The 57,812-nt window shown below is 42.7% G+C and overlaps 2 protein-coding genes across 6 annotated transcripts; both read right to left on the reverse strand.

Moving 5' to 3' along the window:
• Nucleotides 1–21,652: 21,652 nt before the first annotated feature.
• Nucleotides 21,653–32,091, reverse strand: rpz4 (rapunzel 4). Of its 5 annotated transcripts, none has more exons than XR_009781828.1 (3): nucleotides 26,228–26,833; nucleotides 22,570–24,588; nucleotides 21,653–22,514 (listed from the first exon to the last, which is right to left on the reverse strand). XR_009781828.1 is itself a non-coding variant. In XM_061717419.1 (3 exons), the coding sequence occupies exon 3, from the start codon at nucleotides 24,575–24,577 to the stop codon at nucleotides 23,387–23,389; it is 1,191 nt and encodes a 396-aa protein (XP_061573403.1). In that variant the 5' UTR covers nucleotides 24,578–24,588; nucleotides 26,228–26,408; nucleotides 32,075–32,091; the 3' UTR covers nucleotides 21,653–23,386. The 5 variants fall into 5 exon arrangements, 3 of the variants coding, with proteins under 3 accessions (XP_061573403.1, XP_061573402.1, XP_061573404.1); XR_009781834.1 differs by having other exon boundaries at nucleotides 21,653–22,399; nucleotides 22,456–24,588; XM_061717419.1 differs by adding an exon at nucleotides 32,075–32,091 and having other exon boundaries at nucleotides 21,653–24,588; nucleotides 26,228–26,408.
• Nucleotides 32,092–34,618: 2,527 nt separating this feature from the next.
• On the reverse strand, nucleotides 34,619–39,134 carry rpz5 (rapunzel 5). Its single transcript, XM_061717421.1, has 2 exons — nucleotides 39,001–39,134; nucleotides 34,619–37,607 (listed from the first exon to the last, which is right to left on the reverse strand). The coding sequence occupies exon 2, from the start codon at nucleotides 37,537–37,539 to the stop codon at nucleotides 36,358–36,360; it is 1,182 nt and encodes a 393-aa protein (XP_061573405.1). The 5' UTR covers nucleotides 37,540–37,607; nucleotides 39,001–39,134; the 3' UTR covers nucleotides 34,619–36,357.
• Between the last annotated feature and the right edge of the window lie 18,678 nt (nucleotides 39,135–57,812).

Below are 57,812 nucleotides of genomic sequence, written 5' to 3' on the forward strand. Positions count from 1 at the left end.
CCTGGAGGTCTGTTAGTGAAATAAACAGCAAAATAAAACATATTCTCTGAAATTTGAATGACTTTGTTCCGTATGGTCTTTATTTACAGCTCAGGCGTAAACTTGATGCTAAACGCTGAGAAGTGTTGACAGCAAACCGGCCGCCAGGTCAATTACATGAATTTATATGAATATGAATTAACCTCAGCTGCATGTTTGGATTTAATCAATATCTCTGTTTACTCTGGCTGCTGCTGAAACTTCAGGGTGTTTCTGACTCACTGTTGTGCACAACAACACCTGGGACTTGAAAGTGTGTTAAAGGTGAGAAGACGGTACCGTGAACTTTGCCTGCAGCAGGTTTTTCACTCTGTGACCCCAAGAGTCCAAACTGCTGCAGGATCAACGGCAGCTGCAGCCCTGAGGGACGCCCACCGGGCTTTTACTTTGAAGGAATAGTCGAAAGGATGTGATTGTGATCGGTAAAGCAAACGATCAGAAATAAAGGGAGTCTGAGGCAACTCTACAGGTAAGTCCTGTCTGGTGAAAATAAGCTCTGAAGTGAAGTGGAAATGCAGATATTTAAAAAAGAAAAAAAAGTTTTTACAACCACATCGGAGAGGAACAAGATACTTTAAAAAGCTTTATTTACTTATTGTATCATCTAAATGTGTGTATTTCTCTTCTAAATTGTTTTATGTATGTTTTGCGTCTTTGATTTTTCTGATATAATTTCATTTTTGTTTAAGTTTAAGACGCAAAAGAACCTGTAACCTGTTTGTGACCCTAGTTTATCACGGTTCCGCGACACCTGCACCGGATTGCAGGTGCCAAATACTTCAAATAAGTGGTCACTGCATATTCAGCACCAGTTATGTTGTCGTTACAAATGTATGGTTATTGCAGCACCGACAGCTTGATCCGGGTGTACCCCACCTCTCTGTGAGTGACAGCTGGGATAGGCTCCACCCACTGAGGGGCTGACCCTGTATGTTTGTACCTCACCGGTCCTGGGGCCTCATGTACAAAGCGTGCGTACGCACAAAAACATGGCGTACGCCCTTTTCCACGCAAACATTCAGATGTATCAAGAGTGAAATGACCGTGGAAATGTGCGGTGCCCGACGCCAACTTCATGGCTGGCGTACGCACGTTTCCACAGCTATTGGTCCGTTGGCGACACTTAGTGGTGATGCTGGGAAACTGTTAATAATGTGAAAACAATTAGCCCTCAGAGTGATGTGCACATCAGAGACACACTGATGAACAATTAACACATTTACCTGTCTGCAATTACACGAGTGGATATAAAAGCAAAGTGGTGCAGAAATACTGTTAACAACAATGGCAGCTTTGGCAGTGTTAGAAGATATCGCAAATGGCGCAGTAAGAAGAGAAAGAATATTTAGCCGGTTTTCCTAATGTAATCAGAGCTATCGACTGCATACACATTGCTATAAAAGCAGCATCACTGGATGAATATGTGTACGTTAACAGGAAGCATTTTCATTCCATTAATGTACAGATTATATGATTAATTTATGTTATTTGTGAAGTTATTTCTTGGAAAAAGGGGCAGATCAGATAAGATTCTTCTTCTTTCTGCTTGCTTTTCATTCACGAGTTAAGAACATTTGTATTTGTATTGAATTATTTTATTTTTTTGAATGAAATAAAGAATATTAAAAAAAAATACAAAAATATGTCACAGGTGTCAAACTGAATCCCAGAAGGACCGGTGTCCTGCATGTTTTAGATGTTTCACTGCTTTAACACACCTGATTCTAATTAATGATCGTCACCAGCTTGTCATCAAAGTCTGGATAGTTCTGTTGATGACACAGCTCCTTGTATCATGGTGCAATTAAACAGGGAAACCGGCCCTCGAGGGCCTATTTAAATACATTTGCATATTTAAATGGAGGCGTGGACAGGGAGGAGTCTGGTACTCCTACATGTGCGCTCAATTCCACGTTGATTGGGATGTACAAAGGAAATGTGCTTGGATTCATGCCTACGCACAGTTTCATACATCTGGATTTTTTTGTGCGTAGGACGTTTTCTGGATTTAAGCGTACGCCATGTTTCAGTAGGAAATCCACGCAAGTCTTTGTACATGAGGCCCCTGGTCCCCCAAAAACTAACCAGTGTATGTTTGAAGGGAGGATTTAAAAGACAACTTTAAAACACAAACAGACATTAATAAAAAAATAAAAGACGACGACATCCACTGCCAATCCAGGAAGCAGGAACACACGGAAACACACGTCAAGCACTGGAAATCTGCATCAAAAAACCACAAACAAAGTACGAAACCGGCACGGAGCCAACCAAAACAATAACAGCAATCGACCTAAATCTTGAGATCTGATCGCAGTCTGAGCTAAGCTATCGCTACCGCTACCTAAACCCAAAAACTAGAGAGCCAGCATGCAGGTGAACAAGCCAGTGTGTATGTCTATGTGTGTGTGTGTGTGTATGTATATGATCATGCGCGTGTGTGTGTGTGTGTGTGTGTGTGTGTGTGTGTAATAAACCAAACAAAGCTCTACCTGAAGTGTATCTATAGTGGGGGAGCAACCCCGCCACCCGCGAGACCAGAGGCCGACACGGAAGAGCCCGGAACCCAGGCCACCGGCAACCCCACTGAGGGGAGAAGTAGGAGGGAGGCAACCCACCGCCTGCGAGGCCCCCCACCCCCCCCCCCCCCCCCCCCCCCGGCGGCGGCCGAGGGGGTGCGGGAAGAAGCAGCCAGGGATCCCGCGGCGGCGGACCGCGACCCAGGCAATCCCCGGCCACCCGGGCCGGGCCGGACACGCGGCCAGGAGGCCCTCACCCTTCAGGCCAACGACCCGGGGGGGACCGGAGACGGGCCCGGAGAGAGGGAACCCCCCCAACAGGGCGACACCCGTGCAGGCCCGACAACGGAGGGCCCCAGACCCAGGCATCCCATTCATTCATCCATTCACCTATCCGATACCTATACTAATAATAAGATATACTATACATAATAATAATACTACTAATAATAATAATAATAATAATAATAATAACCATCTTTGCATAATATAATATTGATAAATTATTAAGTTTTGTTGTCCTGCCAATGGAGGCCCAAATCCTCCATGGCAGGACCCTTCCATACCGCATTCTCACCGACACAGACACACAATCACGCACCGTTTCCCCCTCCCCGGGGGGGTCCAGCACCGCCAGAAGGCACCCCAGGCCGCACGGCGAGCCCAGCCAGGCCCGGGTATCCCGACCCACCTATCCCAGGCCTGTGAGGGAACGCGGGGGATGTGGGACCCCCTCCCGCCCCTGGTGTTGAGTGCATGTGATTAATGCCATAAAAACGGGGAGGGGGAGGGCCAAGTATCGATTGACACCGACCCCCCCCTCCCGAACTACGTGTCCTTGTCAAATGTATTTATTAAGTGTTGAATGTGCAGTGTCTATTTTGCTGTTAAAACCGTGAGGCGGGGAGTGCCGGGCCACGCGGGACAGTGCCCCCCACGACCCGGACCCCCCGCCCTTCGCCTATGTGCGTATGAATCGTGTAGGGGGGGAAGGAGGGGGAGCGGAGGCCGAAGCCAGGAAGCAGGACCAGCAAAGCCGGCCCTGATAAGACACCCGCGTCCCCCCACCGGCCATCCAGTAGACGGGGGCCGGCCCTCCGAGCCGGGCCAGGGCCCCACCGTACCTCCACGGGCGCCCCCGGCGCCGCCGGAGCCCCCAGACGGAGGGGGAAACGGTCCAACATCCTCCCATTCATACTGACAACATAAGACATAGACACCTGGGAATGGTGCCACCCCGCCGCCGCGCCCGCCCGTGCACCCCCCGGTCAGGGGAGGCCCGATCCCCGGACCCGGCCCCACCCCCCCCCCCGAGGCCACCCCGGCGGACACCCCAAGGGTCACGGAGTCCCCACATCCGCAGGGGCACTCGGCCCCCGCCCAGCGACGGAGGACCAAGGCAGCAATGCCCCCCCAGCGCAGACAGCCACCCCCCACCCAGGCAGGGCCGGGCCCTCCGAGTGGGACCCCCACGTCCACGGCCCAGCCCCCCCCGGGAGACCCGGAGACGCCCAAGCCACAGCCCCCCGCCCGAGCCCCCCCCAGCCACCCCCCCCATAGGCCCCCAAGGCCCCCACCGGCTAGGGACAGGGCCCCACGGCCCCCCCCCATTTGGGTGTAATTGATGTCAAGACACACAACTAAACACAAAAAATCAAGAAAAATGTGTTTTTCATGTCACAATCCCTTTAAGAAAGACATCCTGAAGATTTAGCTCAATCATTTACTTCTTTTAAATAAAAGTTTAAGAAAAAACATATAAACTGACAATGAACAACAAAACTGGGAAGAATTCAATCATTTATAAAATCATGCAGAGGTTTGGTCATATTCCGTTGTCAAGCGTCTCTCGAGGATGTTGTACCGCCGTTGGCCACTAGATGGTGATCGCGGCCCTCTTAGCTCCTGACTCCTGACTCAGTGTTGGGTTTTTTCATATAGTCACCCACAAAGTTTCATTATTTTGAGGTGAAAACGCTGTTTGGGAAATACATGTTCAGCATTCACCGCTCAGGATTGGAAACGGTTGTCAGGTATTTTTTAATATGCTTGGTCTTTGAAGTTTGGTGATGAGGAAAACAGGAATTATAAGGAATGCGTGATTAAAAAAGCATATGAGATTCAATGAAAGATAAATATTAATAGTGGAAACTAAACAAATAAAAAGCTTTTTAAAATGAACCATGATTATTCAAATGAATAATATTAATAAAGGTTAGAATTGGAATCTGACTTTACTATGGTTTTCTTTCGCTTTAAAGTGTTTCCCCCACTTGCTCTCCATCAGTCTGTGAAACGTGATCAAAGTAAATTAATTAATGGATTAACTCAATGAAGCGCCAATCATCCAACTTCCGGGTTGAGATTCGCCGCAGTTCCTTAACTGGCCGCCAGAGGGCGGCCTCGTGTGATAAAACTTGTTAAAACAACTTTAGAGCAGAAATAAACATATTTACAGCCTGGTTCAAAATAATGTTTTGGTCTCAATCAATTGATTTCACGTCCATGACAACTCTGAGGGGGTGAATTTTTTTTGAAAACACCAGGAGAATGAATTAAATTAATTTCTAATAAGATTGATTGAGAGCTAGCTCAGCCAATGGCTGGGCTTTATCACCCCCTCATCCGTAATCATCATGCTACTGTTTTTAGCAAGCAAAAAAACGTCACATGACCGAAGGTTTCATCCAGTGTTTTATTACAGTCTGGGATTTATTCTGGTTATCAAAGTTAATGAACTTACTAGTTTCTAAGTAACAGCCTAAACTTATATAAACTTATATAAGGGGTATATAATGTCACTACATAACCAAACACTATGAAATCAGATTTTCCAAAAGCCAGACAGACGGAATTTGCAGCTAACTGAGATTAGAGCTTCCCAAAGGAATGACAGACGTACCACGAATACAGAAAAAGCAAGTGAAAATAAGGTTTTAGACGGATTTGACTTTAATCTAATGAAATAAAAGAGTCACAATAATCTTTGCATTAAATATGTTTAGAAAACAATATATTCTAATCTTATCCAAAGCCAAAACTGATCTGCTGTGTCACATTTTAACTGCAATCCAACAATGGAGAACTAATCTCCTTAAATTTAACCTAACCTGAAGCTAGACGGCGCATGTCACTCACACGCCCCGTGACAGACTCAACCCTTGAAAAACACAGTTTTCAGATTACATCACCGTGTTACAGAAGAATCTCAGGATTATTACAGACTATAAATTTGTGAACATGACAGAAGCACCTGTCTGATCTTTGTGGAGTTATTATATTCAGTTCTTAGCGAAGTAACAGCAGGTGTTTTGCATGTACTTGTTGAGTCATACCTGTCACTCAATTCATTAACAAACAGGCTGGTTTAAAGCTCCGCCACAGGTATGTCTGTGTCTTCAGGTATCTTCAGTGCCTGTTGAGACATATGAGGGTACGTAACAGGTATGTGAAGCACAGGTATGTTGCAAAGGTAAAGCCAGTATTTTATTTTCAATATACCGGTAGTTGTGTTTCACTGGAAAGCAGCTTGCAAGAACTTGATGTTGATTTTAGGAGCTGGATCAGCGCTTAACCCAACCTCATTACGCAAACAGTGCAGTGGCCTTTCCTCCCCTGGTCCACTTCACAGGTATTTACAATGATGACGTGTGCTTTTAATGCAACTCTTTCCAACAATAAACATGAAAGTCTTTCATTATGATATCACATGTCAAAATATGTATTATTTACATGTATTTGCAACAAATCCAGGAATATGTTTGTGTGATAGCAGTGTTTCGTCATCATACAACACAAAGCAGAAAAAGCATTTGAACTTGATAAGTAGAAAATGTGTAAAAGCTTTTTGGGGTTCAACAAAAGCTTGAAATGTAAATCAATTAAAGCTTACAATGTGAATCAACAGTCCTACCCATCCATACTTACCTAACCACCCACCCACCTACCTACCCATTGGCCATTGTCAACCACCCCAAACACGACAAGAACCAAGTCAGACAGAACGATCCTTAACCATTGACCATTATCAACCAGAACTACCTCCAGGGCACCTTATTCAACACTAAATTATGCATTTTCCCATAATTTCAAGCGGAATGATACTAGCAAAACAAGAATATTTTTGTGTATTTCAAATGCTTTATTGCAGCAATATCGCTGCAGAACAAAGAAAATGCTACATTTAGTCTGGGCTACCTCACCCATCAGACAATCTAGCAACAGATGTTTCTTACCCTGAAAATAAAACATAGAAATTCAAATGAAATTGTCAGTTTTCTTTTCGTCTTTTCAACTGAGCAAACACATAAACTGAGGGTGCAATGCATGCTTATGCACCCTCGTAGAACCGGGCCTGACTACCTCAAACAGAACCAAAACAACACAGAACACAACCCAAACATATGAACATTCGTCAACATAAAATCATCTTTGAGGGTTCAGAATTTAATTGTAAGCCAATTATAATTTAGTGGGTCCTCTTGTCCAACACGTTCATGAGACTCAGGTTGACTTTTTCAGCATTATATTGCTATCAGATATACAGACAAGCGACCACAGGTGGCAAAAAGACTGTTTAATTACCCTAAACAACAATAATTGTCGCCCATCTGCTTCATTGAATGTCAGAAATGTTTTTTAGTTGGGAATTCAACGTTTATGTTCATGTTCAGTGGCGGAAAAACATGTTGATAGTTATCAACATAATTAGTTGATATTGTTTGGGAGCCCTTTCCCCTTTTTTTCATCTTCTTATTCTTTTGTGCCAAAAAAAGTCCTGAAAGAAATCTTTGGTTCCGGCCTGAAGACGGTATCAGCTCTGAATGTGACCATCACTCCAAGGCACACGAGGAATTCCTTCCTGACAAGTAGCAATGCCACGAATGCTTGTTGAGTCTTGCTTTGTCCTTGGTATGCAGGGTGGGAGGACAACGGAGATAAGACGTGAGAAGAGCGAACACAATGTGTTTGAGTTTGTGGTGTTGGAATAAGTGTTGGAAGAACGAGGTGCTAGCTCCACAGTTCGGTAGAGACCATATTATAGGATCCATTGTGTCAAATTTGAATTAGTGTTGTAAATGAACCTAAAACCCACAATACTCCACAACATTGGAGCCACATGTACTGGTCGTCAGTAAAACCAACCATTTCTGACTCCACCACTGCTTGGCGACTCAACTGAAGTCTATTAAAACTGACTGGATGGAGGCAGCGTTAGTTGAGCCACAAAGAAGTCCTTGAAAGGGCTCATCCTCTCTTTGAGAACCTAATAACCAACTTTACTTGGTTGTCTTTGCCAACAGACATTTTCAGAGTCTTAAACTGGTTGGATGGCGCGTGCCAGAGATTTAGCTCCTCCCACGGACCATCTGATGTGGACCACCTGACCAAAATATGTGGCCAGTTGTCTCAAAACCAGAATGACTCCAAGAGTCGAGGGTTGTGCCGAGGTGACGGGTGGCAGTACAATGTACTCCTGCAAGGCGGGCGAATCCTCCCGTTGCCACGTGATGTTTTTCTGCGTTCCTGAGGTCACCTGATGAACCGGGCTCAATGCAGGACTGTCTGGTCAAATAATGTTCATGGAAAAGTAATTCTGTACTGATTAAAACCGTCGCTTTGCCCATTCAGATGTCTTGTGTCAGCAGGTTCCTTTAAACCACCAACGGGTGGACAGAAAGTTGCCTGAAGGAGAAGGCCTGAACGGGAAGGCCTAAACTAAAGTTTCAAGAAGGTTTTGACCATGAACACAGTCAGTTCTAGTGGTAATCTTAGGCCCTGTTTACACGGAGCAAAAACGGTGGCGTTTTCATGCGTTTTGGCCGTTTGTTTACACGAAAACGAAGCTCAAAGTCACCAAAAACAATCATTTCTGAAAACTCCGGCCAAAGTGGAGATTTTCAAAAACTCTGTTTTCACGTTTGCTTGTAAACGAAGAGAAATGGACATTTAGGCTTCAGAACGTCACATTATGCCACAGAAACTTCACCAGCATCATTTGTGCGACCTGTGTTTACAATTTGTTTGGCCACCGTCAATATTTTCTTGTATTTTACCTGTTTTATATTCTAAAGTCACACTTAAAAGTAACTCCACTTCTTTGTCACTCCAAACGAAAGACTCTCGTTCATCTTGGAGTAACTGGCAGTCAAGGCTGATTTATGGTTCCGCATTACACCAACGCAGAGCCTACGGCGTAGGGTACGCGGCGACGTGCACCGTATGTAGGCTACGCCGTCGATTTAACGCGGAACCATATTATTCAGGCTTCACACGTGTCATTTGTTGACGTTTTTTTCCAGGATTCTGATTGGCTAGCATGACTTTACGCTTCTCGTTACACTGCCCCCTGCAGGTTTGGATGCTCATAGCACCCTTAACATCGTATTCATGCGGGTTCGTGTAAACGAGGATATTTTTCAAAACGTAGAGGGGGAAATATCCGTTTTTGTAAATACCCGGCTATGTGTAAACGTGGCCTTAATTATGGTATCTTTCTTTTCTCCATGGGGTTCATTTGCAAAGATATGCGCCCGTATTCTGTCTTCTGAGGGCTTCAGGCGGCTAATTAAAGTAAGGGAACCAAACTACGTTATGATGTCTCGCAATTGTCTGTCTGAAGAGGTAATCCCAGATATGTTCCAGTCGGTCCAAGGAAATTTGAAAAATAATATATTTTTATTTAATTTATTCTACTTTTAATAAAAATAAAAACAATGTTTACATTGTTACTGGCTATGAATGTAATTTTCATGTTAAACTTGTATTCAACAATAACAGCTTTAGGGTGAATTTTAATGTCATTTTTTACAAGGCACCAGGTTAGTGTTCTTATAGCAGTAATGTATAGTTAAGACACCTCTGGCATCCTCTGTTTGCTGTCCTGGATCTGTTTGATAATTCTGCCCCACACAATGTTTCTGAAAGCAATTATATCAGCATTCTGGGAGGTAATTGGTCCTTACAGCATCATTAGCTGCCAATACTTGCTTTTGAATCTCAATATAATACTAGTATTAATCTGTTGCATCAGTTCAGGTAACAGCTTAAAAAACATTTTTAATAACACCAATCCAATCGATATTGGATCGACTCGGATCGAATAATCGATTCTGGATCTTTCGAATCAGAATCGAATGGATTCTTGGAATTTGAATCGATCCCCAGCCCTAGTGTTCACCATTTTGGACCTGCAACTTTTATGCTCAGAAATTAAACATGCACCATTGAGATAGCATCACCTTTGGGGTTGGATCCAACTGCTAAATGTTTGTTCATTAATGCTGTACCATTAATATGGCAACTGAGTTGAGTTTATAATCTAATATTCACTCCCCGTTAGCTTCTGGCTTAGTCATGTAGTCATTTCCATCAACAGTTGGCCAATAATGAATATAACTCTGTAATTTGATGCTCAGATTGGAACATTGACCGAGCCGTGGATGTTGGAACTGATGGTAGAAAACACCAGATGAAACTCTCAAACTCGTCTCTGGGTTTATGACCACGAATGACCCCTTTTTACTTTCAAATATCGATAACCCAATGGTACGTGTAACAGCCCTTGGCATCAATGATACAGCGTAGAGTTCAACTGGTACAAAAGTTTTTTATTCCATCATCAAGCGCTATTGAAACTAAAAACAAAATATCAATAGTTGCACACTTAACATATCTGACATTTACACATTTTACTTTAAAACCCACCCTTAAATCAAACAAAAACACATGCCCCTAGTATTTAAATGCTACATACCTCGCTTCGCCTACCAAGGGTGCAAACTTTCCTTTTAACATAGGGAGTAGAAACAGATACACCAACTAAACAGCACTTGAAAGAAAGAAAAAACAAACCCACTTCACATGAATATCATGCTTGGTGTATATAACAAAAACAGCATGGCAAAATTAACCAAAACTATAGGCTTCTCTGCTCTCCCTGCTTGCTCTCTGTGTGGCAGCAGCCCAGGTAAAAGTGGCAATCACAGGTGTGTGGCAATAAGGCCTCCTCATACACACTCCAAGGTATGTGGTGAAACCTGGAACATGGATCACCATAGCAACCAGCTCAGCTGGCCACTAACAAGGATGCCATCTGTGGTGATGAATTCACACCTGACAACTCTGTGGATACGGGTTCAACACGTTCTCCGTTCAAGTCTCAATATGGGATTACTTTAATGATATGAGGGTTTAAGATTAAAAAGTACTTGATAGAAAAGAAACCTGTTGTCATTTTAAGTCACAATAAGAACTGAACAGCGTAAAAAAGCCCAATAAAGGCAGAAAACAAGACAATATACTGTCTAACCAGGGCTGGGGATCGATTCAAATGTCAAGAATCGATTCGATTCCGATTCTTAAGATTCAGAATCGATTATCAAGATTTGGTTTGATTTAATTCGATTCGATTCCGATATTGATTTGGGTTAATGTTATTAAAACTGTTTTTTGAGCTGTTGCATTCATGCACGATGAACGATATGACTGTGTAGACTGTGTAGTTCTGCAACATATTAATACTGGTATTATATTGAGATTCAACAGCAAGTATTGGCAGCTAATGATGCTGTAAGGACCAATCACCTCCCAGTATGCTGATATAATTGCTCTCAGAAACATCGTGTGGGTCAGAATTACCAAACAGATCCAGGGCAGCAATCAGAGGACGAAAGAAATCGTTTTTATTTTTTACCAGATTCCTTTTATATTTTTTCCATTTACTGTCTTTTTCGGGTTTTTAATTTTTGAGAATTTGGTTTTTAGCATTTTATGCCAATGTAACCCCAAAACAGTATATAAAGTAATGAAATATAGAAAATGTATGCAATTAGAACTGAAAACTTTAATGTTTTCATACCTTTAAACATATTTAAAAGGCAAAAACATTGTGTCCAACAAAACATCCTTTCTTGGGCATAAACACAAAAATACCAAAAGTTGTAATGTAATGATGAAAAAAAAAAAATCAATCTTTAGACATACGAATCAATTTTTTAGAATTTAGAATCGATTTAGAATCGGAAAATCAATTTTTTTCAACACAGGCCTATGTCATGAGACAAAGGTGAGAACAATCAGAAGGGAAGTCAAACCAGAACTAAACACACGAAGAAAAGCAACTAGGAAAAAAGTAGCCATCATCCTAAAACATCTGATAAGACAGAACTCCGTCAGTCTGTTTGAAGCTCCGGATCGGAAACTATCTCGTGAGACGGGCTGTTCAGACCGGTAGATTACTGTGGCATCAAAGACCTGCTGAGATCTGCCACCCAGATCTTTCCAGATTTCCCACTTCGGCATGAATGAAAATGTCATGTTTGTGAGGCCATAGTGAGGAAGACATTGAGACGAGGGCGGGATAGAAATATCTCCGACTGGACGTAATATTATACAGTTATATTATTGGTGACATTTAGCTCCAGATAGATAGATAAGTACTTTATTAATCACGAGGGACCATCTTCCGGACAGTCGTCGTTGCCTCGTTCTACTGCTCACTGATGTAGTTTTTATCTCCACCCGGCTTCACATTATGCTGCCCTGGCTGAAACTCTGATGTGGGTCGCGAAAAGTCGTAATGCCCGTTTCAAAAGAGAGACGTTCCTTGGGAGATGGGGGTGGGTGGGGTCGAATAACTGACTCCGGTGTTTATATTTATTATTGCATTGTCAACTCTGTTTTTCTGTTAGTCTTCCTCTTTTTAAATGTCATGAGCTGTTTGACAACTGATTTTCCCCAGAGGGGACAATAAAGGTTTCAATCAATCAATCGTGACCTTGGAATAATAGTTTAATACTTGTGGGTATCATTACACATGCTTGTATCACATTTATGAATTTTTAGGGGGGCATTTTGAAAGTAATTAAATGTCTTATCCTAACTCGTTATACCCCGGAGCCCCCGGCACGGGGGGCAAATACCATGCAGAGCGTAAAGCGGTTACCAACAGTTGGATGGTTTGTATGGCCTGCAGCTTAGAAATAATATAATAATTAATTTATCCTCAAAAACCATCTCTGTAATTGGTAAAAGTTGATCAGCGTATATCAGTGTTTGCAGATTGCTTCCTCAGCTCTAACTCTGAAAATGAAATAAAGAGGAGAATTGCAGAGGCTCATCAGTTATGTGTGTATTAATCACTCTAATGAAAACTGCTGAAGCAGTGAGCGGGCTTCGGTTAACGGAGAAGTGACGTAACCTGCCGGTTTGTTGAGAAGCAGAGGAAAAACGCTGAAACTCCTCTGTCTCACTGGAAAAGAGGAATCCAGACGACTAAAAATCTCCCTCCGAGGATTTATGAAACATTTCCTGCTGTTATTTATTTATTCTTTATTTCATTCATTAAAAGAAAAACAAAACAGTTCAATACAAATCTCTTTCCTTACAGAAAGAAGACTAAGCTTATTTTATCTGTCCCTTTTTCCTAAGAAATCAAATTTCAATTAATGTAATAAAAAACAAAAACAAATGACAAATTATGCAATTTAAAAAAAAACACTTTCCAATAAACGTAATCTAAAAAAGTCTAACAAAAATCTAACAAAAAAACAAAAACAAAACTACAACAAAGTTATAAAGTTCGACATGTCGAATCGGCGTCGGCCGTTGGTCAAAGAGCTCACTCTGTGATTGGCTACTCCCAGAATTTCCCAGAATGCTTTTCGTCGTCATTTGCGGACTGAATCAAAAAAAAAACATGGCGGACATTTCTTATGAATAAAATCAATATTTTGAGTTAGTTTCTGCATAAGAATGCGTTTTGATTACATTTCTAGCGATAAATATATATTTTACTTTCATAATATTCACTCAGTGGATGTATATAATCACTCGCTTGTCTTTTTCAAACCGCGCCAGAATAAAGGCTGATTTATGGTTCTGCGTTACACCAACGCAGAGCCTACGGCGTAGGTTACGCAGCGCCGTACCCTACGCCGTAGGCTCTGCGTCGATTTAACGCGGAACCATAAACCAGCTCCCGAGCCGGCAGGCAGGCAGAAAATCACGAAATTTTCGGAGCAAATTTCTTAACAGGCGTAGCTACAACTGTTAGACTAATAGATCTATTAAACCAACATTTATGTTCATACATGATTTATTTCAGGAGCGGTAATTCTCCAAAGATTTTTGTTTGTCTGTTTTGTATTGCACTTGTATTTTCTCAATAAAGCTTTGAAAAAAAAGCGCTGTCCTCCTCCTTGAGCCCCTGAATCAGGCCCCCAGTCTCGCGCTCAGAAGGCACGCCGATTTTTTCCAGTGGCCAGCCGCGGTACTGCAACAAAAAATCCCATGGGGCCCAGAAAGCTTTTTTCCCATAGACCGCAATAGTAAAAGAGAAGCCTCTAAAACTGTTCACAGGACACCTCCAGCTGTAATCACCGGCAATTACTAATCTTTGTATTCTATATTTTTAAGTCATGGACTTTATATCCGTCAAAAATGTTTTATAACGGCCAGAAAAGTCAAAGAAAAGTCTCTTTCTGGGCGTGACGTCACGGCTTTGTCCGTGCACTCGCAAAGCGCGGTCGTGTGTGTCTCGGGAACGAGCATGGCTGAATCTAAACCGTTCGGCGGAATAATCACTCAGAAAAGTGGAAAACACGGCTCAAAGGTGTGTTTTTGTGGTCTCTTAATTTTTTTTTCCATGACAAAAGACATTGGGTTTATAATAAAACCTCAGTAAACGAGGGGGAGCTGCTCTGATCAGTGTTGAGCAGCAGCTGAGCAGGAGACCCTCTGTCATTCATTGAGCTGGAGCTGCGCGCTATGGCACAGAGCTCAGGTGGGACGCTCAGGTCACACTCGGTCTAAACGCCCTGACCAGGGGGATCACAGACGGAAATGTTTAATAGCAAGAATAATAATGGTTTGTCATTCTTGTACTTAAACATTTCCGTTGTAGCCAACGGTGTATGGTTTGTGAAAATAAGATATCAGGCAGGAATAACACTTAATGTGAGCCCAGAAGCTGTAAAAGAATCAGAGAAAATGCAAAGTTAATTACGCCTAACATTCGGACTGCACGATCATTAATAGACAAAAAGATTTACCCAAAGGTATATAGATAAATAGCATATGACAGCTTGTGTTATTGTGGGGAATCCCATGTGTTTTTTTGTTTGTTTGTTTTTATAAAGATGACTCGTTTTATCCTTACTCAAAAAAATTAAACTCCACAAATTAACCACATTTAAACATAATATTTGACATATTTAAACATAATACTTGACAAAACTTGTAATACAAAAAATATTTGTCTTAATGTAAGTAATAAACTTGGGAAGTTTCATGGTGATACCTGCTATTTACATTTTTACCCTATTTTAGCCTATTAACCTGGGGTGTCTCATCTTAAATAAAAATGACTCGTTTTATCTTTAATTAAAAAAAACACACAAATGAACCATGTATAGTCTATAACCATGAGTTTGAGAACAGTATCGGTTGATTTGCCCTATAAATCCCCTAATTTCATTGTGTACATCTATCATTACCGGTCTGAAGGACTCATGAGCGCGCAGCGCTTGTCCAGAGCGCGCAGCGCTCGTTCACATTGCCCCGGGGCATGATGGGAGGCCCCAGAGCATCATGGGAGGTGACTCAACTGCGCATGCTCTATGGGCCCGTGTACCAGGAAGTAAACCAGGAAGTCAGAAATCTTTTCGGCGGATGCGCTGGGTGAGCAAACTCCATTGAAATGAATGGGCGGCCATTTTCGATCCGGTATCCAGTTATATAATACATCCATGCCCTGAATACAGACACCGTCGGGTGTCGTATTTGCGGTGTGTCTAGTGAGCCACAGGCGACGCGAGCCGACACAGCAGTCGGCAGAGAGCGGGCGACGTCGGGTTGGTGTGTCAGGGCCTTAAGAGTTTTCGGTTCCAGAACAGCGGATATGAGTTAGTTCAATCAACTCTGAGTTTGTTAACCTCGAGTTAAGCGCGTGCGTGAAGAAAATAAAAAGCCATCATCAATAGAGCCCTGATACAACGATTCACCATGGCAACCGGCGACAACAAAAGATCCACATACTTTTTCTTTTAAAAAAAAACAAACTTTATTTAACATTTCAATTTACAAAATCCCTTTGAGGAAACATTAGTCTGCATCTAAAGATCCACATACTTCACGCCACTGGAGTTAGAAGTGTTAATACGTGCGTATGGCGAGTATGAGAGCGGATTTCGGAAAAAAAAAACACAGCTGCAGCAGCAAAGGAGAGACAATTGGCGTGGGAGAAAGTTGCTGCAGTCAATGTGTAAGTTTGAATGCAGTATTCATTTAACATTTAAGCACACTGTCTTATAATATTACAGATGAAAGCAGTGGTGGAATGGTATTGAATGAAATTGTATTGTCATTTAGATCAGGGGCAGCCGCCACACCTCGGCTTCAGGGGAAAATGTAAATGTTTTTTTTATTTTTTTTATACATTTATGGAATTACTCTGTGTCTATTTGTATTGATGTATTCTATTACTTAATATATATATAAAATAACTACAAATGCAAGTCAGAACATCATGATTGATTTCACTAGGTATTATCTTTCCCAACACTTGTATTCCCCCCCTCATATATTGAAATGTGATGTCCCAGCATCCCTGACGACAGTGGTCGCTATCAATCTCGTTTTTAGCGCGCTCTGCAGTGTTACTAACTTACAAAAATGAAAAGGAAGCAGACAACCACGCAATTTAAAAAAAAAAGAAAGAAAGAAGGCAAGTGATGGGTCCAATGTTGCCCCAGCAGCAGAAGATATTAACGAGGCTGTTAGCCACTGATGGATTAATTATGCAAGTTCATCTTAAGGTAAGATATCAAATCACCCTACCCTCTTATAAATCTGTTTAAGGGAAATATTTGACTTTTTTTTACTCCTCTCTTTCTGTCTTCTGCTCCCTCCCTCTCCTTTTTGCATTTGGACTTCAACTGTTTGAAGTTAAACTCGGATGTCCCTGTGATATTGTCGCACTGACATAGTGAATAAAGTGAACCCAATGAGTTAAATTGCATTTGTCAGATGTTCTCTAACTCTGCCGCTTGCTGTCCGTGGTGCAGAAAACGGATGCGTAAAGGCCCATTGGCTGAATTGGCACCACTGAGGGAGGAGACGGAGAGAAACTCAGGCTTTATTGAAGTAAACCTGCTAGCGAGCAGGCTAGGCTCACAGGGTCAGTTGCCGTAGTAACTGACTCAGAGTTTGAGTTACATCGCTTTCTGGAACTGAAAACTCATCTCAGGCTTAACAAACTCAGAGTTTTCACAAAACCCACTTTCTGGAATACCCCTCAGGAAGGAACCCCTGATCACCTGACCATTGTAATTTCTTTCTTGACTGTTTACAGAATTGATGACATTTGGCATTACAACACATCCTATAGATTATTATACATTTACTTACACAATCTCAATTGTATGCTAATCCCTTGCAAGGTTTTCATTAAATGACATAAAGACCATTTGGTTATTTTGTCAGTCTTTATTTTCAGATTTCCACCACAGAAGTTAAGCACGTGACATAGGCAGAGCAACGACCAGATTAGTAACAAGAAGAAAGAGGTAACGGTTGTTGGTTTGGCGGTGACCTGTCCAGGGTGGACCCTCGCCTCTCGTGCCTCTGTAATGAGATGGGATAGGCTCCGGCAGACCCCCGTGACCCTGTACAGATTTAAAAAACGGGTATGGATGGATGGTTTTGCAGTGAAAAAGAAAATGGTTGGTCATCTTGGTTGTTTTGATGGATGAGTCATCACATAAAGTCCAGCCCCCTGTGATTGTTGGGTACGTCTCCACCGCTGGAAACGACCGTGAACGGGAGGGTACCAGAGCCGCTGAGCCAAGTGAACGGGTCTGACTGACCAGGCTATAGAGGGTTTGCATCAACGTCACATTCCCACTGGACCACGCCCCCTTACTCGCACTGAGTGGCAAAACATCCAACTGGAAAAAATGGCTGCAACTAGTAGGGAAACAGTGGAAAAGACGGGATAACAAGCCGATTATCGACTTAAATTAAAGGCAGTTGGACTTGACAGTGACCCCTACAGTTACCCCAAGAACCAGTGGTCCATGGACATTAATATTTGAGTTTCCTGATATTTATATGTACTTAATTTCTACGCCGGGGAAATACACAAAGCAAAGCTTGAAGACACTTGGTCCTACTTCAAGGCAGGATTTGTTGGCGAAATTAAAGTGATGAGGACACCGAACTTTATGATTTGACCGTTTATCATTAGCTACCCAAAAATCCAACATTACCTGATACAAAATGGGAACCACAAATCCATGTTTCCGTGCCTGGAATCCAGTTGGTTCTGCGAATTGCAGCGATCCATTTGTCTCTCTTAAAGGGGACCTATTATGGCATCTAATACATATTTTAAACAGGCCTTGAATGTCTTAAAAACAAGCTTTTGATGGTTTTTGCTAAATAAATTAGAAATTCAGCCTCTGAGCCATGTCTTTATCTTCCCATTCTCTAACCTCATTATCTATGCAGGATTCTGAGTGGGCGGGGAGAATATGATAATGAGGCACTGTGCTGATTGGCTGCCTGAATGACACGATACACCGCTACAGGAAAATGGCGGAAGCTCCAGCCGGCGGAGTTAGTTGTGGGCGTGTGTGGCCGGGTGGAGAGGTTGACGGGACACGCACCTGTGTCCCATCCACCTGAGTGGCTGCCACGCCTCCACCCGGCCTGCCTTTATAAGGCAGAGCAGGACAGCAGCAGAGAGGTCTGAGAAGCTGGGTGAAGGTGCTTCTGCACGTGTGTGGCGGTTTAACTTAAATAAAGAAGGGTTCTGCACAAAGCTCCGTGTCTCTCCGTCCTTCGGTCGGGCCCCCGTGGCACTCGCCCTGCCACATCTGGCGCCCAACGTGGGGCTTCGAGGGACGGACGGAGAGAGGCATGGAGCGGGCCCTGGACGCGCTCGCCCAGGCCATGGCGGGCATGACGGCCGTGTTCTGCGACCAGGGCGAGCGGCAGCTGGCCGCAATGGAGGCGCTCGTGGCCGCGGGGAGACCCACCCCTGCGCCAGCAGCGCGGGAGGAGATGCCAGCGCCGCAGCTCAGCGGCCGGGAGGCAGGAGCTGCGGGCCGCCAGGCGAAGGCTCCCGAGACGGCGGGACCGACGGAGCGACCCATCCCTGCACCCCGTCTGAGGTTCGCCGCGGCAGCGCTGGCAGCGCCGCAGCTTAGGGGCCGCGAGGCAGAAGCTGCGGGCCGCCAGACGACGGCTCCTGGGATGGAGTCAGCGGCGGAGACGGAGGGGGAGGCGGAGTTGGCGGGGGAGGCGGCTGCGGAGGCGCAGCCGCCCGCGACGGCGGGTCCCGCGGAGACGGGGCCGGACCTGTGGCAAGAGCAGAGTGTGGGGGAAGAGGCGGTCCTGGAGGCGGACCAGCAGCCGGCGCCGGGCTGCGTCACAAAGGAGGGCGTGGTCCGGGACGCACCAGCTCCAGGACGGGGCTGCGCCGTGAGGGACGCGGCCGTGGACGCACCGTGTGGCCCGAGGCCACCATGGGCCCGGCCCCGAGAGCGTCTTCCACGGCGGGCGGGCCGACGCCGGGGGCGACCCCCCCCGACTGTTGCGCTGGTCAGGCCGACGCCGGGGACGACCCCCGGGCCTTCCTCTCCTGCTCCGAGGGGGCGGGGGGGGGCGGTAGGCTCGTTCCGGACGGACCCCGGCTCGAGATTGGCGTTGGGGGTGTGTGGCCGGGTGGAGAGGTTGACGGGACACGCACCTGTGTCCCATCCACCTGAGTGGCTTCCACGCCTCCACCCGGCCTGCCTTTATAAGGCAGAGCAGGACAGCAGCAGAGAGGTCTGAGAAGCTGGGTGAAGGTGCTTCTGCACGTGTGTGGCGGTTTAACTTAAATAAAGAAGGGTTCTGCACAAAGCTCCGTGTCTCTCCGTCCTTCGGTCGGGCCCCCGTGGCACTCACCCTGCCACAGCGTGGTTTCACACATTGGAGGCCAACCTCTGTAAATCGCGCCCATCGTTACGTAATGACGGGAGCAGAATCTGAACGGTTCGTAGAAGCCACATGACACTGGATGGATCATCCGGGCGGCTGTACAGACACTGCAGAATTTGGTTGCTTTCCTCCTTCTCTGAGTTGGCAGGCTGAGGGGAGACCACTTTATATATGTTAAAGCAAGAAAAAAACCTGTTTTTCCTAATAGGTCCCCTTTAAGCTTATTTTTCGTCAGTCTGTAAAACGATAACTCTGATTTCTTCCTAAATCTATGAGTACAGTCGATCGCTCAACAGCTCTTTTCCATTTTAGATGTTTTCCAGTTGCTCAAACTGAAAGTTTACGCTGCCACTCAGTCTTTCTGCCACTCAGGGGACGAAACCCGCCGTGAAGTCGCATCCGTGACGTCATGTGTATTCCCTCTATAGTACATGGCTATAATACATCCGGCCTAAGAAGAAGTTCTCTGTAAAAGTGTCGGGACGTCTCGATCCACCGAAGATGCACTTGCTCTTTTCCTGCTGCTGCAATGTTTTGCAGGAACACAAGTGTTGGACTGCTGAAGATAGAAACACCACAACCACATGATTATAGGGCTCCATGGGTGTTTCCAAACTATAAAAAACTTCCTCTCCCTCATTTTTCTACGCTTTAAGATTCCTCCCTCGAACAGCAGGGTGTGAAACACTTCAGCCCCCCTCAGGGGAGTTCAAGTACGTTTGTATTATTTCATTTCACTTTATTTTGTGTGGAGGGACATTGTACATTGATAAACATTTTAAAATATAAATATACCCAATTGTAGCCAAAAACGCTAATTTGCATTGGCAGTCCCCCTGCAAGACTCAGTAAAAAGATACAAGCAACATTAGACGACACACGATATCAACGACAATTAAAAATTGCACAACAATGCAATTGTTAATACAATAAACAATTAAAATTTAGAGTAATTTAACATGTCTCAAATAATTTATTTTGTCATATCTTACATTTGACTGGTGTGATTGAACCTTAGTAGTACAGATACGTGTCAGTGGCTTCATCTTCTGAAATGAAGTGTCCTGATATCCTTTTTAAGAATAAATAAAGTATTAAAGAAAAGATTAAGCGTGTAATAATGTACAGAGAATGTTTATGTAGTAACACAACTGTTTGGAAAGTAAATACATATAAAACAAATGCACGTTAAGCAGGGTTCGATTTATCATTATTATTATTTAAATCAGTTAATACAATTATCCCAAAATTAAAAATATAATTTCAAATTTTCCCAGAACTAAACTTGTTTTATATAGCAGACAAACACGATAAAATAAATACCACTATAAAGTAGAGTCGTGGGAGCTGGTTCAGGCCGACGTCTTCAGTCTTCAGTCCCATTAACCCCCTCGTTCATCGGTCTGTTTAAATGGTCACAAATTAGGCTTTTCCTGAATTTAAAAGGGTCAAAATAGTCTTAAACTGTCGTACACCCAGTTCTCCGGCTGTTTGATGCTGAAGAGGAGCTGAATGAGCGCCGTATTTAGGCATCAGCTGCACGACTAAGCGATTTTGATGCTCTGAACGAAGCATCATATTTTTGAAATGATAAACCGTATCAACAGAGCGGCAGATGTCTCTCCTGAACACAGATATCTGACTTCAATGACCATAGGAGTTATCGTTTGGGATTTAGAGAGTTAGATTGACCAAACTGACCGTATTAGCTCTGGGCCGGTTTGACAAAGACGTAAAAGTCACAGTGCCACAAAATTAATATTTTCAGAAAACCAACAGAAATAGAATTGAAATCCATTATAATTTCTGAATTTTCCATGAAACCTAAAGTGTAATATTTCAAAAACTATAAAACATTTTAAAAAGCTGAATCAGCTAAGTTTAGAGTCGTGTTACTGGAGGAGGAAGTTATATCCCAACGGGCCTGGAAAATCCTGGAAATCCTGGAATATCTTAAAGCGTCTAAGGATTTAAAGCAACCTGAAGGAGCTGAATGTTTTGCTGAGTCACCATTAGGGTTGCAGGTTCTAACAAACTCAAGTTCGGTAAGTTTAATCGACATGAACGAGAATCAAAGTTGCATCACAAAGAAATCATCATCGAGAAAGTTGGTTGAATAAAATACGTTTATTTGAAAAAGATTAATGTTATTTGTTGCATTTGCGTAACAATATTAATTACCCCCATCACACACAGGAACTACCAAGAAACTGATGTGCAGCGTCAGCATTTAATCTCCACAGGGGAAACATTCAGATTAGTTCTATAATAAAACATTAAAAAATCAGAACAAAAACTCATAAAATCATCAGAGACGATGTGAACGGGAAGATAAAGTTTGATCATTGTCTCTAAAAAACACCCAACTTCCCACAATCAACTGCTTATTCAAATATATAAATGTAAACTTAAAGTATAACGTGGACAATATTCGGATCACAACCCCTTGGGTGAAGCTTGAGGCACAAAAGTGGTGATTTTTTAAACTTTTTATTTATTATTTTGTGTATCCAACACGTTTGCAGCAGTTTATTTAAAATTAGGATAAAGCATTTAGTTTGCAAAGAAACCAACGGATGTTGGAGAATAACTGCTGAAAAAAACTCTCAGTGTACTGTAAAAAAAAAAACACGGTTGTATTTCTACGAAAGACGTTAAATTTAAAACAAGACGATATGTGCTTTTGGTCAGTTTAACGCAGTTTATGTTGCGGTTGCCGTGGAAACGCCTCGTGTCCACTTAGAAGAAGAAGAAGCTGATAGTAAAAACGCTCAGAAAGAGAAGAGAAGAATTACAGATGAAAAGACCTGCTGGATAGTAAATATGTGCAAAACACGGAGAAGAGAGAGGACGACCTTCAGACGACCTTCAGACGACCTTCAGGACGACCTTAGGACGACCTTAGGACGACTTTTAGGACGACCTTCAGAACGACCATCCTGAAGGTCGTCCTGAAAGACCTTCAGAAACCTTCAGGACGATCTTCAGGTCGACTTTTAGGATGACTTTCGTCCTGAAGGTGGACTTTCAGGACGACCTTCAGAAACCCTCAGGTCGAAATTCGTCCTGAAGGACCTTCAGGACTTTTAGGACAACTGTCCTAAAAGTCGACCTGAAGAGTCCAGGTCGACTTTAAGGACAACTTTTGTCCTGAAGGTCGTCCTGACCTTCAGGACATTTAGGACAACCTTTAGGATGCTTCAGGACGACCTTCAGATGACCTTCAGATGACCTTCAGGACGACCTTCAAAAACCTTCAGGTAGACCTTCAGGACGACTTTCGTCCTAAAAGTCGTCCTGACCTTCAGGATGACTTTTAGAACGATCTTCAGACACCTTCAGGATGACCTTCAGAAACTTTGTCCTGAAGGTCATCCTAAACGACCTTCAGACACCTTCAGGACGACTTCCGTCCTGAAGGTCGTCCTTAACGACTTCTGGATGACCTTCAGGTCGACTTTTAGGACAACTTTCGTCCTGAAGGTGGTCCTGACCTTCAGGACTTTTAGGACGACCTTTAGGATGCTTCAGGACGACCTTCAGAAACCTTCAGGGCGACGTTCAGGACAACTTTCAAGACGACTTTTAGGACGAAAGTCGTCCTAAAAGTCGTCCTGACGTTCAGGATGACCTTCAGAAACTTCATCCTGGACGACCTTCAGCACGACCTTCCGGACGACTTTTAGGTCGACTTTTGTCCTGAAGGTCGTCCTGACCTTCAGGATTTTTAGGACGACCTTCAGGACGACCATTCAAGACGACTTTTAGGACGACTTTCGTCCTTAGGACGACCTTCAGGACCTTCAGGACCTTCAGGACTTTCAGGACCTTCAGGTCGCCCTTCAGGCGGAGTGGACGCAGACGTAGAGGTTCTTGTGCTCCTCCCAGTAGTGCAGCTCGTCCCCGAAGCTCCAGCAGCAGGCCAGGTCCTTGCCGGTCTTCACGGCGTGGACCACGCAGTCGCCCGGCAGCAGCTGGAACAGCGCCTCGGCCACGCCCGCCACCGCCGGCTTCTTCTGCTCCCCGATCAGCTGCCGGATCCGGTCCCGGTCCAGCGGCTCGGGCGAGGCGCTGTAGGACACGCAGACGTGGAGCCGGTCGTCGCCGGCGCCGCCGCCCAGCGTGAAGCGGCTCTTCCCCGTGAAGCAGTGCGGCTCCTTCCTGCCGGCGAAGAGGCCGCCGGGGGCCCGGAACACCCGCACCGACCAGCCCACCCAGTCGAACTTCCCCCGCAGCGCCGCCAGCACGGCGTCGGCCAGCTGCTGGCAGGTGGCGCCGGCCTCCCGGTCCCGGAGCAGCCGCCGGGCGTCCAGCTCCGCCTGCTTGGGGAACCCCACGATGCACTCCTCGATGACGGCGTTCATCCGGGCCTGGACCTCCTGCATCTTCTCGCCCCAGTCCTTCAGCAGCGCCGCCTCCTCCTCCTCGCCGTGGCCCTTCAGCGCGGCCTGGCCCAGCAGCGCGATCAGCCCGATGCAGAACAGCCTCTTCATCCGGGCGCAGAAGTCCTCCAGCGGCCGCCGGCTCTTCTCCTCGTAGTTGAGGACGACCTCCAGCACGGGCTCGCCGGAGAAGCCGTCCCCCGTCACGGCGCCGTACAGCGTGTGCAGGTTCTTGTCGCCGCCGGTTTTGGCGAAGTGCTCCAGGAACAGCTTCTTCTTGACCTCCCGGAACTTGGGCCTGGCGTTGAGGATGTCCATGTACTTCCTGAACTGGTTGGTGATGTTCTCCTCCACGGAGAAGTAGGCGGCGTCCACGGCGCTCCTCTTGATCTGCTCGCTGATGCGGCGCTGCTCCTCGGAGGCCGCCTCCAGCCGGTCCCGGACCTTCTGGAACTGCTCCTTCATGAACGCCGCCTCCTTGCTCTCCACGTTGTCCAGCGCCAGCTTGACGATGGGGGCGGCGATGGAGAAGACGGGGAAGAGGTCTCCGGCGATGCTGGCCACCACCTCGGCGCCCTGCTCGAACACCTCCATCACCGTCTCCACCATGTCCTTCCTCTCCGCCACCATCCGCTGCAGCTGGTTCTCCATCCTCGCCGGCGCTGACGAGAGAAAACAGAGCTTTTCTAAGAGCAGAGAAGAGAAGAGGGAAACCACACTAGAGATGCACCGATCGATCAGCAGTGTTGTGCAAGAACGAGTTCAAATGAACGCGTTCATTGAACACGTTAATTTCCGTGGGAACGTTGAACTGAACGCAACATATTTGCAAATAAAGAACTAGAACGTGAACTTGTTCATTCTTCAGATCATGAACTGGAATATGAACTGTTCAGTTTATGTGAGTTTCAGCTTCACTGTTTAGGACCAATTATTACGGAATACATTTCACCACATTTAAAATACTCGACGAGACGACGACTTCACACTACATTACCCACAATGCAGTGCACACTAGCATAGCAACGGGCACCATCTCCATGGCAACGGTGGTCCGAGCCCGGTGCAGTCTTTACATGACCAGTGAAGAGAGAGACGTCAGATGATGATCTGCTTATCATTATCTGCAGGAATTTTACACATCGTCTCCCAAAGAGTCAGACAGTAAAAATATCACCTTTCTGTGCAAATTATGTCCACCTGCGCTGAGAAAACAAGTCTGAACGTCTGCCTCGTCAACTTCAAATTTGAAACGTCATGTGGAGTTAAAGCATCTGTCCAGTGTGAGAAAATATCTGCAAGTCCTTGACAATCAAACAAAGTGATCAGGAAAGACCAAGAAGACCCAACAGCCCCAAACGGCCCCATTCCCACTGCTGCACCTTCAGGGGGTTGATTTCCCAGCAACAGCTAGACAAACTGATAATGGACTACATTGTTGGAGATTTACAGCCTCTGAGTGAAGTTGAAAAGCCATTAGGACAATACATGATTGTACAGTGAACAGTTTTAGGATAGGGGTGGCGTTTCATTTGTACTTCTCACCTAAAAATATTGAAATGAACTGAATTTGAACTAGTTCAAAATGAAAATGGTGAACTATGAACGTAAACTATTCATTTTTAAACTATGTGAACTGAACTTTGAACTAGTTCATGAGAAGTAGGAACTTGCACAACACTGTCGATCGGCAACCCATCGGCATCGGCCGATAATGCCCCTATCGGTTTTGATCGGAGTTCTCAAAATAATAGTTCAAATCAGGCCGATCCGATGACGTTTACAACAACAAACGTTCCTTAGGTCTCCTAAGGGGGCGTGGCCGTTTCTTCAGAGCTTCAACACTGAAAATGGCTTCGCCGGTATGGGAGTTTTACGATGTCTGACAACAAATCTTCAGTTTCAAAAGAGTTTGCAAAGGAAATACAGTAATCCCTGGTTTCTCGCGGGGGTTACGTTCCAAAAAGAACCCGTGATAGGTGAAATCCGTGAAGTAGAAACCTTTATTTTGTTTACAATTATTATACAAAGCTTCAAATTGCGGAGATCAGCGTCGCCCCACCGCGACCCGAGTAACTGGATTTGAACGGGAGAATTGGTGCAGAACGTTTTGTCGACATTATGGGTTTTGGAGAAAATTTGCTCACTTAAATTTGGCAAGCTGTTTTACGTACATGTACATGTACAGTACATATAAAACTGTAACGTTATTGACACACAGGAAGTGCAGAAGCGGGGAGACTGTTCTCAAAATCCTGATCGGTGCATCTCTAAACGACAGGTTTGTGCAGATGTACTTACGGCTCTGGTGTTGCTGGACTTTGGGCTGCCCCTCAACTCCTCCAACACAGAAGAACCTGATAAGGAAGGACAGAAACGGCCGAGCTGCTGGTCACGCCCGCTGAGCGATGAGTCAACGACGCCGAGAGAATTCAGCAGCAACGCAACACGGCCACGGGCTGAACCTCTTCCTCTCTGTTATCTAAATACACAGAATCGGAGGGGAGAAAAAAGTCAAACCTGTCATTGAAACATCCACGTACAGATGTTTTACACAAGAGATTCAGATTCACAGCGTAAACGCTCGTTAAAGTGTCAGCGGAGTCTCGTTCCAGCCTGTCCAGGAGCCTCACGAGCGCCTCAGGAAACATGTAGAGACAAGAGACAGGCAACGGGAAAGTAAACGTGACTGAATGAGGGGCGGCATCTGCCGCCTCTGGGCCACGATCAGCTGATCATGATGCAGTCAGCTCAAACTACAGTCTTCATCATTGGAAGAGGAATTTTAACTCATCAAAAACAGAAATAACCCTCACCAGGATCAAACTCTGAGGTAAATTCTGTTCGCTAGTGGAGGCTAGTTGTTAAAACGAGTCAATCTGCTTTGACTCCAATTTAAAATGTCCAAATTTAGCAGAAATAAATACATTTACTGCCTGATTAAAAAAAAAAAGTGCTGATCTCAGTTGTTTGACAGCAAGGACTTTTTGTTATTTGTATTAGAGATATATTCAAGTGATTTGAAATATACGACAAAGTTGTTTAGAAAAACAGTATTTTTCCATTTGCAAGTATGAATAAAGAATTTACTCAAAATTACCACACGATTAATGACTTCAGAAATATCAGAGTCCAAACTGTCGATGAAATAAAGAACAATTTTAGATGTTAAAGAAGGAATATTAGAGATTTTAAGTGATTTTCAACTATGACCAAAACACATTAACATGTTGACAAGAACAAATGTTTTTTAGACACATGGATCAGAATCGAATTTAAATCTTTTTAATTTGCTAATTCTTTTTGTCCGACAATTCTTTTTTTAGGTTTTTTGAAGGCGAAGACATAAGGAATCGCCGAAAGATGTCAGGTGATTAAAAACCCCCCAAAAAATGTGTCCGACAAAAAGAATTAGCAAATTAAATTGTAAATCAAAAAACAAAATGAACTTGAACCTGAAATCATTTTGAAGTTGCTTTCTTTTACTTAAAGTAGAATTGGGTTTCTTTGAACCAGACTAAGTACGTTAATTAGATATTAATTAGTTAGGTCAGGTCAGGTTACTTTATTGATACCCAAGGGTAAACTGGTTTTGCAGTCGAGAGTTAAACAAGCAGCAGAAAACAGACAATCAGTTCAGGAACAAGACATTTAAGAAGAACACATACACATAAAACAAGAGAAAGCTTCGGCTCGGTAGAAAGTGCTGCAGTTCATGAAATAAATATAAGAGATAAAAGACATGAGGCTAAAAAAGAATTAAAACACCAAGAGCAAAATTTCCTCCAAGTTAGGAATGGATAAGAGCAATAAGATAAAAACATTGTAAAATACATCGTGCTCCGAAAAGTGACTTGTGCAACTTAGTTAGATATTCAAACATGGGGGTCAAAGGACACGGAGTGGTCTTTGGTGACAGCTCCTAGTGGTGACCTGAGGAACTGCACCTATAGCCCCCTCCAGCCTGTTCATCCCTCAGCATCATCTCCAATAAACCCCATGTGGAGCATGTTGGGATGACTGGAGCTGCAGATCTGTGTGATGAATCTGAAACCTGGAGAAATCAGTCTAAAAAGAAGTCTGGAGCACGTTTTCTGCCTCGTGGAGACAGAAAACCTTAATCTAATACAAGCAGCACCTCCAGACGCCAGGACCCACTGGTTCAGCGGTCCTGGCTGAGTCCTGGACATGTTCAGGCATGCCCCTCGGAAAAACCTGCAAACAGGACATCTGGGGAGGAAATCAAATTATTGAATTAAAAAAAAAAAAAGTCCAGTATAAACGGGTTCTGACTTCATAACCTCAGCCTGAAACGTTGTTGCAGAAGTCTGTAACGGTACGGAAGACTATTAGTGCAAGGCAGGAGAAAAATAAAAATAATATTTTAGAGGAGGAAGATTTCTTTTCATTATGCACTTCAAGAAAAAAGTCGAAATGTCGAGAATAATTTTGAAGTACAATTTCGAGAAAAAAGTCGAAATGTTGAGAAAAAAGTAATAATACAAGAATTGGCTTTACGATATTGATTTCCTCCTGTACCGGTTGCGCACCACAAACATAAATCGTTGGCCAACCAAAAACTAACCCCATAAGAATTTGACCTAACATTCACCAGGAGGTGGAACCAAAACAACATAATGCTGGGAAATTAAAAAATGTTCAGTTTTTTATGTTCAATAAATATTTTCTACCTTGTAATTTTGTACAAGATTTTTTTTTTTGAAAAGCATGCCTAAATCAAATTTATTTGATTTATGCAATGGTGAAAAAATTGGCAAAATAAATGAAAAACTGCGATGAAACCATGTTCGGTATTGTTCGGTATTCGGCCAAGTGTTTATTATTAGTTTCGGTTTCGGTTTCGGCCACAAATTTTCATTTCGGTGCATCACTAATTTTTTCTCCTGCCTGGCCCTAATACTCCTCCGTAGTAACGGCGCTGCTGCAACGTGTTTTAGTTTTTCTGTTTTTGTTTTTTACAAATGTTGTTTCAGGAAAGGAGGAGAACTATTTCTCATTCTTCCCATTCGACATCCGAGCAGCAGCCGTGGGAACTGATGGAGTGTGAGAGGTAAATACATGCTTGGGGCGAGGGTGCGTTTTCCAGTGAAACTCAGCAGGTTGCCACGGCAACGAGGCAACAGAAAACTGATCCGTGAGCTCGTTCGTCTCCCCGCGGAGGCCTGTTAGCACCCACCTCCCGGTCCGAAGCATCACACACCTCAGCAGCCGCCAGACCAGGGAGGACACACCTGAGCAAAGGTGTAGGACATGTCCAGAATTACACCAGGAGACAGTCTGGGTGGTGAAACTCACACCCAAAACGTTGCACCTTTCTACAATGTACATCGTTTCCTGCTCAGAACTGAGGACAGAAAGCAGCAAAGTGCAGGAAATTTCATCAGGATGTTGAGCATCTGAGTCGGCGAGCTAAAAATGTGATTCCTGTTTCCACTGATGATCCGTAAATCTCTCCTCCCCGGGCTCTAGCGGGTTGCACTAAGTGCACGGAGCACCTCTGCACAGACGATTCAAACACAAAAGCACTGAGAGAAATTACATTTTCAGAGACCAAGAGCTGCACTTGCTCACAGAAAGGAGATGCATCAGTCTATCGATAGCTGAAACAGATCAGAGTTGGACTTCCCTCACTATCACCTTCTCATATTTTAGAAATACCCTATTTTCTGCACTATGAGGCACTTAAAATTCTTAATTTTTCTCAAAAATCAGCAGTGCGCCTTATGTATGAATGTAGTTGTTACTGACCTTAAACCAATTTTATGTGGAACACTGAGCTCAGAAATCTGTCAACATGTTTTAATGACTTTGGTAGCGACGATGCCGCTTGATTGATCGATGGTCGGACCGTTGACACACATTAAAGTCGGTCCTTGGTTATATACGGGTTGTAACGCCAGACAACGTTAGATAACTAATTATGTAGCTGCAAGCAACCATCATCCAGCATCTAGTCAACGTTACCTTACTGTAATTAGACGTCAACGTTAGTTTTAAGATTAAACCCAGTTTTCAAATCTGTATCATAATCTGATTATATAATCAAATGTTGGAATCCAACGTTGGGGTGAAAGCAACTATTAATTTGACTGAAATGCTGTTATCATGGGGAAGAGGAACGTAAACCCAAGGGGAATTTTAGTGGAGGGACGCTAATCTGCGTGACACAGCTATGAAATTTCCTCCTTTCGTTCCAAACATGCCGGCATGGCGAAGCGACTTCAAAATAATCAGCCTTCATCGGTGAAGAAATCAAGGAACACAACGCTGTTGCCTTACTGAGCTGAGGCTCGCAATCGTGTACGTTAATGGTGGTGTCTCTGCTAGGTGGGAAACTTAGAGCAGCTTTCCTAAAATTGAAAAAATGTTTGATTTTTTCAAATATTAAAAGTCGTTTGTTTTTGTAAAGACAACTTAATTTTGTTTTTGATGCACTTTAAAGCACTGTTTTACAGAAAACATGTAATTTGTAACAATAATATACAGTAACTCTGAAGTTGATTGTTACTTTTGTTTAAAGTCATTTATTTTTTACTTGACGAAAAAGCTAATTGAGCATTTTTTTTTCTTGCATGTAATGTTATTTGTATTTACTGAAAATGCTCAGAAGCTTTCCAGTTCAACTATTGAGGGAAATTGTGCAATATTATGTTGCCTCAATAAATATGTTAATTTCCATCGAAGTAGTCTTTAGAGTCCTTACAAACACCAGGAAACTGGACCACATTACACCGGTCATGAAATTGCGTGTGAAATAAGACATGGAAAATGGCATTGAGGCATAGAATTGTCAAATTTGTTTAATTCACCGTACAAATTGTTACAGATTACTTTTGTAAAGCTGTATTTGACCTGGTCTTACGAAACGTAATTCTTGCCATTGTAAGAACGAGACGTGAAAATATATATATAATAAATATATAAATATCCATCTGTTATTCTTTTTATTCTTTTTATATACTAGTATTTTTTTTTATTACTATTTTTATTCTCCTTCTTCTTATTATTATTATTGTATATACTGTCTATAGTGTTTATTTTATTTTATTTTTTATTATTATTGTGTGATATTTGATGCCTCTTGTGTTTTGCACTATCCTCTTTGCTGCTGTAATCTGGAAATTTCCCCTCTGTGGGACTATTAAAGGATTTCTTATTTTATCTTATCTTATCTGAACCTGCTGTACTCTACTACCCTTACTTTTTAACAACTGGTGCTTCTTATTATTTTACCTATTTTCTTATCATTTTATTTGTTATTTACTGTTTAATTGTGTCTTGCTGCTTTAGATGTTGATGTAAAGCACTTTGAATTACCTTGTGTTGAATTGTGCTATACAAATAAACTTGCCTTGCCTTTATTTTAATTCATTAACATTAAAAACACATTTTAATTAGTTGCAAAATAAGAGTAAAAGCTAAAAAAATGGATGAAATGGAATTCCCAAAAAATACAACGGAAAAAACTGAATTTGGGGAAAAATAAAACTGATTTCATAAGTTTCCTCATTCCTTTATAAAGGTGACGTCAGCGCTGACGTCACGTGTATAAAGGAATGAGGAAACTTGTGGAAACTTGTGAGATGACGAAGGAGAAAAACAACCCTTTACTCTTAAAACAGCAGCATGTTTCCATCCCTGTCAAACATAAAACACATAATGAGCTGCACACGGGTCATGTTTCACGTCTCAGTCCCACTTTACAACCAGACCGGGAGAAAAACACTAACCGCTGCGTTAACGCGTCCTCTTCATGTAAAAACGCATCGATCCGCTGCACCACAAGGGCTCTAATCGTATCATTTTACATCCGAAGCATTAAAGAGAAGCAAACAAACATCTCGGGGCGGAGTTTGAACATTAAAACAAGATGATCTGGGAAGTTAAGGCGTTACTTCCTGGGAAGTACATGATCTGGCCAGACCTGGCAACCAACGCCCATAAAAGACACAACACTGGCTTATTTCATACTTTAAACCACGATGAGAAGGTTTAAAATATGGGAAAAGAGATGAATTATGTAACTGGGAGGAAAGGAGAATACGGAAGCCGAGAGGGTCATTTCAAACCTTCTCAGTTTAGTTTCAACGACCACCGTGAATAACTGGGATCAAAAACTGCACTCACCTCGTTAAGTTTGCGGAAGAAATGCAAGCGTCAAGTCTGTGTGTCACGTGGTTGGTCACGTGACTGCCGTGTAGCAGAGGAGGCCACGCCCACTCCGACAGGGAAACTTATTACACTAGAACCTACTCTGCTCTACTTGGCCTGGTTTCTTCTCCACTACAATTCAGCACCTGGAGTATGTGAGATATATGCAGTACTGGAGTTGAGGGGGGATGAGGGTGGATGGCATCGCCCCTGTAAAACTGCCATCCCCCCTTTCCATCCCTTATGTCATTTCATCAATGAATGTGGTATTACTGCTATTTCAGCATTTAGAGTCATCACCAGAAAAATAAAACCAGAAAAATGTGACAATTTTCACCTGTTTCAAGTAAATTTTTACTGTTTCAAGTAAATTTTTACTTGAAACAAGTAGGGAAATCTGCCAGTGGGACAAGATTTATCTTCTCATTACAAGCAAAAAAATCTTGTTCCACTGGCACTTTTTCTACTTATTTTAAGTGAAAATCTACTTGAAACAGGAGAAAATTTATGTTTTTTTTCCAGTGATGAGTCTTGTTTTAAGTGTAATGAGATTTTTTTTACTAAAATGAGACATTTTAACTAGAAATAAGACAAATATTCTTGTTAAGATTTTGAGTTTTTGCAGTAATCCATTTTACTTATCCTGTGAAGGACAGAGGCATATTGATAAGTTCAGAAAAATGTTTTTTATTGTTGTGTTTTGATGTATTTGATGTAAGCCCAGTGGATATTTAAAGCTTACAGAAGGCTGCATTTAACTGCTGCTATGTCATTCCTGCAGTATTTCTGCAGGTGTTTTGGTCAGTGCTATTATTTGTGTCTTAATTATTCAATCAAAAAAAAGATTGCTTCAATCAAAAAAATTTATTTTCAATTGAAAAAAAATCACCTCAATCAAAAAAAATGATTTCAATCAAAGAAAAAAAGTGTTTGAATGCAAAAAAATATTTGAGACTCAAAAAAAATGCATTTGAACATTGTTTTTCTTTTTTTGTTTGGAGGAACTTTTTTGACTGAAGTAGTGTTTTTTGCGTTTGGGCCATAATATGGGTAGGACATTTGTGTCTTTATCATTTAATCAAAAAAGAAGTTGCTTCAAAAAGAAAAAAATATTTTCAATGAAAAAAAATCACTTCAATAAAAAAAAAAATTTTTAATCAAAGAAAAAAACTGTTTGAATGCAAAAAAATATTTGAGACCCGATTTGAAGGGATTTTTTTTTTGATTGAAGTGAAAAAAGTTATTTTTTTTTGATTGAATCATTTTGACACAAATATCCCGCAGTGGGCGGATGCTTCCCCATTGGTCGGCCCATAGAGTCAGGCATGTTTGAGTGACAAGTGTCAGATAGGAGGTTGGAGTGAAGCTGCTGTGACGTATTACATTTGTGTGATCTAAACGAAGAAGACAACACTAAAGATGTAAAACCTGGAGGAGATGATATATGTGCTGCTGGGTCTGTGGCTTGTGTTTGATATCAAGTTAAAAAATGAGAGTGAGAGAAGCTTCAAGTGGCCACGCTTTTTAATTGTTTTTAGTTTGTCTCGGCACTGCTGAAAAGTCAGGAAGAGTATTAGGGCCATGCAGGAGAAAACATATTTGAGAGGGGATCATTTTTTTATTGTTCACTTCGAGAAAAAAGTCGAAATGTCGAGATTAATGTTGAAATACAATTTCAAGAATAAAGTCGAAATTTCTTGAATAAAGTCGAAATTTCGTGAATAAAGTCAAAATCTCGAGAATAAAGTTGAAATACATTTCGACTTTTTTCTCGAAATTGTACTTCAACATTAATCTCGACATTTTTACTTTTTTTTCTCGACATTTCGACTTTTTCGCGAAGTGCATAATGAAAAAAAATCTTCCTCCTCTAAAATATTTAAATTTTTCTCCTGCCTGGCCCTAATGCTCTTCCGTAGAAAAGTCCGTTGGTAGCCGCGAGCAGCTATGAAGAGACAGAGCTCCTGGTAGATCTGGTCGTTCCTTATCGCCCATCTAGATCCCTTTTTAATTCTCTCCTCAGCCACCAGGTTTATGAACATCTGCACCTCAGAGTTGGATCACCAAACAGACTTTTGCTGCCGTTGCCGGTCGAATAAAATGAACAAGAAGTCGCCGTCAGAGTCTCTCTTTCTCTTATGTCACATCCTGACTCAGACGTCCGACTCCAACCCCCCGACCAATCGGTGGCCTGTAGTGTGATGACGTCAGATACAGCCGACTCAGCCGCTTAGAACCTCGGCAGAATAGATACAGAAAAGTATCTACTCGGCACGTTAGACCCCTAGTGGAAAAGCACCAAACCAACCTGGGCTGAATAGGTACTAGTGGAAAAGTGCCATTAGGTGGTTTAATGTTTCTCAACAGGGCAGCCTCCACCCTTTTAATAAACAGAGGCACCTCGGGAAAGGTAAACAGGTGCTGAGTCAGTGAAACATCAAGTTTCCCACCAGGATTTTCATTGAGTAGGTTTGAACTCAAACAGAACCTTTTAAATGTGAGAGAATTACGACAAAAGCATCCGTATTTGGTTGTTTATTACAAATCAAAGATAAAAGATACAGAAACATTTCATTGATGATTGTGATTGACTTTAAAATGTCCACCTACAGAAATGCTTCGCCCCAAAATCAGCAACGATACAAGATTTGCAGAACTCTAAACCATAATTACCACCCAAGAGCCAACATAATCACACAGGCCTGGCTGAGATGCAAATACACTGTAAAACAGGACCCCGGGTGGGATTTTCTGGTGTTTCAGTACTGTCACCATGGATTCAGTTACAGTTTGCCCAAATGGGACCCAGGTAAGGAACCCAGTTTGGTCCCATTCATCAACCATATAGCTGAGCAACATGGAACCCACAGAGAACCCCATATGGGGCCCTTTTTTCCGTCCATTTATAACCCCACATATGGTATTGTCTATGATTTATTTTCAACAATTTCAACTCTTTATTTAATATACACCAGGAATTCTCAGGGACTAAACACATTTGGACATAATAGGGGCTGATTTTGGGCGACTGGAAAGTGCTATGTGGGCTATAATACCCCTTTTCCACCAAACTGGTTCCAGTGCTGAGTTTGGAACCGAGCTTTCTGTTTCCACTGACAAGGAACTGGCTCCAGGCCACAAAAAACAGTTCCAAGGTAGAAGCAACTCATTGCTGGGCGAGGAAAGAACCGCTTACGTAAGCTTAGCGAGACAGCGCCATTTTCAAAGAAGTGACGAACTAATACCAAGTCCGTATTAGAGCAAATCGGTTGTTTTTGCTTCAAATTTCACGTCAATGCAAACGCAGTGACGTAATGGCGTGGCTCCCCTTAGCACCCAAGCTATGGAAAAGAAAACCGGTTCTCAGCTGGTTCACAAGTTGAATGAGTGAACCAGCATCAAAACCAGCCCAGAATCAGCCCTCGAACCAGTTTGGTGGAAAAAGGGGTATAAGTGTCCCAAAGCTGACAAAACATGAGTTTTCAGCCAGATTTGGCTAAAGTTTCAGAAACTACTTCTGACATGGGATATAGCAAACACTGTGCTGACGAGGGGTTGCCCAAAGGCACAAAAAAAATTAAGAACTAAGCATGTGGTTGAGTTTTTAAGGTCCATTTTTGACCAATTTCATGATAAATCTTCTTTGATATCTAGGTTAGCTGTACATAAATACTGGAAACCAGGTGCTTCTAAAGCCCACCATTGTTAGTTTAAGCCATGCAAAGGCCCAAATCTAGAAAATGACGCGTTGTGGTTTTCTCAGAAGGTTTTGTGTCAGGGCTCTTTGAAGTTACTGCTCCCAGACACACAATACAAGTTGAAATGATCCTTTCTGCGCTTCAGTTTTTTAAATGGATCTTGCAACAGCATGTTCATTCCTGAGCTTTACAGTTCGCTGATGGGATTATATTTTTCAATACTTTTGGGCAAAGCTAGATGATATATCGGCCCGTGTTTCCACCAAACCAATGGCATTGTTACAGTGATGCAAACGTGGCATAAACATCCAATAACAGCATAAATCATTTCATCATCTGAAGTAACATTGATATATGTGAAAGTCTTTCGTCATTGAGATTCCATCAACAGGTCAACAGAGGAAAGAAAGGTAGGACAGGAGGTCACCAAGCAGAAATCAGACCAAGCAGATTTGACATCAATCGAGAGGGTATATTGAAGTAAAGATGTGTATTTAATAGAGTCTCTGGTAAAGACATTCATCCGATAGAAGGTGCAACATTCACTTTGCTTGGACAAGCCTACTCGGGGTGGATACACAGGTATGGTCCTTTGCGTTTCTCAAAGAAATAACAGCTTTTATCGAAATTGTTGGACTCCACGACCACCTTGTACTGGCTGACGGCGTGGACCAGGCAGCTGGGAATGGTCTTGTTCAAAGACACGGCCACCTCCACCATGTCCCACTTCATCTTCTGCCGCTCGATGTGCTCCTCGATCTGACCCTTGTCGATGGGCTTGGGGTCGACGCAGAACGAGACCACCACCTTGATCTTGTTCTTGGTCAAGATGTCGAACCACTTGGCCCCTCCGCTCCCTTGGCACTTCTTTCCAGCCAGCCAGTTGAAAAAGAAAATGCGTTCCTTTTCACTGAAGGCCCTGATGGACCAGCTGACCCAATCGTACTTCTTGATGAGTGAATCCAGGAGGGTTTTGGTGAATTCGGGGTTCACCGTACCGGGATTCTCCTGGACCAGTTTCTCCATGTCCTCCTTGGCTTGTTTGTCAAAGTTCTCCGTGCAGTCGTCCACCGCCTCTTTCATTCGCTTCTCTACGTCCTCCATCCGGTCCTGCCACTTCTTCACCATGTCTTTGCCAACGGCTCCCTCCTTGAGGGCGGCGTGGCCCATGACGGCGATGATGCCCACCACGAACAGCTTCTTCAGGCGAGCGCAGAAATCCTCCACCGCCCTCCGGCTCCTGTGGCTGTATTTGAGCACCGTCTCCAGTATCGGGTCCCCAGACATGTTCTCCCCGGTGACGGCGTTGTAGAGGCCGTCCAAGTTCAGGTCGCCCTCCGTGTTCTCGTAGTGGCTGAGGAACTTCTCCTTCTTCTTCTCCTTGAACTTGGGCTTGGCATTGACGAAGTCCTGGAACTTCTCGTACTGGCTGATCATCTGAGCCTCGCGGTCGAAGTTCTGCTTGTTCATGGACGACCGCTGCATTTCCAGGGTGATGTTGTCGATCTCGTTCTGGATTCCCTCCAGTTTCTTGTTGACCAGCTCGAACTGCTGGGACAGGTAGCGGGCATCCTTGCCGTCCGGGTTGCTCAGCAGCTCGGCCGAGGCCACGAACACGGCCTCCAGGATGGGGTGGAGCTGGCCCACGGTGGACGCCAGCACCTCGGAGGCTTGGCCGATGATCTCAACGCCTTTCTCGATCTTGTCCCGGTTCTGCACGAGCCAGTCTGCCACGCCGTTCATCTTTGCATTAAACGCGTTGCTCTAACTAATCTAACTAGTTTCCCAGGCAACCAAGCCTTTGACGGTATCTGAAAGCAGAAGAAAAACCCTCGTAAAGTTCATCATTGTGTGGTTTTATTCAAGTTTCAGAAGTTCTCTGCATTTTGTGTTTTCAGTTCGGCGAAACAAAAGCAGTCATCTGACTCTTAAGTCAATCTCTTTCTTAGAGGACCTTCTCCTAACAAACCAACTGTGCAACAAAAGCAAACATAGGTCATGTCAGCACATGTAGAGATCCAGTTTCATGCCGCACCCTCAAAGCCTCTCTTAATGACAGGGACTTGTTTTTTTAAGCCTCGGTGACACATATGTGAGAACAAATATATATTTCAAAAAAGCCGGAGTAGGTACACAAACGATGCCCGGGGGGCAGCAGTGGAGGACAAATATCAAACATGGTGTGTGTACTCGTGAATTCTGACGTGAATTGCAAAACATTGCAGTACCGGCCTTCTGGGATGTCGTATAACTGCTCTTACAATCGCCAAGAGCCCAAAGCAAACACAGATGTTCCCAACATGGGCAAAAGGGGGGAGTGATTTCAGCAGCAAAAGTGTGCTTTTTCGACGTAAAGGACTCAAGAGAGATGAGCTAACTTATTTCTTGTTCTCTGGGAACCGTATCCAGTTGAGACGAGGCACACCCAAGTCTGGGAGAGAAAATCCCCTCCGCTGCACTTGTTTCATTAAAACAATTACTCCTCACTCCCCGGCGCAGCCTCGATATCATTAACACCAGGCTAATTTATGTATCACAACCGATCCCTGGAGGTTAATTGTGTCAAAATAAACAAATAAATGTTAACCAGAAAGCATAGGCTCGACAATTACTGCTGCAGAGATGAGGTCACTGGTGTCATTTTACTGCCTTTCCTGTCAATCTGCTAATTAGATTTACTTTATGCACTTATGAGCCTTAAAACAAACATTTAAAAAAACCCTTCACATATGAACCATGTGATGAGAATAACTGTTTACAGTTTGTGATGACATAAGTTTATTTCCAAAGAAGAGTTGGTGGATAATCAGTAAAATCTTCACTTCACAAAATAAAATCTAGAAAATGCGAAAAAGCCTCTTCGTTTATTGCAAAACTTCCATTATTTTATGTTTGTTAGAAGAAGGGATTAAAAAGGCGAGCCCTGATGAAACGATGGCCAGTTTGCTGCAGAGCTTTAACAAGCGTGAGACTTTCACGAAGGAAGAAAAGACACTCGTTCTGACCTCTAACTTTATTTTGGAGTAAACAGCAGATATAAAAAAAAAGAGTCTAATCAGCAGTTCTTTCTTTCTGCCTGTCTTTCTTTCTTGTTTTCTTTCTTTCTTTCTTTTTTTCTCTCTTTCTTTCAGAAATCTTGCTGAATCAGTCACAGAGCGATTGATGGAGAAGGTAATTAAATGAAAAAGAAAGACAAGAACTCACCTTTTTCTGTCAAATATCCAGTGGTGCTTCAGTCCAGTGAAGCAGCCCAGAGTCCAGCTGTGTCTGGAAGCACCAGCCTCTTTGGGATATATATATGTGTGTGTGTGTGTGTGTGTACTCTCTCTCTCTCCCTCTCTCCCTTTCTGTCTCCCTGTCTGTCTTTCGTCACTCCCCCTTTGGAACTCCTCCATCCTGCAACAGCATTCCACCGAAACCCACTCAGGAGGGATGAGGAGCCGGCGCTGACACAGATAACATCCTGTAAACACCCCCTCCCTCCGCCCCCCCACGCAGGGACACCAGCATGGCCCCCTGGGAAAAAAGAAAGAAAGAAAGACAACAAAAATGACTGTGTGTCTGTGTGTGTAACAGACAGACCGAACGAGTGACACAGAGGATAAAGAGGAGGCCAGTCAGAGCTCGGAGAAGTGCCCGTCCAGACAAAACCCCTCTTGTTGTGGCTCCAGCAGGTTGCCATGGCAGCGTGACCCGGCTCCTCTAACTCGCAGCCAGTTACGGCTCACTTAGTCGGGTTTCTGATAGGAACTTTAACTTTTAACTGAATCCGATCATTAGTGATGGATTCAAGTGCTCCACTTCGGGGGAATCGGTCCGTCACAGCAGAGGCCGGAGAAAGGCGGCCGTTGTCCCCCGAGTCACCGTGACGCCCTGGCCCAGGGCCCTTCAGAGCGGTTAATATGGACGAGAACAGGAAGTGGAGGAAATGTAGTCCGCAGAAAATTGAAGCGGGTCAGCTGGGTCGCGATCGCCTCCTTCCTGCGTCGTTTCGCTGTCAGACGCCGCGGTCGGCCCGCTAGCAGCCATCAGAGATGGGACAGCGGGGAAATAAAGATCTGCAGACTAGGGCTGGGGATTGATTCAAATGTCAAGAATCGATTTGATTCCAATTCTTAAGATTCAGAATCGATTATCAAGATTTGATTCGATTTGATTCAAATATGGATTTGGGTTAGTGTTATTAAAACAGTTTTTTTGAGCTGTTGCATGAATTATATGACTGTGTAGTTATGCAACATATGAATACTAATATTATATTGAGATTCAACAGCAAGTTTTGGCAGCTAATGATGCTGTAAGGACCAATTACCTCCCAGAATGCTGATATAACTGCTTTCAGAAACATCGTGTGGGTCAGAATTATCAAACAGATCCAGGGCAGCAAACAGAGACCGTATGAAATCAATTTCATTTTATCCCACATTCAGTTTGAATTCTTTCAATTTTCGGTCTATTTCGGTTTTTAATTTTTGAGAATTTGGTTTTTAGCATTTAGCAAATGTAACCCCAAAATAGTATATAAAGTAATGAAATATAGACAATTTACGCAATTATAACTGAAAACTTGTTTTCAAATTGAAAATTGAAATTGAAAATGTTTTCATACCTTTAAACATATTTAAAGGCAAAAACATGGCAGCAGTTATTCTCGTGTCCAACAAAACATGTTTTTTTGGGCATAAACAAAAAAATACCAAAAGTTGTAATGTAATGATGAAAAAAAAAATCGATCTTCAGACATATGAATCGATTTAGAATCGGAAAATCGAATTTTTCAACACAGACCTACTGCAGACACATCCAGGGCCTGTGAGTGATCAAACGGCCCGCCGTCTCAGACACGAGCTGGCGCCAACATCAATGGAAAGTTGAATCGGCTGGAAAACGCTGGGCCTGTGTTGTTTGCGGTTTTGGGCTCTGCAGGTGGAAACGTGGCTGAAATATTTGATATAATGATTTCCAGCTGAGTTAAAGGGCCCCGCTGGCATCAGGGTGTTGTGTCTGTGCAGTTTACATCTTATATAAACTATATAAACAGATTAGGCAAGGCAAGTTTATTTGTATAGCACAATTCAACACAAAGTGCTTTACATCAGCGGCAAGACACAATTAAACAGTAAATAACAAATAAAATGAAATGAAATGATAAGAAAAGAGGTACAACAATAAAAAGCACAAGTTGTTATAAAGTAAGGGCAGTAGAGTACAGCAGGTACATCTCATTCTTACAATGGCAAGAATTACGTTTCTATACGGTCAAAACGTACAAAGACCGGTTAAAATACAGTATTACAAAAGTAATCTGTAACAATTCAATTCAATTATTTCACACAACTGACGAGAATTACCTTAGTTAATTAGTATTATTACTAGTTGATCCATTCATTCGGGTCCAGTTGATTCATAGTTTCAGGAACACAGGAGAGAGGAACTGAGTGAAAACATAAAGTTAATACAATTTCAGATGAAGGTCACGGCAGTAAATCTGATGACAAAATCCAGTCACGGAGTTATTTGCGTCTGGAATCTGAAAAGATAAACGTCCTCCCCGCTCGAGGACCATGTTTTATCAGTTTGACCTTGGCGGCGAGCCGTTGTTTCCTCATCGCCACAAGATGTCTCCTCAGTTCGCAGGAAAGGCCCTCGCTGGATCCTCACGCCCCGGCGGAGGGAGGGAAAGGCCTGGGGGGGGGTATGTGTGTTGAAACTGACAACGTCACAGACTCAAACCAGATTATTGCTTCCCGGGAAATAAGGAAAACCAGCTGAATGGTGCATTTTCAGAGGCCGGAGCCTGAGATCCAGACCTTTTCTTTTTGTGAGAGCTCAGAAACTCAAGCCAGCCGGCGATCAAAGCGCTGTGCGGCAGTTTCCCAGCCGTTACAGGGATTGCTTCATAACAGAACACGGTTAGTGGGAAAGGTAGGATTTAGCAACAGTTAAAGAGGCTCCCATGGGAAAGCCAGTGTGGGCGCGGCTGACACTCTGCACGCGGCCAATGCCTTAAACCGAAAGTTTAATACATACTTATCAGTTATAATATGATATAAAGTTGTTTTTGATGCCGTTAAAGTGTAACACTCCTTGTGACGGGGGTTTCAGGTTAAAGAGTAGCTGTGCAAACGTAACTGCAGGCTGTAAAACATGTTTATGATTATATAGCTTAATGATAAATGAAGAAAATCCACAACTGAATGTGTAAAGATATCTAACATTAATTAACTGTGTATGACTGCATTTCTGCTGAAACTGCAAAGTTCATTAAAGGTGACCACAACAGCTTTTTCAAAAGTGTTTTTCACACAAAACTGCCTCAAGTCGTGACATGACAAATTATTTAGCTTGTGTTTTATTTCTAAACAACTTAATCAGACCTCAGAACAGCTAAGTCTTGTTTCATTTGCTGCTTTGTTTTGTTTTTTAATTATTTTCCACTTTGTTTCTTTCTTGTCTTTCTTTAAAGTTTGAAATTTAGTGGATTTTGCAGCTAAGCATTTCAATATTTTCTTTTTGCTAATCTGCTTTTGAGTGTTTTATGAACAAGACTTGTAGTCAAGACCGCCTAAACCGAGACCAAGACACTACCAAGACCAGAGAGTATCCAGACTAGTACAGCTCAAGACCGAGACAAAAAAAAACTAGTTATTCTGTCGCCTTGTTTTGCAATGGCATCTCAATTATCCGAATCCGAGACAAGACCAAGACCAAAGACTGTAGAGGCCGAGACAAGACCAAGACCACCAAAAAGTGGTCTCGGGAACTACAAGTCTATTATGAACAGAGATTGAGCCGGCTCCTAGTGGTCATTTGAAGAACTGAAGACATTTGTAACCTATCCATGCGAGTATTGTAGAAAAAAAACGCTACCTCTAGTCCCCCTGCACTTCTTGAAGTGTGACAAATGAGTATTAACGTCAGAGCAGCAGAGATCTTTTCATCCATGACATTTATTTTCATAATTGAGCCTCTGTCAAGCCCCGCCCCCGTTGCTAGGTCATCATCTCTGCTGTCGACTTCCATTGTAAAAATGGGGTTTTACATCACTTTATTTCTAGTTACTGGACCAAAGAAAATCAACAGCAACTAGATATAAATAAAAGGGAACACTTTGGGTTTTCAGTGAAAAACAAGATATTTTGATGAGTTTAGCTGATAGCACATTGGAAGGTGCGGTTGTTCACGTAGCTTTATCCAAATCAGATATTTTTCATAATTAACCGTTGGTTTTGGGATGAAATGTTTTCCTGTGATTCTCTCTGGGTAGCTGGTGTCCCTTTTAAACCACTTTAAGATAAATAAATAAATAAATAAATAAATAAAAGGCTTTTCGCGGTTATAGCTACGGGTTGTAGCTGCCACCGAGCCAAAAGTGTTCCTTTTACTAATACAAAATAAAAACAAAAACGAATCCAATGATTTAAATGTTGATGCAAGGCAAGTCAAAACTAAGCTTTTTCCATTGATGTGAACGAGATGGACGGCTGTTTGGTCCACCCGGATAAACCGGATGTAGCAATGGAGAATCATTTTTCTGATTGGTCAGTCAGGGACCAATCAGAAGGCTGACAAAGAGTCAATTGACAAAACTGATTATGTCAACCAGTCGCTGCAGTCAGTCCTGTTATGAACTACGCCATTTCCACCTTACATTGTGGCACTATATAGCTGAACTTCAAAAGTGAACCAATCTAGGTTGACCGCGCTGTTAAAATGTCCAACTTTACAGCAGAAAGAAAAACTGCTTGGGTCTCCATGGCTGGATTTCACATCCTTGACAGTTCTGGGGGGAGGGAATTGTTATTTACCTCATCAGGTAAAATTAGACAAAGCCATAAATTTATGCGTAATTATTTATGAGGAACAGCAGCTACGATAGCATAAATATTTGTGATGTTGACTGTTATAAAATACTGCTGCGAGGAGGCAGCAGAACCGAAACAGGTGCACTTGGTGCAATCGGCCCAATTTCGTTGGCTAAAGGCAAATCCGGTGGCTTTTACCCGTCTGCCAGGTAATATCTGGTGCAAATGATGCTTTGATTTTCCTTGCTGGGGGGGTATGAATGGACACTGCTAGCATAATCAGAGGCGTGGCTTGCCAACATGGATACTTAGGGCCTCGAATCAGGAGGGGGATCTCGAGGGCCGACCAACTTTGAATCGCAATAGTGTATTTGCAACGACAGTGGTCGGCCGGTGGGAAACTCCCTAAAGAGGCCCCGCCTCTACATCCTGCCCTCTCTGCTTCTTACTTAAACAGACCTGATGAGGGCGGGTTTATCAAAATGAAGAGAAGCTATCCATCTGGCAGTGAGAAACAGGAGCAAATAAAAGCATCAAGAAAGCAGTGAGTAGTTCAGATAATAAATAATAATAATGATAATAATACCAGCCAGTTTAGCTCAGATAGTTCAGCCTGTCCTGCTAATGTTGGGTGCTACAATAAAGACAATCAACCTGTTTACTCAGCTAAGGGGGTTAAAAATAAAATAGATATCTTGGACAAAACTCTTTCTTCAGCCATCTAATCAAAGCTGTGTCCAGTTGAACTTAACTGTCAAGGTAAGAACACTAAGTTAAAGGCTTCATTGGCAAGAAATATAGAATATGTGCTACTAAGGTGCCGACATCAGGAGCGTTAACTTACTGTCAATCTTCAAATCCCATCTAAAAACCCACCTGTTCAAACTGGCCTACTCACTTTAACCCCCCTCTAGGTTACTGCTGATTCCTGATTTTATTTCTGATTCATGGCATTTATATTGTTGTCCTTTTTTTGCTCTTTTAATCGTTGTCGTAAAGGTGACCTTGAGTGCCCTGAAAGGCGTCTTAAATAAATGTGTTGTATTATTATTATTATTATTATTGGTGTTTATATTTTACCTTTTATTCACTATTTTCTTTTTTTTGTGATCGAATGTTTTTATTTGTATCTCTTTTATATATATATATATATATATATATATATATATATATATATATATATAAAAGAGATATATATATATATATATATAAACGGTGGCATCCACAATGATGTCCAACAATAATGATGTCCAACAAACATTATACACATATTTTCACCTCCTTCCAAACCCACCCCCACCTAAGCATTCGACGAAAACAATTAATTATTAATAATAATAATAATAAGGAAAACAGAAAAAAACAGATAATAAAACAATAAAAAAACAAACAAACAAAAAAGGACAAAATAAAACAAAGGCTTTAATTTGATCTGCTGCCATAAACCAAAATAAAATATTTTGTTGTTTTGCATTATGGATTCAGGCTGTAGATATTTCCAGATAGATAATATCAAGAATAGTCAAATACCAATGCGAGATGTTACTGTAAGTGTGTGTGGTGGTTTCCATCTTACTGCAATTATCCTTTTTGCTGCTGTTACGCCAGCAAGCAAAATTCATTTTTTGACATAGTGAAGCATTAATTGTGGATAAATTATTTAAAATAAGTGTTTGAGGGTTTACTGGAATATTCTGTACTGTTATCAAGGATAATGCAGTTGCAACCTGTTGCCAGAAGTTTGCAACACCTTGGCCGGGTTTCCCAGATCAGTTAAGTAGTTCTTAACAGCGAAAGACTTCTTTCAAACCTTCTTAAGGAGCCTGTGAAAGAAAATCGCGTTTCCCAGAGTTGCTCTTAGCGTAAGTATCTCTTTCATTAAGAAGGAAATGAAAGATGCTGCTGACCCAGTCTTTACAACCATCTTAGTGAACAAAGACTCACAGATCCAGCCGCGTCAGGCAAATCAATATCACACCAAGCAATGAGATATTAAAACAATGCACCCCGCACAAATTTTGATCTATTTTATACTTTAGATTTATATTGTTTAGCATTTATTGGTGACAGCAAAGGAAAAAAAAAAGAAAAATAAGGAATAACAAGTGTGTTCCTGTATATGCTTTATGCTTTACGCACAAATAAAACGATCATCATGAATATCATTTATTTGATAATTTGGCTGCTATACAGCATGTTCTCGCTGCAAATCAACCGCGTCGCCGTGCGCGAAGCAGAACTGTTTTTATGAACGCATTCGTGCGTCAGCACTTCAGTCCCCTGGACGTGTGTCGGACCGGGCTGTCAGGCAGCCGTGACACCGATCCTCATGCGCCGCGCCCGAGCGCATCTATGTGATGACAGGGAAGCAGCAGCTGAAAGAACGGGATCCTTTGATGAATCGTTCATTACAGTCTCAAATATAATCAATGGTGTCGGTTTATATTAAAGAATCTTTTTGCCCAGAAGAGAAAAGAGCGAAGACAACGACCCATAACTATTTTCTTCTCTTGAAAAAACCCACCTGCCGACTCGCGCTGTATACAGCGCGAGTCGGGATGCATCATTCAGAAAAGGAGGAATACGTGCGAGGCGGGGATGATCTCTGCAATCTGAAGCCCTCTATAATTGTAAAAAGAATTTCACTTATCACGGGTTCTTTTTGGAACATAACCCCTGCGAAAAACCAGGGTTTGCTGTAATTCCACGTTGCGATTTGCGAAACTCGCCTTCTCTTGGCTCATGTTTTTGAACGCACACACACGCCCACCCCGTTTACTCCCGGTCTCCGTGTGTGGGGAAAAAAAGCCTCACTGTAGCCAGAAATAACGGAGTAACGCACCGTTTGGATGAAAAAGGGTCATTGAATTATATTTATCATCTTAATTTTTTATTATAACGCACAGGCAGCAGTGAATTAGTGCGTTAGGTAGCAGTGCTGCTGTGAAAATGCGCTGATAGTGATCGGTGATCGATTTGCCTGGCATCGATTCATTTGGTTTCAGAACCGTACAGCTGCTCCAAAGAGCGTCTGAAAGAGCGAAACTAAAGGACGGTGTTAAGAAGTCATCTGGGAAACACCCGTATCTTAGGATTCTCTCTTAGTTCAAACCTTCTTTGAACCTCTCTTAAATCCTTAAGAGAGGTTGGATCTGGGAAACCCGGCCAAGTCATTCCCAGACCAGGATCATGAAGGTTCCTGGTTAATTCACTATTTTCTTATAAACCAAAGGGGGGGGCCACCAGACACATTTTGGGAATGCTCTGAAAATGCAAACTGGACCAACTTTGGGCTAAAAAAGAAAGAAAAAACCACGCACACACCCGGGTTCGTCATGATGAGCGTGAAGTTTCAGAAACGCCGCCTCTTGTTTGTGCTCAAACGTCCTCCAGGGATGTTTTCATGATGAAGTCATTGTGAACGCTCTTCATGCAGGAATGTCTGCAGTTTGGGTTTTTAAAAATGGTGTTTACGTTCTGACTAACTCCAACGCCCCCCCCACCCTCCACCCGGCTGTCCAGATGTTTCCAGGTCATGGAGGACTTGGCGTCCAATGGCAGAATCCAGCCTCCATTGGTTTAAAGAAGACAATTACAACAAAAGGGATGAGATTTCCTCAGTTCCCTGGAAGTTATGTTTCATGGAAAACACTTGTTCAGTTTCACTTGGCTGGTTCGTTACTTTCTGCTGAAACCAGAGCAATAGGTTTCATGTTCTTGTTTAATTGACACAGAGTTTCACTCCATCATCCAACACGTGTCTCTTTCTAATCTTCTCTCGGTGGAGTTTCTGTGTACAACTTCGTCCTGGTCCCAGTATAACAGCGGTGACCTTTGCCCGGTCTGACTAACACCCGTACGATCTGAGAGACTCTGACGGCGAGAGGCCAACAGTCCGCTCTCGTAGATCAATAGAAACTTGGGTAAGATCTGAGGAAACAGATAAAGTGGTGTATTGATTACAGACGGATTCACCCCTCGCTCCGTCTTTGTCCTTACCTAAGCAGCTCAAACCACCTCCGAGCTCGCTTTTTATTGGAAAACTAATTACTCATGTCGGCAGGCATTTAGTTTAATCATACTCTGCTGTAGTTTCCATTTACCGAGAGCCTCAATCACGGGCACGCCTGCCCTATTTTTCAGACTTACACACATATAAGGCGGCTGTGATCACACACAGAATTGTCTAGTTTGCATCTTTTAAAACAAATCAAAATTTATTAATTAGTGCTGTCAAGCGATTAAGAGAATATAGAGATTAGTTAATTCATATAATTAATCTCTTTTGTAATCTCACTTTAAAAATTGCTGAGAAAAGACCTCAACTTGAAGTGTGTTGCTTTAAATTCATTACATTATTGTGGCAGATCCAAAGATTGATATATAACAAGAAAAAAAAATGGCTTTATAACGTCATATAAATATGACGGCCAGTGAATGTAAATGTACTTTATTTATATAGCCCTTTATAGCCACCTCTAGCTGAGCCAAAGGGCTTTACAGAATAAAACATACAGAAATACAAAATACAATCATAAGACAGAGCAAAAAAAAAAATTTGAGTAAAAAAAGAATAAAAAGTGTCACCACGGGGGTCACGTGATGACGGCCTAGGAGACGGTCGGCTTTTCGGGAGCTCCGCCAACACCCTTTATATTTTGCATTCTCTCTTAAACCACGTTGTCATTTTATAATGCCAGTGCAGTAGTATGACTCTAGAACTATTCTGGTCCAAGAAACACCAAACAATGCCGGGCCGAAAGAGAGATAAATCGCGACAGCCAACGGATAACGCAGCTACGCTGCTGACTCATCATGGCGGTGAGCATGATGAAGAAGAAAATGACGAGGCAGAGCTGGACCCCGGTCTCGCTAAAGCTTTGGACTTGATGACCAACAAGCTAATGGTGGCTATCAACGAAAAGCTTGAACCTCTGGCTCAAACAGTCCTCTCTCACACTACCGAGCTGAAGAAGACTAAAGACCGCTTGGATGAAGCAGAGGCCAGGGTCCTACAGCTCGAGACAGCTAACGAGTCGCAAGGTAATGCTATAACAGCCCTGGAGAAAAAAGTGGAGGTCCTCATCGACCATGTAGACGACCTGGAAAACAGGGGGCGACGGAAAAATATCCGCATCTTCAACCTGCCAGAGGATGTGGAGGGAAAAAATGCTTTGGACTTTTTTGAACATTGGCTACCAGATTTTCTCGACATGGATGCTAAGGGGGGACGAGTGAAGCTGGAACGGGCTCACCGCTCTCTAATGCCCAAGCCCGCGCCCGAGCAACGCCCGCGCCCGGTCATCATTCGGTTCCACGCCTTTCCGGAGAAGCAGAGAGTGATGGCAGCAGCCCGACGTAAGGCAGCGGGCGGGGATATTACACTGGAGGGGAAGAAAATATCCTTTTACAACGACCTGTCCGCCGAAGTGCTTCGTAAACGAAAGGAGTTTAAAGAAGCCAAACAACATCTCCGGCAGATCGGTGCTGATTACTCAATGCTTTTCCCTGCAAAGCTGCATGTGTCACTGAACGGCAAGAAGAAAACCTTCCTCTCCCCTGCAGAGGCTCTTACCTTTGCAAAACAGCGCAGGTCGTCAGAAATGACAGGTACTCCGCCCACTGAGAGCTAAGTCTGAAATCTTGGTCATACACTGATCATAATGTTCTATTATGGCGCATCTTAAGTTGCATTCATGTGTATGATTATTCCTTATTATAATATTCACTAAGATGTCGCCATAGTTACTGATCGCTGATATTTATTCAGTCGAAGTACAGCTGGTTTTTGTACAAGTAACTATTTAAATACTAAGACTAATAAGTTTAAAACTTTTGTTTAATTGGGTGTTGCTGTGAGCCCCCGCCGACTAGGTAATGTCACTTGCTTTGTTTTTTGCTTTTTTTTCCCTGTTTACATAGTGTGAGAAGCACGTCTTCCCCCCCTAGTGGAGGTCTTGTAGAACAGCAATCCCCTCTCCATCTGGGGAGAGATCCCAACACATTTTTCTTTTTTTTTTCCTTTCTCTTTCTTTTTTCTTTTTTTTTTTCAACATGCACAGTGTTTTACTGTATTTGTTCCATTTGTTCTGGTTTTGTGTAAGTTCATGCTCAGTATTGGTCTTTCATATTCAGTATACAATGTCAACACATTTGGATAAACTGCCTAAAAAAAGATGCCACCTTATAAACTAAAATTTTGCTCGTGGAATGTAAGGGGTCTGAGAGGTAATGTGAAACGTAGGAAGGTTTACTCTTTGTTGAGGAGGGAGAGGGTTGATGTGGCTCTACTACAGGAATCCCACTTAGAAGACAACGAGCATCTCAAACTTGAATACAGTTGGGTTGGCCAGGCGTACTTTTCCTCTTTTACCACCAGCAGCAGGGGGGTTGTTATATTGATACACAAGAATTTGCCATTTCAATTAAAAAAGTGTATAAAAGACAAGTACGGAAGGTTTGTAATTATAAATGGTGTGTTAAATAGCAAAGAAATTACTATTATGAATCTCTATTGCCCACCTAATTATTCCCCGGACTTATTAACTAAAGCATTTTCAGAATTTGCTGAAATATCTTCACCACTGGCCTTGGTGGGAGGTGATTTTAATTGTCTATTTAATCCTCAACTTGATAGACACCCCCCACGAAATTCTCCTCTGACAGCCCAGGCCAGAGCCCTTTTGTCGACTTGTGGGGAAATCAACTTGGTTGATACATGGCGTATGCTACATCCATCTGGTAGGGAATTCACCTTTTACTCCCCTCCTCATAAGTGCCACACACGTATTGATTATTTTTTAGTACCCCAGTCTGTGTTACAATTTGTGTCCTCCTGCTCAATAGGCAATATTGTGGTTAACGACCATGCGTATATGTTCCTTGAATTGTCTCTTGACATAGAATCCCCAAAAAGTAAACGTTGGAGCTTGGACACGCGTCTCCTGAAGGATGACAAATTCATTTCTTATCTAAAAAGAGAATTTAGGATATTTTTGTCTATTAACTCACAATCTACCAATAACCCATCCTTGCTGTGGGAGACATCAAAAGCATATATTAGGGGTTTAGTTAAAGCCTTCTCAGCTTCAAAAAAGAAAAAACAGTTGGAACAACAGCGAAAACTTGAAAAAGAACTGGACGATATTAAAAATGCACTTTGGGCTACATCAGACCCGTTACTCTTGCAAAAGAAATGTGCTGCACAGGCTGCTCTGGATACTTTACTAACACAACAGGCTAAGAGTGCTCTTCTCTTCTCAAAGCAAAGGTTATATGAGTATGGGGATAAACCCAGTAAGTATCTATCTCACCTGACCAAAATTAAAAGGGACCCTCAAGTGATTCCTTCCATTCAGGATGAAAATGGCACCCGCCACTTTGATAACAAAAACATTAACAACACCTTTAAGCGGTTTTACACTAGGCTGTATGAATCAGATCAACCACCAGGTGTCTCAGATAGGATGGCATCCTTTTTGGACAGATTAACCCTTCCAACCATCTCTGATTCCCAAAAATGTGAATTAGATGCTCCCATCTCCAGGGAAGAGGCTCTATCAGCACTAAAAAGCCTGCAGTCAGGCAAGGCACCAGGGCCTGATGGGCTGAGCAGCGAATTTTATCGGGAATTTCAGGATGTGCTTATAGACCCACTCCTAGACATGCTGGAACATTCTTTCAATACTGGTAGCCTCCCCAACTCGCTAAGGGAAGCCGACATTACCTTAATTTTAAAAAAAGGAAAATCCTCTGAAGACTGCTCAGGATATAGGCCTATTGCTCTTTTGAATCAGGACATTAAAATATTATCTAAAATATTGGCACTACGTCTCGAGAAAGTCCTACCTTTTCTTATCAAAGAGGATCAGACAGGATTCATCAAGGGTAGAAGTTCTAGTCACAATGTTAGGAGGCTGCTGCATATTATCAACATTTGTCAAACACAGAAAATTGATAGCATGGTAATTTCATTGGATGCTCAAAAAGCTTTTGACCATGTTGAATGTAAATACCTGTTTAATGTCTTACAAAAATTTAATTTGGGAGATAATTTCATTAGATGGATCAAATTATTATATAATAATCCAATGGCTGCAGTCATTACCAATGGTTACAGATCTGACTACTTCCCACTTCAACGCTCAACACGCCAGGGCTGTCCTCTCAGCCCCGCCCTTTTTGCCCTTTCGATAGAGCCTCTCGCTGAGGCCATAAGGAGGGATGCCGAAATAGTTGGTATAAATGTGGGTGGGACCCAACATAAAATTTCTCTCTATGCCGACGACGTCTTGCTTTATGTGCTAGAGCCTGAAAAATCTGTTTCACGTCTTGTTGATGTAATCACTCTGTTTGGGCAATTTTCAGGTTACAAAATAAATTTCTCGAAATCTTTGGCTATGCCAATGGGAAATCTTAGAACTGATACATTACCCTCATTCCCATTTAAATGGTCTATTACAGGTTTTGTCTACCTCGGTATTCATATCACACCATTGTTTCATGAAATGTTTAAGGCTAATTTCGACCCCCTCTTTGACTCCATAAGAAAAGACCTGAACAGATGGACTCCTCTCCCCTTATCATTACTTGGCAGAGTTTCTATCATTAAAATGAATATTTTGCCTAGAATATTATACCCCCTACAGATGATCCCTATACTTTTGTCAGGCAAGGTACTGAAGCTGCTTAATGGCTGGCTGAGTGACTTCATATGGAACAAGAGGAAACCCAGGTTAAAAATTACAAAACTACAACTTCCTAGCTCTAAAGGGGGTCTGGATCTCCCTAACGTCAGATGGTATCAACTGGCATCCCATTTAAGATTTGTTGCAGAGTGGGTCAAGGAAGACATGACTTCTGATTTGCTAAATTTAGAAAAGTCACAGACCTCAGGCTCCCTACCGGGCCTCCTGGCCTTCAAAGATTTAAAATCTGCCAGGAATCACTGTAATAATAATCCTATAATCTGTAATACACTGAAAGCATGGTTTATTACACAAAAGCTTGAAGGGAGGTCTGGACTAACATCTCCTTTGGTCCCGGTTCAGGGCAACCCTAATTTCTTACCAGGCATGAAGAATGGTGGATATAACGCTTGGACATCTCAAGGAATAAAGCGATTGTGTGATTTATTTCAAGGCGCAACCATGTTTTCGTTTGCAGAACTGCAAGAAAAGTATAATCTCCCCAGACATGATTTTTTCAAATACCTACAGATTCGAGATTACATAAACAGGGAAACTACTCTTAATACTGATGCTGCTACATCTGCAGTTGAGCAATTACTCCTCCTTGGCCCAGCTAAAAAATCCATTACTCGCTTTTACAATGTTTTAAGCCAGACTGAAGCTATAAATGTACAGGATACTATGCGGACGTGGCAGGGAGAACTTGGTGTGGATATTGATGAGGATAAATGGACTAAGATATGGACTCAAACAAAGAAAATATCTGTATGTAACCGTGCCAGGTTGTTGCAATTCAAAATTTTGCACCATTTGCAGATCTCTTCTAATAGAAGACATCAAATGAATCCACAACTCTCACCTTTATGTTTAAAGTGTAAAATTGCAGTGGGCACCTATACTCATTGTGTTTGGTCTTGTACTAAAATCCAAGCATACTGGATGGATGTTCTGCAAGATCTGGAAAATATATTTGGTGTTGCGTTACATATGGACCCTCTTTCTTTAATCCTGGGTTACCCCAATCAACGCTCTATTGTGGATGTCAACTCTACCAGACTGTATAATATTCTTACGTATGCAGCAAGGAAAAACATCTTCCTATCCTGGATAAGCGACAAACCCCCCACTAAATCGAACTGGCACAAGATAATAATGGAATGTTTTCCTCTGGAGTACTTAACCTGTTTGCTTCATTCGTCAGAAGGACGGTTTAAGGACATTTGGACTCCGTATCTCCACTTCTCTAACTCTACAGTGGCTTCAATGCTCGCAAATGTTATTCTTGACTAGCTAATGTAGATTGATGTATCTACGGCCTGACTTTCTTATTATTTTTATTATTTGTTTTTCTATAAAGAAGGGGTTTCCTTTTACTGTACTGGTTAAGTGAAGGTATAATGCAAATATGTACTGTCTAGACCAACGTTATACTGAGCATTGCTGTTTTTTGTTTTTTTTTTGTTTTATTGTTGTGCTTATGTTAATGTAAAAAAAAAAAAAAACCCACAATAAACATATTTGAGAAAAAAAAAAAGTGTCACCACACTACTGGGTATTAAAAGCCATTCTAAATAAATAGATTTTAAGCCTTGATTTAAAAAGGCCCAGGTCCATTTCAAGGTATGACTCATCGTTGTTTTCCGCCCTTTTAAAAATAAAGGCCACTAACAAACAGAAAAAATTAGAGTTAGAGATTAAAAGAGTTAGAGTTAGAGATTAAAAAATAGATTAAGCGACTAAAAAAACATAATGCACTAAATATGCTTGTTATTAATTAATCGCAATTAATGCGCTAATTTCACACCCCTAGTATTAATCAAATTAAACTTAAATAAAGTAATTCCCATAAAGTGGATTGCCGTCACTGGCCGTCGTTTGTCTGTTGATTAAGACAGAGGCTTTTTCCAGGCCCGTGTCTTCGGCTGCTGCCCAAAGCTCACCTGTATGTCCCGGACTGGGCTGGTTCTGCCTCCGGATGAACCCTGGGTCGGGCCTCGCTGACCCTAGGCATATGGACTGTTTGATTTATTTGGTGTCCACATAAATCCACGGTATTCTTAGTCCGGCCCAACCCTCCAGGACCAATTTGCCCTTGGGAGAACCTACCTGTGGCAACTGGCCCGGAAACAACATAGGCCCTGGGATCATTCAGGTACCCAAACCCCTCCACCCTGATAAGATGGTGATTTGAGAAGGGGAAGACCTGGAGTCAGACCTTTGACACACTGGGGCGGCTGTATTCCTGCCTGGAGAAGTTGGACATGGATGGATGGATGGAGTTAAGGAGCTCTGTTAATGGTCTCCATTGTGAGCCAAAGTGCAACGTTCTGACTCAGACTGAAGCTATTTTAAATGAAACCATGAATCCAGATCAAAGTTCTTTCCTGTCATGAAGACCACGTTTGTGTTTAAGGGAAAAAACTGTCAAATGCAGAATAAGTTGTGGATTTCCTTATAAAACCTGCTCTTTTTTTGCATTGATTATCTATTAAATTGCTGAGCAACATTTTTTTATCTTTAAAAAAAAGAAAATGCCTGTTTACATCATGAGAGAGAACAGATGTTTCTCCTTTTAGTTAAAAAAAACAACAACTGGCATCTACAGCACATAAAACACTGAATGCATCTATTTAATGCTCACATGCCTCAGCTCTGCAGACTTAAACAGCTACGCTCAGTTTACGTCTGCATTTTTATGGATATTTATGCTGATAATCCTTTTTTTCTTTGGAAATGGTCCAATGCACGTCCAAGAAAACGCATGCATGCATCTAACAAGTGAGCTGGCCCTCTTGGCCGGGTTTGAGAGACCGGTTTCTCCCCTGCATTCAGAAACTGGTTTTGTCTTAAAATAAAAGAATAGAAATGCCTTAAAAAGGCATCAGATATAGTAGTGACAAGTCTGCTTTGTAAAATGCTAGAACCTGGAGGGGGGGTTATTTATAATCCAGCCGAAGAGGGAAACTCCCAGCACCTCCCTGGTTGCCGAGGTTACGCATCGTCATCCCTTTCCTCCCACACAAATGATACCTTTCCTGCAACAACCCACATCCTAGTTATAGCGCTGACTGCAGATCACGGGTGACTTATCTCCTGCAGGAGTTTCTCCTTCAAAATAAAACTCTCTTAAAGATTATATTAGGGGGTTGACGGGGGGGGGGGGGGGGGGGGTAACACAACCGTAGGGAATAGCTCTCTGTGACGCGGCATTTCCTGATTGCAGCCTCCTTGGTTTCCTCTTTTCCCAAGCTTTTACTCATTAACCTCCCACTCCCCTGGGATCGTCGTGTACAACTCTTCCTCCCACATTTCATGTTGCTCAACGGTTCAGGGTGAACAGCCAGAACGAGGCAAACGTAGGTCAGGGAGAGCAGGAACGCTGATGGATTTTCTGAGATTCCTCCGTAACTGAGGTCATTGTCTTCGGTGCCAAAGAGAAACGATTACAAGTCACCACAGAACTTTAATCTAGACACCTAAAATCCACTAACCAGGCCAGAGATCTGGGTGTAGGGATGGACTCTGACCTGAATCTGGAAAAACACATTAAGGCAATAACAAAGTCAACCTACTACCTTAAAAATATATCGAAGATAAAAGATCTGATGTCTCAGCAGGACCTGGAGACACAGGTCCATGTATTCATCTTTAGTAGCTCGATTATTGTAACAGCATCTTTACAGTCCACCTTAAAAGATCAGGTAGACTCATTCAGAATTCATTGCTCCAGTCCTCACTAAGACCTAAAAGTGGGCCACATCAGTCCAGCTGTGAGGTCTTTACATTGGCTGAGTGTCCGTCAGAGGACAGGCTTTAAAGTGCTGATGCTGGTCTATAAAGATCTGGATGGTCCAGGACCAGAATACATCAGGGATCCGGGTTTTTATTAGTTCCCAGAGTCAGAACCGGACATGGAGAAGCTGCGTTCAGCTTCTATGCTCCACATGTCTGGAACAAACTCCCAGAAAGCCTCAGATCTGCTGAAACACTCAAGTTTATTCAAGTCCAGGTTGAAGACTCACCTGTTCTCAGTGGTACTTTTAAACTTGATCATATTTTTAACTACTGATTTTATCTCATTTTTATCTGTTCTTTTGTGTTAAAATTTTAATAATCATGCTTTTTATTTGTTTTAATGTCTTTGTAAAGCACTTTGAATCACCGTTTTGTTGGATTGTGTTTTGAAATAAACTTGCCCATGCTCACAGTCCTGTGACCTCCTGCAAACAAAGGAGAGGAATCTGAGGATCTCTGCGGGAGTCCCGACCACAACGAAGCTCCAGGTTCGGCTGAGAGGCCTGGCAGAGGGACAGGAGGCAGGAAAAGGACTTAGAGCAGCAAAGAAAGCTCAGAGGAGGAACTCTGGGGGATGTCCAGACATGTCTGCTAATAAGATTTACTGACACTGTCCTCAACTGATACAAGTAAAACCTTTCAGTTTCAGCAAAGTCAATGTTGTTTTGATCTCTTCTTCTTCTTGAGCTGATTTAACATCTACGGAAACATCACGTGACTGATTGCTTATATTTTGCTGTGTCTGAAAAAGTCTTAAAAAATGTTGTCTTGAAGTTGTTTTTGGGTATTTTGGGATTGAAGTTGCCTGGGTGAAATAGACCTAAATTGCAACAACACTTTCACATAATTAATGGAAATTATCTAAAAACACACGAATTAGCCAAACAGGCCAATTAGTGCCCTTTAAAATGAACATCAGATGGCCATTTCCAGCTTTTTTGACCAACCAAGGGCAAGACAAACATTAGCTTCACATTAGGTTCATGCTGATTGGGTATAACGTTCAGCCCTATCACATGAAAATCACACAAACACAATTCATTCAAACAATTTGGACCAGAGACATCAATAGATGGACCAACGAGAAGGTCCAGGTCTTGTCGTGCATTAGTCCAACTGGGCTTTTTTCTTTTAATCTCAATCACCAGCACCACAGTGTATGTTAAAATAGTAAATAAAAATTGATGAAACATCCCTTCTATGTTTACCTGCTTCTTCTTCTCTTTCTTCATTTCTATGCAGCTGGCTGGATGCAAACAGCATAAAAGGCGCATTACTGCCCCCTCGTGGTCAACTGTTAATTGTTCAGTGAAAGTAATGGAGATATGCAAGCTGAAGGGGCTGAGGAGGAGGGCGGTTCTGTTAGAGGTTCGAGTACGGCCGGTTTACCCAGAATTCCCCTTTAATAGAAACCCACCTATAGAAAGAATGAGAAGAACTGGACAGAGGATTAGAGTGCTTTTGTAGCTTATTTTTCATTGTACATCATTGTAAATAAGCAAGGAGCAGGCCTAGGAAACTGGCTGGTACACACCCACTTTATATTAATCATGGATGTGTTGGCCCTACGTATGGACGTGTTGGTCCTATGTATTGACGTGTTGGCCCTTCGTATAGATGTTTTGGTCCTATGTATTGATATGTTGGCTCTACGCGTGGACGCATTGGCACTTCATATAGATACGTTGGCCCTTCGTAAAGAAGTGTTGGTCCTTTGTATTATTGC

This window comes from Cololabis saira, chromosome 3, assembly GCF_033807715.1.
Source record: "Cololabis saira isolate AMF1-May2022 chromosome 3, fColSai1.1, whole genome shotgun sequence".
Taxonomy (NCBI): Eukaryota; Metazoa; Chordata; class Actinopteri; order Beloniformes; family Belonidae; genus Cololabis; species Cololabis saira.

Bases quoted from the DNA above. Each gene is read 5' to 3' on its own strand.
- rpz4 (XM_061717419.1), bottom strand. From the start codon at position 24,577: ATGGAGAACCAGCTGCAGCGGATGGTGGCGGAGAGGAAGGACATGGTG.
- rpz5 (XM_061717421.1), bottom strand. From the start codon at position 37,539: ATGAACGGCGTGGCAGACTGGCTCGTGCAGAACCGGGACAAGATCGAG.